Source organism: Ipomoea nil, unplaced genomic scaffold, assembly GCF_001879475.1.
Source record: "Ipomoea nil cultivar Tokyo-kokei standard unplaced genomic scaffold, Asagao_1.1 scaffold2845, whole genome shotgun sequence".
NCBI lineage: Eukaryota > Viridiplantae > Streptophyta > Magnoliopsida > Solanales > Convolvulaceae > Ipomoea > Ipomoea nil.
The window spans coordinates 911816-983904 of NW_017619273.1; the positions used below are offsets into that span (position 1 = coordinate 911816).

The 72089-nt window shown below is 36.9% G+C and overlaps 4 protein-coding genes and 1 long non-coding RNA gene across 7 annotated transcripts; 3 read left to right on the plus strand and 2 right to left on the minus strand.

The window, feature by feature from the left end:
* Positions 1 to 16035: 16035 nt before the first annotated feature.
* Positions 16036 to 22993, plus strand: LOC109160134. 2 transcript variants are annotated; one of them, XM_019308315.1, is made up of 10 exons: positions 16036 to 16306; positions 18496 to 18721; positions 18860 to 18912; positions 19102 to 19138; positions 20494 to 20565; positions 21877 to 21981; positions 22170 to 22317; positions 22406 to 22482; positions 22566 to 22634; positions 22697 to 22993. In XM_019308315.1, the coding sequence occupies exons 1-9, from the start codon at positions 16191 to 16193 to the stop codon at positions 22632 to 22634; spliced, it is 903 nt and encodes a 300-aa protein (XP_019163860.1). In that variant the 5' UTR covers positions 16036 to 16190; the 3' UTR covers positions 22697 to 22993. The 2 variants fall into 2 exon arrangements, with proteins under 2 accessions (XP_019163860.1, XP_019163859.1); XM_019308314.1 differs by having other exon boundaries at positions 22566 to 22993.
* A 212-nt stretch (positions 22994 to 23205) lies between these two features.
* Positions 23206 to 44339, plus strand: LOC109160135 (SNF1-related protein kinase regulatory subunit beta-1). Of its 2 annotated transcripts, XM_019308316.1 has the most exons (5): positions 23206 to 23224; positions 41475 to 41720; positions 42453 to 42637; positions 42754 to 42916; positions 43780 to 44339. In XM_019308316.1, the coding sequence occupies exons 2-5, from the start codon at positions 41529 to 41531 to the stop codon at positions 44098 to 44100; spliced, it is 861 nt and encodes a 286-aa protein (XP_019163861.1). In that variant the 5' UTR covers positions 23206 to 23224; positions 41475 to 41528; the 3' UTR covers positions 44101 to 44339. The 2 variants fall into 2 exon arrangements, with proteins under 2 accessions (XP_019163861.1, XP_019163862.1); XM_019308317.1 differs by lacking the exon at positions 23206 to 23224 and having other exon boundaries at positions 41603 to 41771; positions 42452 to 42637.
* On the minus strand, positions 27582 to 30643 carry LOC109160137. The gene is made up of 3 exons (XR_002050691.1): positions 30569 to 30643; positions 30350 to 30461; positions 27582 to 27664 (listed from the first exon to the last, which is right to left on the minus strand). It is a non-coding gene; the product is annotated as an uncharacterized LOC109160137 (long non-coding RNA).
* On the plus strand, positions 32053 to 41397 carry LOC109159795. Its single transcript, XM_019307907.1, has 14 exons — positions 32053 to 32116; positions 33172 to 33306; positions 33400 to 33534; positions 34566 to 34682; positions 35059 to 35175; positions 35285 to 35456; positions 35565 to 35663; positions 35815 to 36378; positions 37468 to 37832; positions 37936 to 38654; positions 38919 to 39153; positions 39237 to 40792; positions 41234 to 41320; positions 41392 to 41397. Exons 1-14 carry the CDS (start codon positions 32053 to 32055, stop codon positions 41395 to 41397), a joined length of 4371 nt encoding a protein of 1456 aa, XP_019163452.1.
* Positions 44340 to 44374: 35 nt separating the features above from the next.
* LOC109160136 (calmodulin-3-like) lies at positions 44375 to 53270 on the minus strand. Its single transcript, XM_019308318.1, has 3 exons — positions 53116 to 53270; positions 52259 to 52628; positions 44375 to 44613 (listed from the first exon to the last, which is right to left on the minus strand). Exons 1-3 carry the CDS (start codon positions 53192 to 53194, stop codon positions 44502 to 44504), a joined length of 561 nt encoding a protein of 186 aa, XP_019163863.1. The 5' UTR covers positions 53195 to 53270; the 3' UTR covers positions 44375 to 44501.
* Between the last annotated feature and the right edge of the window lie 18819 nt (positions 53271 to 72089).

Here is a 72089-nt window from a genome sequence, read left to right on the forward strand (position 1 = left end):
GACCAGGCGGGCCGATGAGGCGGTCAGGCGTGATGCTGAGTCCCGGAAGGCCCTGGAGGCGGAGCGGAAGAGGCATGCGGAGGAGCTTGCACAGGTCGTCCCCGCCTACAAGAAGTCGGATGAGTTCGAGCGCGATGCCGAGGAGTATGTCCGTGGGCGCAGCGGCGATATAGTCACCTCGTGGCTAGCTAGTGATGTTGGGAAGGAGACGATTGCGGAGGAGAGTGCTATGGCCTTCCAGGTGGGCCGATATGCTATGCAGCAGGAGATCTACACCGCCCTTCGTCAGAAAGGAGATGCCTTCGACCCGGTCGCCCATAAGCTGCCGGTCGAGATGGAGAACCCCGAGCCAGTGACCCCTGCGGCGGGCTTCTCACTATCACCCCTTGATCGCGCCGACGAGCCTGTGGAGTTGGTGGCCTCCTCGGGAGTTATTTCTCCCACTTTGCTGAGCGTTCATGTTCCTGACTTGGATGAGGGGGCCGAGGGAGTGACCGTTGCCGTTGCACCGTCGACTGAGCTGCCACTTGCCGCCGCGCCGGGTTCGGATGAGCAGCCTTGATTGTGCTCGTTTCAGCTCCTTCCCTGTTTTGTGTATCCGGGCATAGACTTTAGACGTGTACTCTTGCCCTCTTTTGCTGTTTGTTTCCTTTGATGACTCTTCTTGCTTTATCTTGCCGTGCTTCGAATGTTGGATCTTCGTTATATATTTATGACTTATGTTTGATTATGCGTTCCTGCTGCCGTAACCATGTTGGGTTTTTTTTTTTTTTTTTTTTTTTTTTGAGTGCCCGACCAGTGCCGGGGATCTTGATGCAGCGTGGCGCACCCTGGCGGTACGGCCGAGGTGCACGCAGCATGGTGCGCCCCGGTTGTGCGGCCGAGGCGGCACCTTGCTGCGCCCCGATGTCGCCGGGGCGTGATAGGCCTATCCTCCTTTTTTTTTTTTTTTTTTTTTTTTTTTTTTTTTGGTCATGTGTTAGCCTCTTCGACAAAGTTCGAGGGGACTATGTGATCGGGCTCTCCCGTCGGGGTTGGTACGCGAGGCCGGACCTCGTGCCCCCTTAGGGTGCGTTAGCCTCTCAGGCTAAGTCCTTGCGGACTACGCCACCGGGCTCTTCCGTCGGGGTTTGTACGCGAGGTCGGACCTCGTGCCCCCTTAGGGTGCGCCAAACCACTTGGGCCCAGTCCTGTCGGGCCAGGCCACCGGGCTCCTCCGTCGGGGTTTGTACGCGAGGTTAGACCTCGTGCCCCCTTAGGGTGCGCATTAGCTGCTCGGGCACGGCCTGTCAAGACCGTGCCACTGGGCTCTTCCGTCGGGGTTTGTACGCGAGGTCGGCCCTCGTGCCCCCTTAGGGTGCGTCCTCCGTCGGGGTTTGTACGCGAGGTCGGGCCTCGTGCCCCCTTAGGGTTAGCTGGGGGGTAAGACATGAGTGAGCACTCGTTCCCCCTTGTTTCGTGATTTTTTCTACTTTTTTTTTTTTTTTTTTTTTTCTTGTAAGGGAGATAAAATGCATGAGAACCAACTTTGTAACAAAAGGATCCTGCGCACAATGTGTTCTGTAATATGCGATTTTATTCTGACTATTGCCGCTCACTAAGACATTATTAGGGGAGGGGAATGGTCCTCCTCCTAGAATAGCAACGCCAAGACCCGCCTCTCACGTGGTAGGTCTACTGGTAAAATTTCAGCAGGTGCTCTGAGTTCCAGACCTTGGCTATCATCTTTCCTTTGGGAGTTTTGAGCTTGTAGCTGCCCGGGCGGACCACGACTGCTATAATGTACGGGCCCTCCCAATTAGGGGCAAATTTTCCTCCCGCCTGGGGCTGGCTTGCCTCTCTCCTCCTGAGCACGTAGTCTCCCGCTTGGAAGTAGCGGGGCCGTACCCGCTTGTCATGGTAAGCTTTGGTTTGCCTCTGATAATTCTCGGCTCGAATCGCAGCTGCTCCGCGCCTGTCATCGATCAGGTGGAGGTCAGTTCTATGGGGCTCCTCATTCGTGTCGGGGTCGTAGTCCTCCTCCCGGCGGGAAGGTATGACTACCTCTGCCGGGGCTCGAGCTTCGAACCCGTAGGCCAGGGAGAAAGGTGTCTCCCCCGTGGCCCTCCGGGGGGTGGTGCGGTAGGCCCACAGAATGGCGTCGAGCTCCTCTACCCACGCCCCCCCTGCGGATTCCAATTTCTTTTTCAGACCGCCCACTATGGTGCGGTTGGCATTCTCCACCTGCCCATTTGCTTGGGGATAGCACACGGCCACCCGACTGTGAGTAATGTGCCATTCTGCACAGAACCCCTTGAACTCTTGCCCCTCGAATTGGCGCCCGTTGTCGGTGATGAGTTGCATCGGGACCCCAAAACGGCACAAGATGTTTTTGTACACAAAGTGCTTGCAACGGGCGCTTGTTATGGTCGCCAGTGGTTCCGCCTCCACCCACTTGGTAAAGTAGTCCACTGCCACTATGAGGTATTTCCTTTTTCCCGACCCCATAGGCAGAGCTCCCACTAGGTCCACTCCCCACCTGGAGAAGGGGATGACCGAGCTGATGGGGGTGTAGCTCGTGGCGGGTCGGCCGGGGGTGACCTGGAAATGTTGGCAGGTTTCGCAACCCCTAGCGTAGTCAGCGCACTCCTTGGCCATTTTGGGCCAAAAGTACCCCTGTATGATGGCCCTTCGGGACATGACGAAGGCCCCTTGGTGGGCGGAGCAGGTCCCCTCGTGGATTTCTTCCATGACTGCCCTGGCTTCGTCCGGGTATAGGCAGCGCAACAAGGCGCCGTTATAGGACCTCTTGTAAAGTGTGTCCCCCATGATTACGTACGTGGGGGCTCGTCGTCTCACCAATTTGGCATCGGCCTCGTCGGGAGGCAGTGCACCTGTTCTCTTGTATTCCTTGAGGTGGTCTAGCCAGCAAGGAGGCCTGGTTTGCACGGGTAGGACCGGGTAGGCGTCCAGGCTCGACCTCTCGAAATCCTCGATTCGAGCTATTTTTGAGATATGTTCTGGGGCCCCTTGGGCGAGCTTGGATAAGATGTCAGCGTCTGTATTCTGGTCCCGAGGCACCTGTAGGACCTCGTAGTTGATCAGCTGCCCCAATAGCTGGAGCGCCACGTCCCGGTACCTCCTCATTCTTTCGTCACTTGCCTCAAATTCACCTGTGACCTGTCCCACGACGAGTCTGGAGTCACACTGGATTTTGAGCTTTTCCACCCTCATGTTTAGTGCAAGGCGGAGCCCCCCTAGGAGCGCCTCATACTCGGCTTCGTTGTTGGACAACTTGAACGCGAAGCGGAGGGCGTAGTAGGCCCAGAATCCCTCCGGGGTTATGAGTACGACCCCACCCCCGCAACTTTTGGCGCTGGAGGACCCGTCCGTTGAGAGGGTCCACCATTCCTCGTCGTCCTCCCGGACCCGCCCCGTGGCCTCCCGGGCGGTGCACTCGACTATGAAGTCAGCCAGTGCCTGCCCCTTGATGGCGGGTCTGGGCTTGAATTGGATGTCGAATTGGCTCAGCCGCATGGCCCACCTGACCAACCTGCTGGCCGACCCCGAGGCCCTCAGCACCGCGTCTAGTGGCTGATTTGTGAGGACCTGCACGGGGTGGGCCCGGAAGTAGTGGTTCAGCTTTTTCGCCGTCGCATCTACCGCGAAGATAGCCTTTTCCACGGGTGTGTACCTGACCTCCGCCCCCCGTAGAGCTCGGCTCGTGTAGTATACGGGCCGCTAGACCCCCTCATCGTCCCGGACCAGCACGGAGCTGACCGCGGCCTGCGAGATGCCCAGGTAGAGGTACAGGACTTCCCCCTTAACGGGTTTGGCCAGGGGGGAGTGACATGAGGTACGTCTTGAGGTCCTCGAACGCCTTCTGGCACTCTTCGGACTACTCGAAGCCCTTCGTCTTTTTGAGGACTCCAAAGAATGGCAACGATTTCTCGGCCGACCTCGAAAGGAAACGGCCCAAGGCTGCCAACCGGCCGTTGAGGCGCTGGACCTCCCGGAGGGACCTCGGAGGTTCCATGTCCAGGATGGCCTTGATCTTGTCGGGGTTGGGCTCAATGCCCCTCTTCGAGACCATGTACCCCAAAAACTTCCCCCCGTGTACCCCGAAGGTACACTTCTTGGGGTTCAACCGTAAATTGAAGCGTTGCATAATCGAAAATACCTCGGTAAGGTCGTCCGTGTGGAGGTCGGCGTCGGTGCTCTTGACGATCATGTCGTCAACGTAGGCCTGGAGGTTGCGGCCAAGGACCTGCTTGAACACCTTGGCCACCATTCGGGTGTAGGTGGCGCCCGAATTTTTCAATCCGAAAGCCATGACTTTGTAGCAATAGACCCCCTCTGGCGTGGTGAAGGCCGTCTTCTCCTCGTCGGCTTCCTCCATGAAAATTTGGTGGTACCCCCGGAACGCATCTAGGAAGCTCATAAGGGCACAACCTGCAGTCTCGTCCACCAGCTGGTCAATGTTGGGGAGGGGGAAGGGGTCCATAGGGCAGGCCTTGTTGAGGTCGGTGTAGTCCACGCACATCCTCCAGGTGGGTGGCTTCGGGGCAAGGACTACGTTTGCTAACCACGTGGGGTATATGACCTCCCGGATATGGCCGATCTCCAGCAGGGTGTCGACCTCCTTCTTGACGAACTCCCTCCTCTCAGCGGAGAGGTACCTCTTGCGTTGCTGGACTGGTTTGACCGTGGGGTCGACAGCCAGCTTGTGCGTGATCACGTCTCGGCTCAGGCCCGGCATATCTTCGGGGCCCCATGCGAAGACCTCCTTGTAGCTCCTGATGGTATCGATTATCCGTGCCCGGAGGTCGGCCGGGAGGCCGACCCCTACCTTCACGACCCGGTCAGGTCGGCTGAGTTCGAGGATGACCTCCTCTGTCTCGACCACAGGCTCGGCTCGAGGTCGTCCTGCATCCTCTCGAAACGCCTTCTCGGCAATGGTATGGACCTGGAGGTCCTTCTGACCAATTTGGCGGCACGCCTTCAGGTAGCAGCTGCGGCTCACCTTTTGGTCTCCCCGGGCGACCCCAACCCCGGTTGGTGTTGGGAACTTGAGACATAGGTGCTCCATGGAAATCACACACCTGAGGTCCTCCAGGGCGGGCCGGCCGAGAATAATGTTGTGGGCGCAGCTGATCTTGACGACTACGAACTCGACCTTCCACCTCCTGGTGTGCGGTGGGGTGTCTATCTCCACCTCCAAATTGATCGACCCCTCCGTTTCGATCGAATCCCCCGTGAACCCGGACAGGGGGGTCCGTACTTGCTCCAGCTGTCCTCTTGAGAGTCCCAGCTGGGTGAACGTGTCGTAGTACATGACGTTCACCGAGCTGCCCGTGTCTACGAGCACCCGGTGCACCACCATGTTGTATATGTCCAGTTTAACCACCAGGGCGTCTCGGTGGGGGAGGGGCCCATCTGGCAGGTCGGCGTCGGTGAACATGATGGGCTCCCTCTTTGGTTTCTTCTCGTGGGGGGTACGTGTGACCTCCCCCACGTACAAGCTCCTCGCCCACCTCTTCCGCTCGGCTGGTGAGTCCCCTCCCTCGGGCCCCCCAAAGATGACGTAGATGGTCCGCTTCTTCGGGGGCTGGGAGTCCTCCGTCGTCTTCTCCTCCTCCTCGGAGCTGTGGTCGTGGTGGTCCCTCTTGCGGGGAGCCGAGGTGGATGGCGCCTGGCCACCCCCCTTCCTCCATACGTTGCCTGGCTTCTGGCCTTGCGCCTGCCCTTGTGCCTGCCCTTGCGCCTGGCCGGGCCTCTTAATGAATTGGCCGAGGTAACCCATTTGGATGAGTTCCTCGATTTGTCGCTTCAAGATGATGCATTCGTCCGTATCGTGCCCCTTCTGCCTGTGGAACCTGCAGTACTTGTTGGGGTCCCCCCTCGCCGATATCTTCATGCACTCCTCCTTCGGGAACACCACGATTCCCTGGTCCTCCGCATGCGTCAAGATGGTACCCACTGGTTGTGTCAGCGGGGTGAGATAGCGCGTGGGGTTCAGTCTGGGCCCCTCAGCGTACTCACGTCGGTGCGGCCGCGGCGCCTTGCGCTCCTCCTGGGGTGCCTTGTCTTTTCGACCACGTCCTTCCTCCTGCTCTTTCTTCCTCTTCTCGGCGGCCTCGGCGTCAGCGTACCTTGCTGCCTTGTCCATCAGGTCGTTATAGGTCCTGGGAGGGTACCTGATGAGGTCTTGGTGAAAGGCGCCCGACCTCAGGTTGTTCCGGAAAATCACTATGGCCGACTTCCCATCAAAGTCGGCGACCCCCATGGCCTCTTTCTTCCACTTGCTGAGGTACTCAGCGAGTGATTCCGAGCTCCCCTGCTTCAAATCACATAGGTCGGCAATTTGTTTCTTCCGCTGTATGCTGGTGGCGAAATGGGATAGGAACTGTCGGGTGAGGTCCGCGAAGGTGGAGATGGACACCGCCGGGAGGGACCCGAACCAATCGTGTGCCTGCCCGTCCAGGGTGGCGAAGAACCCCCTGCATAGGATGGCGTCTGTTGCCTCGGTGATCATCATGGCGGCTCTGTACCTGGTCAGGTGTACCCGCGGGTCCGTGGTCCCCGAGTATGCTTTAATGGCGGGAAAGCGAAAGTCTCGAGGTAGGGGCTCTGCCATGATGGTGTCCGCGAATGGGGAGGCCAACACGTCCTGGGGCTCCGGAGACCCGTCCCTCTCATCAATCTTTCGTTGGAGCTCGTCCATCCTACTCTGCAGCTTCTCGACCTCCACCCGATGGGAGCTCGGAGCTCTACCTTTCGTTTCCCCTGATCGTTCGACCCGGGAGGCCTGCTCGCGTCGCGGGTGGAGTCGGGGGACCCGACCTGCTGACCCGCGCGAGGCTACCTCGTGTCGCGGCGGGGCGCGGGGCCCATGGCTCGGCGACCTCCGAGTGACTGATCCCTGTCGTGGCGGCCGGAGGGAGCATGACTCCGCCGCCGGTGGCCCATTGGCCGGCCTCGGACCCAACCTATCCCGGGCTGTCACGCGATCGCCCAATCTCTCCAGGGCGGGCCTGGTTTGGGTCGGCGCCCTTCCATCGTCGTCACGCTGACGGTCTCGGCGGGAATCTCCTCCTCCCCGCCTCTCCGATGGTCGAGGCGAGTTGACCTCCCCCTGGGTGACAGGTGCCTGGGGCGGTCGGGTGCTCGGGCCGCTGCGCCCCCGGGTAGGAGGAGGCAGAGGCGACGCCGGCGCCCCCCCGGCGCCGCCCAGGGCGGCTTGTTCCTCTGCTCGGAGGCCCGCCGCGACACGTGCCAGCGCGGTGGAAGCTTGCTCGAAGACCGCCACCCCTTCCTGGATGAGTGCGCGAGCTGGAGCGGGGGCGGCGGGTGGAGCTGGTGGCGCGCCGCTACTACGGTGGTAGGTGAGCTGGGCCCTCAGATCCTCCCCCGACCTGGCGGAGGCGGCTGGCTGGATGCTGGGGGCGGGGGCCCCGTTGGGGCCGTTCCCGTTCGCGACGAGCTGGGTGCCGCGGGAACCATTGGTATGACGAGAGCTGGATCTCGATCGTGCCATCGATGTCGATGAACAATAGTGGGGAGAGAGCGCTTAAGCTTGTACAGCAGCTCTCAACAAGAGCACCACTGATGGAATTAATTAAACCGGGGGTCCGACTTAACTAACTCGAATGAGAATATGAATAATAAAGAGATGATACGAGTGATATAGCGAAGGCCGTGAGACCGTAAATTGTATTAAATGCCGTGGAATTGGCTATTACAATGATTCTTCAGTACAAAGTGTGTCCGTAAAATAGATCGTGTCCTAACTGGACAAGGTGGGGAGTTTTTATACAACCCCCGCCCCTAACCGCCACCCCCTAAAGCGGGGGGTGGTTAGATCCGAGTTGACCGCGCCCGGTCTCGCGACCGGGCCGTGCTGGGGGGCCAGGCCGAGCCCGTCATGGGCTCGGGCCAGGCCCATTTGGAGGTCGGCCCGGCCTCCTGGAGAGGCCGGCCCGGCCTCCGACGTGGCCCGCGCGGGGCCACGTGGCGAGGCCCCGTCCGGGGCGCGTACGTGGCGCCGCCCCGGGACCCGTTCTTGTCCGCGCCCCCGGGTCGGTGCGGGTCGATTCCTAATATATCCGTCACCTCCGTTAAGTGATTTTGATATTTAATAAATAGAATTGTTTTACTCATTTGGTCTTAATTCTCAATTAAGGAAAAAAAATGAAGTAAAATTTGGTTATGAAAATGGGGGTGTTACATATATTTTGAGAGTGAGTGGTATCTATATAAATGATTTTTATACTTACCGAGCTTCAATTACTGTATTGCATGTATTTTACAAATGATTACATGAGAAGTAAAGTATCCATTCTTGCTATCCTAGTACTAGCATGAAAGTATAGATTTGCATTACACTTATCTCTTTCACATGTTATCTATCTTGAAGCATCTTAGTATACGTATGAAAGACAATGGCATCTTTGTATATGTGTTGCATCGTAGGTACTGTTAATACGTTACAAGCATGAGCATGAATTGTGAGTATATATATATATATATATATATATATATATATATATATGTGTGTGTGTGTGTGTGTGTGTGTGTGTGTGTGTGTGTGTGTGTGTGTGTGTGGTCTTATACTTAGCATTTTTATGCTAACGTGTTGTTTTTCCTATGTTTTCTTATAACCCGTTTCAGGTTGACTTGATGCGTTAGTGGATTGATGTAGCTTAGACTACATTGTTTTGTCGGTGCTTAGACATCTGGGTTCGCAAATCCCTTTTTGTTGTATATAGAACTTATGACTCTAGTTTGTTGTTCGATGTTTAGCCTGTGCAACTACTCGAGGGTGGGTAGTTGTGGCGGTAGCACCCTCATGTGGATGTTTATTTGGATTTAATCTATCTTAACTTTATCTTTATCGCTTTCTTTAACCCTTAATTGATTGTTAGAATCTAGGCTCAAAAGTATGAAAAATGGGGGTGTTACAAAAACTGTCCAACAAAAATGAAATAGTTAAAAGGAGGAATCGTATTCTACAAGAAATGGCTCGGATCATGCTCAATGCTAGTCAACTGCCTCAGCGGTTTTGGGCAGAAGTTGTGCACACAGCTTGTCATACAGTGAATAGAGTTGTTAGTAATAAATTGTAAGATTTTGATGAGCCAAATGTATTTTTTGAAAAACTAGTATTCCCCAATTTTATTTCAACTGCCTCAATGGTTTTGGGCAGAAGTTGTGCACACAGCATGTCATACAATGAATAGAGTTGTTAGGAATAAATTGAAAGATTTTGATGAGCCAAAAATATTTTTTGAAAAACTAGTATTCCCTAATCTTATTTCATTTGAGTTAGTACCAGTCCATGCATGCAAGTTGCGTCCATGCAAAAATATTCACGTCAAATAATTAAGTCTTGAAGTGCATATATTATTTGAAAAGACTTAAGAGGGGTGATAGCTTAAAGTATTTGGAGCATATAATTTACTAAAGGTTGAGTTAGTATAGTTAGAAGAAGACTTAGTGTTAAGCAAGTCACATGATCCATAATTCAATTCTCCCTTTGAGCATTTTTGGGTTCCGCTAGACGCAGTAGCACTTTTGAGCATTTTTGGGTTCCACTAGATGATGTACAAGGAAATGCACTAGACAAAGCAATTGCACAAAATGAAGTACAAGACGGAGCACTAGAAGCACCACTAAACTTGGACTTGCACAACCATGAAGTTTTACAAATAAGAGGTTCCATTATATCAGTATACATGGAATTTTGCAAATAACTGATATGATTTATCATGGACGATGAACATCAGTATTTTTACGATGGAACCAGAGATACTCGAAGAAGGTTGATTCGCGGAGATATTGTTTCGTACTCAAGCAAGAATCAACATACAAGATATTTTGAAAGATCAAATTTATTCATCCGAACATTAATTGCAACAAGGAAAGTCAATATTTCACACGAAGATCTTATTCAAATTTTAGAGGCTACATTACTCAAGAGACTTTATGTCATACCAGTTTACAAGCAACGGAAAGATTATTTGAATTATCTGACAAACGGCGAAAAGGCTATTGCCTAATGTTGCAGATCAAGTTGACAACTTTATCAGATCAACTACATACGAAGATGGACGACGAGATCGAAAGTTGATCAACGGGCAAATAGCGTTCATTGGCTATAAATTGTCCAAGCAGACTTGAAGACAATCACCAAGAATTATCTAATTAACAATGAGCAGAACATATCAAATATGAGCTATTTACGTTGTAATTTAAGTTTGAGAGAGAAAAACTTTATCTATTTGTATTGGTGAGGGTAGAATAACAAGAGAGTTTGTGAAAACCCTGTGAGAGCGTAGCTTTGTGCGTAGTTCTTGTGGTGTAGGAGTACAGCTTGGTGCGAAGTACTCGGGAAGGCGGAGTAACAAGATGAGCTTGTGAAAAACCTTGGTGGAATGTAGCTTTGTGTGAAGCACTCGGGAAGTGTCGGTGGACACTAATTCACTATTGTATCTCGGTGATCGATGATAGTGAATCTCTCCTTTGGAGTTAAAGGAGAAAAGTGGAGTAGGAGAACTACACCATCTCCGAACCACTCTAAATCGCTCTCTCTCTCTCTTTACTTGATCTATTGCTTATTTATTTTGTGCATGCTTATAACTGCGAACTAACCCGATTACTATTCATCGCACATCTTTAATTATCTAGGTTTGATAGTTCTCACGATTTCATGTGAGCCAAAATTTGCATGCATCATATTTAGACTGTTCTAAGTGCTTTGAACGTATTGCACGTCATTAACTCATCACGAGCACTGCACATTCTAGCATAACACTTTATCGCATACTTCTTCCGCTGCACACTCTAAGTTGATTAGTTGTTTATGCTTATTACTTGGAGTTGAAATTACCGAAATGTTATTTGGTTTAGAAAAAGTTTGAAAAGTTTATTAACCCCCCCCCCCCCCCCTCCACACCTGATGTTATCACATCTGTGTTTATTTTTATAGTTATTTTAAAACATCTCGGTAATTAAGTTCTTTAATTTTGCTTATTTAATACATGTTTTCCTTGCTATTATCATTTAATTATGGTTCACACTTGTTTTGAATGTTTTACGGTGTTTGTTAGTGTTTTTGAACCATTTTAGGTCAAAGTTAAAAGTAAGGGAAGTTCTAGGACGAGTTTGGAGTCAAAACAAAGTCAAGGTAAAACTAAGGAGGTGGCTAAAATGCTTCAAAGAGAGCCAAAGAGTGGTACTTTCAATGGATTTGATCACAAGAAAAGTGGATCAAAAGACCGAAGAGTTGTAATTCCCGTTGAATTCGGTGACAACTTAGTATTTTGATTATATATCATGCTAGGAATGTCCGATTCAGGTGATTCTTGCGCCATTAGAAAGAAGACTCGAAGGGCTACAACCTATGACTCAGCAGAAAACTCGACGCGTCGAAAATTTCCAGTAACATTTCATCTCGCACAGATTGGCGATAGTTTAGTATTTTGATCATATCTTATGCTAGGAATGTCCGACTGAGGTGATTCTTGCGCCATTGGAAAGAAGACTCGAAGGGCTACAACTCTTATGAAGACATCAAAGTCTAGCTAATAAGAGAAAATGGTCAGAATAAGCTTTCAAACCATACCTATTGCACTGGGCACGATTTTTAGAAACTTCCTAATTTAAAATGGCAATATTCCAAAGCAAGATGGCTACAATAATTGCCTAATCATTTCAAAGCTAAACTTCCTAAATTAAATTAGGAAAATTCCTATTTCGTCCCAGCTTTGTACCTACTATAAAATCCCACCTTCCTCAACCCTAATGAAGACAAGTAGTTTAGTTTAGAGTAAATAATTAGAATAGATAACTTACAATTCATAGTTTAGAATTCAGAGATTCTTGGAGACAAGAAGGAGAGAAATCAAGAGCCACAAGTTGTCTTGGAAAGCAAGAAGAAGACTAGGGAGATTTGAGAAAATCGTCTGGTTAATTCTTGTACTCTTTTGATGATTTGTAATTTTTTATTTATATTTGCTATGTATAATTTAGCCATGCTTAGCTAAATTCTTTAGAGATTCTTGGGTAAAAGTGTTTATGAACCTATGTGCCTGAGCTCTCAGTTTCTTTAATATATTATTATTTGGGTTTAATACTTGTGTTGCAATCGTGATAATATTGTTTGATGCTTGTAATTAATGGCCATAGTTACTAGCTTCATAGCCATGTTTGTGTCACCAATGGGAGTTGGGGCATAAATTAGGGCACACACGATTGCACCTAATGGTTGGACCTTGGGAAAACATAATTTATTGGGGGAATTTTATTCTAGATTGTTGCGCATTGGGAGATGGTAGTAATTGGGAATAATTGAATGCTGATCTTCGATCTTATTGGGTGTTTAAGCCACGGGAGTGGAAATTCACTAGGGGTAGAAATTACGGGAGTAATTCTGTTCCACTTTGCATTCCCATACAAGTCTTAATTCCAAACTAAATATTACAAACTTTAATTGGCACTAGGTGATTAAATACTTGAATCCCATGAATCTCATCTTCTCTCTTATTGTTTTCAAAATCCTGAACCTCTGTTTCATTTTATTTATTTTATGCCAATCAATCATCTAAGTAATTGTTAGGATTAGCTCTAATGAATAAGTTAGTAACTAGTGCTTGATACAACCACTTCCCTGTGGATCGATAATTCGTACTCCGAGAATTATTTGTTTGCAAATATACTACGCATCCCGCCGCCGCTCCTCTAGACTTTTCTCCACCCTTTCGGGACCAACAAGTGGTATCAGAGCGGTTGTCTATTTGAGTCAATCTTGACTGCTCGACAAATCTCAAAACTTCAAAATGAAGAGAGACATGGTTCTTGCTCAAATTTGCTTTTCTCTCTTGACAAATTTGATGATTGGAAAATACGTATGCAGGTGCACTTATCTGCTCTAAATGATGAAATGTGGAAAGTCATCACGGAATGACCTATCTTGATAATGAAGGCCAATGTTGCTGTTGTACTAGATCCTAATGCTCCTAAATATATTTCAAAGTCGAAAATGGAGTGGACTACCGAAGATAGATCACAAAATAATTTGGACAATATCACCAAAGATATTTTGTTCAAGGCAGTAGATGACACCATATTCCCAAAGATTAGAAAGTGCACTACCGCAAAAGAGATATGAGATACATTCATCAGTAATAGAGAAGACAACGAACAAGAAAAGGACAACAAGCTAACAATCGCCATGAAAAGGTTTGAAGACTTCAAAATGCTCCCAAATGAAAGCATCACCGATATGGAAGCTCGCTTGATCAATATCTTAGGAGAGGTCAATGATCTAGGCAAACCCATCACTCAGAAAGAAATATCTCTCAAAGTATTACGAGGACTACCTTCAAGCTGGATATGAAGGTTATCGCAATGCGAGACCATAGAGATCTAATGACGTTATCTATGGATAAACTCTTTAGTGATCTCAAGGCATACGAGTTCAAGATGAAGACGAGAATCGAAGAAGAACGTGATGAATAGACATCTGCATTAATGGCCGATCAACCGTCCACATCCAGGTCAGTAGGAAATAGTGATTTTTTATCTGACGAACAATTTGCTTTATTTTTCAGGATGTGTAAGAAGTTTATGCAAAACAACAACGCCAAAAGATCATCTCATGGATGCTCATCCAAGGAAGCTAGAAAATCAAAGAAAGAAACAGTCGAGGAAAACATAAATGTGTGTTATAACCGTAGGAAACCAAGACATTTTATGGCCGAATGTCCACACCCCAAGGTAAGCAAAAATTCGAATACTTCCAACCCTTCGCAGGGAGAATATAAGCCGAATGAGAAGAGATTCAAGAAGGATAAGCGAAAGGCTTTAATAAGTGACCCATTAGAGACAAGTGAGGCAGAAGAATCATATAGCGATGAGAGTGATGCATCACAAAAAGATACCGCTTTATTATGCTTAGTAAACCAAACATTTGAACACGAAGAATGCTTAATGGCGCACGAAACCGACGAAGAGGTATCTTCTAGTTCCTTTAGCTCAATTGACACTTCTTTCAAGAACCAAGAATCGTTTCTAAGTCTTATGAAAGATTGTCAAGAAAACATGGCCACTCATTCTCAAATCAAAGAACGCAATAATGCATTAATCCTTGAAAAGAAAGAAATAGCACGAAAATTGCTAAATGCTCTAAATGAAATGAGTAACTTGAAAGCCGAAAATGTTCAACTTCAAGAAGAGTGCAAAGCAAGAGAGGTTAGAGAACATAACATTTTGAAAGTAATTGCATCATTTACGCATTCATCCAAAATAATGGATAAAATGGTAAGTATGTAAAAAACCCGCAGGAGATAAAGTCGGACTAGGCTATGATCCATCATGTTCTCAAACCCCGGAAAAACTGACTAATTATACTACTACTTTAACCAATAAGTTCCAGTGGTAAAATTTGTAAAAAGTTAGTATAACACAATGAAACAAGGAGTTGGAAATCAAATTAATGCCTGAAAAAATGTTACGAGGCTGATTCCAAATAATAATATCTCGGTAAGGCAACAAAATTTTAAAAGGGGGAGATTCACGGTGAAGAGCTGTTATAGGGTTTTAGTTGGAGATTTTGTAGGGGAGGGGTGGTTAGGGTGGACGGATGTATGGGGGATGAGACTACCGCCTAAGATTAAAGCATTCGTGTGGCAGGCGTGCAGAGGTTGTTTGCCTATGACGGATGTATTGCGAAGGAGAAGAGTAATGTGCTCGGCGATTTGTCAAATCTACAGGGTGGCGGAGGAGACGGGGGTGCATGTGCTCTTTAAGTGTGGACTGGCGAGGAAGTGTTGGCGGAGAGTGGGTGTGAGACTGGCGGATACAACTATGCAATCGGTGAGAGAGGGCTTTGAGGGCTTGTTCTTGGTTCTGCATGCTGACCGGTTACGATTTAATTTGGTTGTTTGTTGGAGCTTATGGCATTTTCGTAATGAAGTTGTTTGGAACGGGGGCGTAGCTTGCGTGGACAAGGTTCTCTCTTTAGCTCAAAACTTTTGGTTTGGGTTGTGCAAGATGCATGAGAAGGACGATAACGGTGAAATGTTAGTGGCAAATAGAAGGATGCAGAGATGGCAGCGGGTTGATGGGGCACAGATAAAGCTGAATATTGACGCCGCTTTCGATAGAGACAGTGGAAGATCGAGCTTCGGCTGGGTTTTACGAGATTCTGATGGTGGCTTCTTGGCCGGGTCGGGATGCCCAAATGGCGGAAGCCTGGGGATTCGAGAGGCATTGAGCTGGCTGAAGGATTTGCAGATGTCTGGGGTGGATGTGGAGATGGATGCGAAAGTGGTTTATGATGCGCTGCGTGGAGATACGGGGGAGTCCTACTTCGATCTCATTATTGACGATATTAAGGTTATTACTGAGTCTATAGATGACTTGCATTTCTATTATGTTAAACGGTCTGCAAACCAGGTTGCCCATTTACTAGCTAGGGAATCTCGTTATATGTCTGATCGTGTGCTTTGGTTTAATGATCTACCTTTGTTTATTGTAAGTACGTTGATTTATGATAATGAAAGTTGATTTGTTTCTTGTCAAAAAAAAAAAAAAGGACCTAATTTGACAAAAATTATTTTCCTAAATTTTTATTTGAAATATATTTTCTAGATTTCTCCCGTATCTTTTCAAGTTTCCAGATAACTACTACTAAACCACCGCACCACTACAAGTCTACAACCACTAACACGACCACCACCATACCACCACACCACTACCATACGATCACCACAACAATTTATTATTATTATTATTATTATAACAAATAATATATTCATTTAAAAAAAATAACTAAACAAATTTTTTTTTTAACATTCAACCAAACATTAGAAATTAAATTATTTTAAAAAAATAAATATTGTTTAAAAATCATTTTTCATATTTCCAAAGAAATTCTTAATTAAATAAAGTCCTTCTTAATATAAATTAAAAAATTAGTTTTTAAAAAAATTTAAAAAATTACTTTCGTTGCTTGTAGTTGTAGATATTCCGTATAAAATCTTCGTTCGTCAGTTGTCACCATATTTGATTTAACTAATTCCCGTTTTTAATACTTTATTTCATTTTTTTGCTCTAAGCTTTTTGGTTGTTCGAAAATCGAAACCCATATATCAAATTTCAAAACCCATAATTTTCTTTTTTCCTTCTCAAGAACGAGAGGAGGAGGAGAAATGGTGCTGAGGAGTGAATTCTTACCGCGCTTGAAATTTCGAGAGGATGAATTCGGCGGGTTTATGCCCAAACAACTTAAGTATGACTCCCTTGGGGTGGTCAACATGTTTAGCAGGTAAGTTTAATTTATGACTTTTTTTTATTATTTATAATTATGAATTCATTAGCTGCTGTTTGGAGTTTCTTGCGAAATGATATTGATTGTGTCCTGGGTTTTGCGATTGCATAACTGGGTAAAATTTAAGAATTAATTGCTGCGCCGAAAATGGGTAAAATTTAAGAATTAAATACTCCGCAAAAAAAAAATGGTGATTTCAGTTGCTGCACAGCAGAGTAAAGTTTAAGCATTAATCACTGCGCAATTTGGTTTCGTTTTCTTTGCTGTTTATTTGATTCTGAATGGTGGTATTCAAGAATCTTTACTGCAAAAATGGGTTTCTTAACTGGATACAATCTTAATATCAATTTACATGTTTCTTTTGGGTTGGCTGAAATTGCTGTGTTATATACTGTTAGTAAAAGGCATAGGCAAAATCTATGTAGTTTTGTAGTTTAGGAAATGCATATAGTCATTAGCTGGATAGTTTTTCTGAGTGGTTGTAAATAGTATGAAATACAGATTAAGTTAGATCTATTTCTAGGACTGGTTTGATTCATTCAGTTATCTGATCCTACAATTATACATTTACTCCTGCCATTAATGGAAACTGGAAAATGATATTTTCCTCTTTGAGAGTTGAGGTTTTAAAACAAATTTCCCATTTCACATATTACAGCTGAGTGTTAGAGGTCCTAGATAAAGACAATAAAAATATAGAATCATATTATGATATAACCATGATCATGGGGCACTTTATTATTATTATTATTATTATTATTATTATTATTATTATAGTGGTAGAAGTAGTAGTAGTGGGATGACCACTTCCTTAGGTAGTTAGAGTAGTTTAAGGTAGTGGGGTAGTTGGAGTAGTGGGTAGTTTTATTATGTGTATAAATAGGTATCTATGTATTTGAAGAAGGGAGATCTGGGAAATTTGTATTTTGGGCTTCCTATTGAAGGGAAGATTGGGGGAGAAGAAGCACTCCACAAAAACGCTTCATTTGGGGGAGAAGAAGCACTCCACAAAAACGCTTCATTTGGGGAGAAGAAGCACTCCAGAAAAGCTTCGTTTTGTATTCCTAAGTTTCTATGCCTTTGACGCGATCCTAGCCTATAACATTTGGTATCAGAGCCAGTCGTCATGGGCGAACAATCCATATCAGACTTTGTTACTTCCCTGCGAGGATAGCTCAGTTGAGAGTATCATCCTGAAAAAATTATTTTCAGGCTTGTTCCCAAAACGAAAGGAAAAAACTAAAAAAAGAAGAAAAATCACAGCAACAACACTCAACAGTTTTGCACCCGCTACCACCAAACCAGTTGCACTGCTGACCGAAGCGAAATTCTGCCGGCGAACAAAACTAATCCCCAGAATTGACAAAAGAAAGCTAGGGAACATGGTGTCGCCATGGATCATTCAACGGCTGCCAACCAAGAATTGCGCAGAATTGCTTCCAAAATCAACAGTTGCTGCTGACTCAATTAATTTGCTGTTGTAGATTAATTAGTCACGCCAAGGAAATCGGTTCACCACAAGACTAGTCCAAGAGAGATTATTATTATTAGTAGTGCTTAGAGAGGATGCCTTTGATAATATACAGAAGCAGATTTGGTCAAGCTTTGGAGTTACGTCTCATTAATTATCACCTTGAGGACAAGGTGATTTTGATGGGTGCGGCAATGATATAACCATGATCATGGGGCACTTTATTATTATTATTATTATTATTATTATTATTATTATTATAGTGGTAGAAGTAGTAGTAGTGGGATGACCACTTCCTTAGGTAGTTAGAGTAGTTTAAGGTAGTGGGGTAGTTGGAGTAGTGGGTAGTTTTATTATGTGTATAAATAGGTATCTATGTATTTGAAGAAGGGAGATCTGGGAAATTTGTATTTTGGGCTTCCTATTGAAGGGAAGATTGGGGGAGAAGAAGCACTCCACAAAAACGCTTCATTTGGGGGAGAAGAAGCACTCCACAAAAACGCTTCATTTGGGGAGAAGAAGCACTCCAGAAAAGCTTCGTTTTGTATTCCTAAGTTTCTATGCCTTTGACGCGATCCTAGCCTATAACATATTATTATTGTAGAAAAGATTCCAAGAAATTGTCCAAAAGTGGATATTCCTTTCAATTTTGTTATGTGATAAATTTGTTTGTTTCTTTAACTATTTATTTATTTTGGTTATTAACCTTGCACAGGGAGACACTTCATGTTTCATATGATAGATGGAAAAATCTTGAAGTACATTGTAATAATGACCAAAGTATCCACCATTCACCTCTCTCTAAGAGCGACAGCACAAAGCACAAGCTACCTGAACTATCATTTAATCGACTCCAGCCAACTGAGGAGCACTGTGGATTAAAAAAGCATAGCTTTGGTCGTTTTGTTGCTCGTGAGGCTATGCTGGCTGAAGAATATTGGGTTGGTTTAGCTCCTTACCTTATTATTATTATTATTATTATTTTTTTTTTTTTTTGTGTTTTCGATGTGATTTTATCTCATTCCTTTTTTTTGACATTCTTTATATTTCTTGTCACCTTGTCTGGTTTCCAATGACAGGCAGCGTCTTGGCTACGAGCAGAAGCTCATTGTGAATCCTTGTCCGGTATGAGGTTAGTATTCTGCATGCAATTTGTTTACATGAGTCTTTTATTTATTGATAAACTTTGTTGTGTTTTTCCACTCCATGGCTCTTTCCAACACACAATTGTTAGACACAATTTACTCCTAGCTATGTAAGTAAAGTCTGAAGTCTTTTTCTTTTTTGAAATAGTAATTCTCATGTTTCTGTCATCTTCTAGGCATGTTGATGCTTACAAAAGAAAGTATGCAGAACAGGTGAGTGTTGTATTATGTATCATTTTGGTATCTCAGTCAATTATTAAATGTTTCTTTGATGTTAAAATACTAATTTAGGGGAGTTTTTTTCAGCTCTGAACATAGTGCTTGATGAGTGGTAACCTTATTGAATTTTCAATAATAACTTGTTTAGCAATGAATATTGGGTTTGGTATGCTGGTCAAGTGCTCACTCACTCATTTCCTGTTAGGCCATGGTTTTAAGCAAGGAAAACAGCCTCTTTATGGGGGTAATATTGCATGCATCATCATCCTTCCATAGACCTACATGATGTTGGAGCCTTGTGCTTTGTGTTAGACTTTGAAAGTTGGCATTGGTGAAGTTCTTGCCTGCTGGCCATTATGTCATAGTTTGTGGCCTGTAAACAGCCTCTTAAAAATCAAAGATAAGAGTCTGTAAATCCCTACCATTTGTGTTGCTTGAATCTTGTGCTTCAAAGTTGGATCTGACCTTTTATTGCAAGAGGTTTAGCACCACTTTGGTTGTTAAGCTTTTCAGTTAGTTTGGAGAATCAACCACTTTATATAGTTTCTGTACATAATCCCACTTGGCCCCTTAACTGCTTCTCCAGCAAGTCATGTTTGTATAATGATGATTCTTCCTGATTCATGAGTTATTGCTCTATGCGGTTTAGGCTTTGAGCATTTAGTACTTCCTTTTTATATAGATGGTTTGCATAGTCTTTGTGCCAATGGGTTGGTGAGTCGATTCCCTGATTCTAGTTATTAGAATTCATTAGATGTTGTAGTGAGCTTATCATATAGCTGCTTAAGTATTCTGGTTTCTTCTGATCTCAATGATTGGAACTATATCACATAAAGGTTTGACAGTTTGTTCTAGTTACTTGTATTTTAGACTTTCATGGTTAAAACTTGAGGCATGACTTATACTTAGTAACTTTGGCTTGAAGGGAATTGCTTCTTGATTTCTCAATTGTCTTCTTTAGTGCTTGACTGAGTTCCCAGTTCTGAGGCTTGAAATGATTATGTGGTGGACTACCAGTAGCAATTAGTATGTTGGAAATTCTTTTAGTTGTTTAAGTGCAATAGGGCTGATATATGATAACTATTGAGGTTGGATTATATTAAGAAGATCAACTGCATGGGAATATTTCATTAGTATATATCTTTTTGTTAATAAAAATATAAAAGAAATATTTATTTTGTGATTTTTTTTTTTTGTTTTCAAATACTTGTACATCATATCTTTCCATATATTTTGCTTCAATTATTGAATTTCCTCTATTGTCTATCTGACCATTTGCATTGCCCTTTATAATTTATGAGATGACTGCCTTATGATATGTTGGGTTTTGTCTCTTTTGGGGATTGCAGGAATTCTATGCTCTAAAGCGAAGATGTTCTGGGCAGGATGGTAAATCACTGAAGTGTTTCTGTTTTGTTGCAGTAAGCATCACTACTTTTGATCAAGCCTTATTGTACCTGTCTTGCTCTTCTTCTTCAACGTGTATTGCATGCTTAGGCAGTTCAATAAATAGATGACTGACATATTGGTGTCATATGAACTGGCATCTGAGTAATTGTACCATTTTGTCATTATCATGATATGAATATTAGCATTTTTATGCATGTCCTATTGGTAATGAATTCCATGACTACTTGTGAATGTGTGTAAAAGAAATCAACAGACAATATATCCATAAAGATACAACTTAGTTGCAGTTTGTTTTGCCAAGATTGATATGTTTATTGCTATAAAAAAAAAGCTATAGAATATGAACTACAAGTCCATGACTCCAGATCTTACTCATTTGTGTTGCTGGTGATTAGAGATGTAAATGCAGTGCTATTTGGTGCACCCTACACCCTTCAGAGTGCATATTGCTGGTTAAAATAAAATGATAAAGTGGTGGAAAAAAAAAAACTCATTGGTTGCAAGCCTTACAATGGTTGCAAGCATGCGCACAATTGACGTGGAGTCCATCTTAACTGTAAGAATATAACAATAATACAATAATGCTTTCTTATTTTGGTGGAGAAATCTAAAAAAAATTTACAATCAATTAAAGATACCAGGACTTGAAAGGATCAATGTCTTAAAACTGAGGCTTCAGTAGGTTAAGAAAGAGTCAGCATATTGGATAGTACTAAAGTAATTTTGGGAATTTCCAGGAATGAAGAGTGGCTTCATACTTGAAAGCAAACATCCTATTCTATGTTCTTTAATGAAACTTCCCTTTCTTTTTCATCCTTCCCCCCCACCCTCTTCTCTCTCTCTCACTTTATGTCATAAAGAGAAAATGAGATGATGAAAATTTGGTATGCTGCAAACCAGCAACTTTTGCTGGAATTCGGCATTTTAAGGTTCAAGTGAGTCTCCTAGTGGTGATACAACTTGAAAGGATAGCTGTGTTAGTCACTCGGCATTTTGTTTACGTCCTCATAATGTGCTTCAAAGTGTGAATTCCTTATTTTGGCCTATTTACACTGCCATTCATGGTCAAGATATACAATTGTCTATTTGGATACTTCCTTGCAATTCGAGAATTTGAAAGTGGGTTGCTTGAGTTCATGGCTCATTTCCACTTATATGCCATTTCTAATGACATAGTGCTTTATGTTGACCTCGTTTCTTGGCTTCTGCCTTGGCTAGTCAATGGGGCTCAGAGGCTGGCTGTTTCTATCTTCATATATGGTATTATTGGATTATAATTATAATATAATGTTAGCTCAGAGCTTTTTCCTTAAACATTTCAGGTGAAGAAGGAAGAGAAAAATGTAAGAAGAACAGTTCTAAACAGTGTGGTGGGAACTTTGGATCTTAGCATCCGACTGTTTGTACAAGGGGAGACATATCCTGGGGTAGAAACTTGGATCTTTCTTTTAAATATACGCTTTTTTTTTTTTTTTTTTAAATTATAGTGGGACAAATTAGCACGAAGTAGATGAAAGTTTGACCATTTTTCCCAATAAGTGAGGGGATTGGATAAGATGTTTGATCTGTATGCTAAGCTTTTAAATTTCATTTTCTTTTTTCTCTTTGCTACCAGGAAGTGAAAAGGCAATCAGGTCTCTTTGCACCCTTTGATGTACATAGATATGCTTATATTGCAAATGTTTCTGTCGCCAAGTATGCTCGACGCCAGGGTATTGCTTCAAACATGTTGTACTTGGCTGCTGATGTTGCTATGTCACAAGGTGCTCGTGTTCTATTTCTCTAACTTGCCTTTTTTTTTTTTTTTTTTCTCATGTAAACATTTTTTTTTTCTTTCTGAATTTTGACCAGGTATGAAGGAGCTATTTGTTCACGTAAATGAAAAGAACAAAATTGCCCTTGATCTATACAGGAAGGTTGGTTTTGAGGTTAGTATATGATCCATTTTTGCATCTTGCTTGCTGTTACGTGCAAAATGTTTACCGGGTACATCTCTGTCTTGGTGGTGCAGGTTGTCAAGGCTGCGGCTTCATCACATGTATTGAGCGAACAGAAGTTGTTAATGTCGATGGAATTGTAAGTCCCAAGGATGCAGCAGATAAACACGGAAAGTGTAGAATACAAGCCCGAAACCAGTTTTAGGTTGTTGGTTGATATGTGTGGCCTCATATGATGTTTTTTTTTTTTTTGACAAGAATTCTGAGGTCTGCATAGGGTTTATAGGTCCTGTGAAAAGCTGTATATCTTTAACTGTAAGCAATTTCAGAAAATAGGTGTTAGAGATGGTGAACAGGCTTCTTCAGGTGGCCAATGTATTTTTGAGTGGTGGAGAAGCTGTGTAAAGGAGCTTAAGTACCATGCCAGAATTCTATCTTTTGCTTCAATTAACAATATGATGAATTCTAAAGCACCAAATTTGAGTGATCCTTTTTTCTTTTTTTGTTCCTGACAATGTTTTGGTTAGACTCCTAAGTGTCATAAATAAACTCTAACTATAAAAGGCACTTTTAAATCCGTACCATACTCAGATTAATTTCTGTTCACATTGGGTTTACTAATTCCCGTTTGTATTGGGCCAATTTAATTAAGTTAATGTAATCTTTACCAAAAAAAAAAAAATTAAGTTAATGTAATACTCTCTCTCTCTCTCTCTATATATATATATATATATATATATATATATATATATATATATATATATATAGAGAGAGAGAGAGAGAGAGAGAGAGAGGAGTGGTTCTGGTGCACAGATGCTTCGAAGTGAAAGATGGGGTTAGATTTGAGCTGTTGATCAAATCTAGATCAACGACTCAAATCAATGAAAATAAAAAAAAAAAAAAAAAAAAAAGGCGTTGTTCAAGATCTACTACTGGTCACTCATAAGCAATTCTACTTCCTTTGATCTCTATTTTGATTGTTGAAATATGATTGGAAAAGGATAGTGATTGTGTTTTGGGATTGCAAAAAAAAAAAAAAAGTGCGTCCTCAATTAAAGAAACAAACTATAAAAAATAACGCACCTTAAGAAGGAAAACAACACACCTTAAGAAGGAAAACCATGCGCCTAAAGCTTTAGACCGACGCACCTTAAGAAGGAAAATAACGTACATTAAAAAGGAAAACAATGCACCTTAAGAAGGAAAATCACGCACCTAAAGCTTTAGGCCAACTCACCTTAAGTTTCAACAACTGACGCACCTCAAGCACACAGTACAAAAACGACTCACCTTAAATTTTACCTAGATGCAAAAAGACCAAATTGCCCTCATGTTTTTTTAATTCTTGTTAATCCTAGACGTTGATCTTGACAAGATCAATGACTCTCATCTCACCCCACGTTCACACTTGAGCTTACCATCCGTATTTGAACCGTATTACATATATATATATATATATATATATATATATATATATATATATATATATATATATATATATATGGATCATGTGAGAACACTTCTATAGGAGAGAAATAAGAACCAATCTCAACTTTACATCTGTAAAAATTCGACGGATCTGATCAGATTAAAAAAAAATGACGCGGTGACAGTTTCGTAATTATCATCAACTCAACTGTGAAAACTTTAACACTTGACTATACAATCTTTAACAACTAAATATGCAAATTGATAAATTCTATAAAATCAATGAAAATACTAAATTTTAAATAGTTACACCTTAAGCAGTAAAAAGTGAATCACTGGATCACCTTAAGAGGCATATATATGGTTTCACATGGTTATCACCTGCTTACACGTAATCTGTTTGACCATCATGTCGATCTAGGTTTCAAGAGCCCAGTTCGAATGCCACACCTTCTGCATGGAGTACATCCACCGCCACAAAGTATGTTGAAATGTAATATTGATGTGGCTCTGTTAGACAATGCAGTGGGATTTGGCAAATTATGCCCTGGACCCGTGTCCACAATGACACGGGTCCAAAACGACGTCGTTTTTTAAAAAAAACGCGTCATTTAGTTTTAAAAAAAAAAATCGCGTGCGTTTTGCTGTTAACGGCGTTATTTTTTTTTTTTTTTTTGATTATGAATGTACAGTTATACCGTTATGAATGTACAGTTATGCCGTTATGAATATACAGTTATACAATTATGAAATTATGAACACAGAGCTCTAACATTATGAACTTACAATTATGAACATATATAGTGATAAAATTATGACCATAGAGCTTTAAAATTGTGAATATAGAGCTTCGAAGATTATGAATGTACAGTTATGGAGTTATGAATGTACAGTTATAGAGTTATGAATCTACAGTTATGGAGTTATGAATCTACAGTTATGAGATTATGAATCTACAGTATGGAATTATGAATGTACAGTTATTGATCGAATTATGAACAAAGAGCTCTAACATTATGAACTTACAATTATGAACATATAGTGATAAAATTATGAACATAGAGCTCTAAAATTGTGAACATAGAGTTTCGAAAATTATGAATGTACAATTATGGAGTTATGAATATACAGTTATGGAGTTATGAATGTACAGTTATGGAGTTATGAATGTACAGTTATAGAGTTATGAACGTACAGTTATGGAGTTATGAATGTATAGTTATTAACATATAGTAATAAAATTATGAACATATACTATTACAGTGAAGCGGTCTGAAATTTAAAAAAAAAAAAAAAAAAAAAAAAGGAGATAACAGTGCCTAACGGCACTGTTACCCGTGTCCAGCAAGCATGCTGGACACGAGTCCAACGCATAACGATTGGTGGGATTTGGGGCTGTGTTTCGAGACCATGATGGCAGATTTGCTGGAGCCTATAGGCAGGGCCGGCCCTAGGGCAAGGGCAGGCTGGGCCCTTGCGCAGGGCCCATCTATAGAGGGGGGCTCAATGGCCATTAGATATATTAATATATTAGTATTTTTTATGCATGATGTGTAAAAAAAAATAGGTGCTCAATATTAGTATTTTATATTTAAATTTATTTAAATTTTAGATATTTAAATTATTGTAAATAATAATGATGTAAAATATTTTTATAAATTTGATATTTATATTTTAAGAAATAACTAATGTATAACCCTAATATATAATGTCTATATATTATTATTATAATTGAAGATAAGATAATATATGGTGGATGCATGTGCATAGTAACAATAGTGGAAAAGATAACATAAGTTATTACCGTATGAGTATGTTTGCCTAAAATATTGTAAAATACAACTTTTATAGCATAATGTAGAAAAAAAAAAAAAACTTAACAAAAAATAGACATAAATAAATGATATAACTTTCATTCACACTTATTATGTTTTTAGATTATATATATATATATATATATATATATATATATATATATATATATATATATATATATATATAATATTACTTAGTACGGAGTATATATTAAAAAAATTGGTTAATTGCTTTTGACTTGGTGACTTCTGATTGAAGTCAAGTCAAGAAGACGGAAGAATCGAAGGAGAGATGTCGCACACCCATGCCGCCCAGGAGGGTAAGAGTCGTCGCCTCTTCGCTGGCGCCTACGCCACACCAACAATTCAATTCCTCTCAACGATAATAATGAAGTTATTAAAAGCTCAGAAGTCAAATAACAATGGGCAATCAACATTCGACAATCGCCAAATAACAACTCTTCTTTGCAAATCTACACATTCTACCAATACCATTGGCACTCATTGACAATCGCAAGTCACTCTGGTCAGCCGATTTTTCATATAGGGTCCCTTATTTAAATTTCGCCCTGGGCCTATAAAAAGTTTGGACCGGCCCTGCCTATAGGGAACATTTACATTGTGATAGGGACTCCTACACCGCTTAATCGCTGACCGTGAAAGAAGCGCTTACTTGGCTTAAGGGTCACCATGCGAATAATGTTATTGTTGAGTCATACTGTTTAAATTTATGTTCTAATCTAATTTCAATTCTAGTAGTTAGATTTCTCTTATATTGGTCTTATTATTAAGCAATGTCGGTTACTTGCTAATGACATCGGGAACGTTATAGTTTGCCATGTCAAGAAATCAACGAATCACGTAGCTCATATGCTTGCACGGGCGACTAGTTCTCCTTCTGTCCTTGGGGTTTGGGAGTCTTCCCCGCCCGATTGTATTTCAGCGTCTTTTTGATGATTTTATATAAGCTTTGATGTGTTGGTTTTCAAAAAAAGAAAAAGAAAAAGAAATAATGTTTATTTAAATGGAAAGATGTGACAAGGTTGTAGTTTCCAATTATATGTCAACTTTAATTTAATATTAATATTAATATACTTTCTCTGTCCTATTTTATGTGTCTGGTTCGATTAACGAAACTTGACTGAAATTATTTTTAATTTAATTTTTTATAATATATATTTAGAAACTACACTAAAAATACTATTAAACAAAAAAATTAAATTTAAATATAATTAAAAAATACTAAATAGAATAAAATAAACTAAGAAGAAAGAGTTAGTTTGACCAATGAATAGTAAGTAGGACTGATAAAATGGGACCAAGGAAGTATATATTAATCCTTCTATATATTAAAGCCATATAGCCATGGCCAATCAAATGGCTGTATTTTCCCGCCCATATAAAACTACAGCGTTTTGACTATTAGTTTGATCCATTTTACGTTTTTTTTTTTTCTGTTTTCTCTTTTTGCATGCTATTTTGGTTTTTGTTTTCTCCGATAAAACTTTGCGTATAACAATATATATCAATTGTTAGTATTCTACATAAGGTAGAATACTTAAATATCTACAATTTCCTCATCGGAAGTTGATCCAAATCAGAACTTTTTATCAGCAGGTGTTAATAGAAGCATAGAAACAGTTATCAAAACAATTATTATATCTTTTTAAGTTCTTAATATAAATATAAATAATAACATTTGAAATCTATTAGCCGACTACTCAGAAGACGTTTCAGTCTTCGGTGAAACATCATCATTAATCTTCATTAATGTTTCATCCTTCGAGATACCCAATGGCAGAATCATCCTTCTATAAATACTATAGAATAGCAAACACCACTCTCACCTTCTCCTTCTTCAACCAAAATCTCCTGTTCTTGGTTAAAATGGGATCTCTGTTTGTATTGGCCAAAGATCTCAACACAGAATGCTACACGAAAGCCATTAGGCTTAGATTAGTAAGAAGTTATGATGTCCATGAAGGGAGAAATACGAGTATTATTAAAAGTCAAGATCTGTTGTTTCACGATTCAGAGGTAAGCTTTTTAATGTTGTAATCCTTCTATATTGTTATTTACAGTTTTTACTAAATTGTTTTACATCAATTTTTTTTTTTTTTGTTTTTTTTTTGTTTCAACTATTCTGTCTAGGGAACCTATCTCCATTGCAACATCCCAAAGGAATACTTGGATAAATTCTCAAATCATTTCACAGCGGGAAAAGTTTATTGTATCAAAAACTTTTTGGTAATTTCTAATTATTATCAGTACAAGCTCACTCCGGACAAATACATGATTAAGTTGAACCATCAAACTACTGTTCTAAGACACCGTAGGAAAGGCTTTGCTAAGTGTATGTTCAGGCTTCGCAGTTTTGATGATATCCTAGGCAGAAATATTCCTGAGAAATTATTATTCGGTTAGTATACAATAATTTTTCTTTGCTATACTTTTTTTTTTTTTTTACTCTAAACTCAATGTTTGTTGTCCAATATTTTCTTCTAGATGTCATTGGCAGGGTTGTTGAGTTTTACCCTCTAAAGTCAATTACTATAGGAGGTTATCCATCAAAGCTGGTTGATTTTATTATTGAAGACTCCAAGTAAGTTCAGAAATCTTAAATTCTAGATTCAATACATTAAAAATAATCAACATTTATTTAACAGTATATTTTACAATATTTTAGGAACAATAGGATTAAATGCACAATATGGGATTCACATGTGGATGATGTACTGCCCTATTTTACTGACAATGTTGATGGCCCTATAATTATTCTGATGCAACTGTGTAGAGCAAAGCACTTAGACAGTAAGTTTCATCTCCTTGTCACAATTATTTTATACACATTTCCTATATGAAAATAAACATCTAACAAATTAATTCTTTATTTCAGCTGAAGTAAGAATATCAAGTTCATATAATGCAACCAAGGTTTGGATAAATCATGATTGTCCCGAGTTTGAAGTATTCAAGGATAGGTAAATTTTACTTTTCCATCAAGGTCTATTTTATTTTGTATCACTATCTAACCATTGACATTTTATCTAGTTTGAATGATCAGCAGACTCCTATTAGGAGTATGACAAATGTTTCAACATTTTCATACCCTAATAGTCAGGAATATTCTAGCAAGAGACCTATGATTGTAAGCACCATAGCTGACATTTATAGAAGGGCTGAGGTAATATTCATTACAGTCTCTTAGTTTTATCAAAATAATTTTTTTAGATTACTATTTGGAACATTTAACTCTCTGTTCTATTTGACTAAAATACAACAGCCAGGCTATTACCATGTTCCTGCAAGAATCAATGGATTGGAGAGTGCCAGAAAATGGTACTACTCTTCTTGCAAGAAAGAAGGATGTTTTAGAAAACTTGAGCAGAAAAAGGCATTACTTTGGTGTGACACCTGCAAAATTAGTTGGCAACTGGGAATTCCTAGGTACAGGTTAGGTGTTAGAGTTGGTGACAAGTCTGGAGATGCACCTTTTCTGCTATGGGATAATGAATGTTCTGAGTTATTAGGATTGAGTGTTTATGATCTCAGAAACAAATACTTGGAGGTTTGATTTTTTTTTTTCAACCTTTTTTTTTTTATATATATGCTTTAATAGTTAATACAACCTACTATTATGAAAAATTAAACTTTCATTGTAATTTGCAGGATCCTACAAAGATTCCAACAGAATTTGATGCTCTTAGAGGCAAAGCTATGGTTTTTAAAGTATCAGTAAAGAATGACCACATTAAAAACACTTTCTTACCTATTCCTGTGGTGAACATAACGCATGATGATGAATTGGTGGCAGCACACTGTACTCTTAAAGATGATAAGGATGAGCTCTCAAAACTACTTGCTGAAGAAGAAGAAGAAGAGGACGATCCTAATGTGTGTAACTGACCTTTTAGACATTTCGTTTTATGTTGCTTATTTGATTGATTTTTTTTTTAATCATGCTATTTTTTAACTCAGGATTATGAATCTGGAGATTCATCTGATGAGGCCAGTAGCCCTGCTGTACAGCAAAGTCAGAAACCTATGATGGCAGATAATGATGAACACATATCTCCAGGTTCAACCAAGAGAAATCTGATGGACCAGTTCTTATCAACTCAAGATGCAAAAAAATCAAAACCAATTGATATTAAGCAGGAAAAAAAATGAACTCAATCAGTTTGTTGTTGTAATGCGGTTTGACTAAGGGTTCTGCAACTTTATCTGTTTTGGTGACATTGTGCAGTTTTTATGCTCTTTTGGGACAAGGACTTTTGTTTTTTTTTGGTTAACATTGCAATGGACATTATTAAACTTTAAGGTGGATGGCCTTTCAACATTCATGTGATATCTTAGTGGTTTTGACTAACTATATTAAATTATGTTTATTTTATTGTCTATTATTCTATGTTTGCTATCTATTTTCTAATGCAGGTTGTATAAATGCTCATGACACATTGCACATTGAAGACTGAAGATCACCAAGAAGCTTTAAGGACAATTCTATGTACTACATTTAGAATTGAAAATAGATTTAGAGCATCAATTTGTACTACCTTTCTATGTAATCTACAATGCTATGTAATGTGTAAATAGCAATATATAAGGATTTTTACCTGTAAAAGCTCTATCCTTTGGTTTCACCATCAAATGGTTCATCCCTTTCAAAGTGAAGTCTTGATTTCACAACACTTTATGTGTGTTATATAGTTTTAAGATTGCACTTTCCTACATTCAAACAAATTGAACATTCTTATTATAAATGGATTTTCTTACTTCATTTAAACTATATGCAAAAAAAAAAAAAAAAAAAAAAAGGATTGGCAGAAAATTACCTATCAATGGGACTTTGTCTTCAGAAAACTATATAACACACATAAAGGTAAATCCTTTGTTTTCACCATCAAATGGTTCATCCCTTTCAAAGTTAAGTCTTGATTTCACAACACTTTATGTGTGTTATATAGTTTTAAGCTTGCACTTTCCTGACATTAAAACAAATAGAACAGTCTTATTATAAATGGATTAAATTACTTCAATTAAACTATATGAAAAATAATAATAATAATGGATGGTATAAAATTACCTATCAATGGGACTTTGTCTTCATATAACAAGAATTGAGCTACATCAACTTCACTGAATCTAATATAAGGAATTTCCAGACTTAAGTCAAAAACATTACCTAAACTAAAATAATGGAGCTACAATTAATGCATTCATGTAAACTTACAATTTAAGATTAATTTAGTGCAAATAAATTCCCTGGGTAGCCTATGTCTTCATTTAGCTATGACTGGAATTAATACAACATTCACAGAAGTTATTTAACTTTTTAAACAGACAGTAAACCAAATAAGCAAGTATTAATTCAGTTTTAGAACATAGATACATATATATAGCCAAATCAGGTTTTAAAAATATAATGATATTGAAAAATTGTGAATGTTGAAAAAATACTGCATTAATGCTAATTATAAATGTAAGAATACTTTAGTGAAAATAAATACCCTTGGCAGTCTATGTCTTCATTTACCTCTGACTGGAATATAATGCAACATTCACAGAGGTTTTTTAACTTTGTAAACAGACACTAAACCAAATAAGCAACTATTAATTCAGTTAACCAAGAACAAGAGATTTTAAACCAAATAAGCAAATAGTGAGTACTGCATTAAAATAGTGGACCATAAAACACTAAATTTAAACTCTTATTGTGTCTATAATGAGTGTAGCAGAATGTATAGGTATTGTTTGATCACGTTGGAATAAATTGTGGCATCAGAATGTACTTTCATCACCTGCCAAATCCTGAAAAATAAAGGTTAGTAGTGAATAAAAAGTTAAGATAAATTCACTAATCGTTAAACAAAGTAATTTATTGCAAAGCAGTAATCCTATAAGCAGTAATATTAAACTAACATAAAGCTACATACACTACCATCTACATCATAATTAATCATCTGCAATTTATTTTGCAAACAACTTATACGTATTAGATACATAACTACATTCAAGTATAGCAATCGAGATACATTCAACATGGGCATTAGAAACAAAGTTCATAATATACCATTTTCTGCAAGTAAATGGTTAGTATGAAATAAATATTTAAGTCAAATTAATGGCAATGGTGGAATAGTAAAAGACTTTTCTTATTCCCAATAAGACTAATCATTAATGGGAATCAAATCATACTCTATATCAACTCAAAAATCAAGTAATTGCAGTCTAATGTACTGACAGAAAAAAACTTATTCAAGCATGCTCTGCACATAGCCTACCAGATTACACACAAAGGAATACTACTGCTCACGCAATGAGGAAGATCAGTGCATCCACAGTCATCCGCGGCAAAAGGAAGAACATAACAACTCAACCAGGTAATAAACATTTGGTTACCTATAAGGCTTTATCTGCATTCTTCTCTTCGTAGAAATTCAGAGTAAATCTTCTGGCTGCAACATTTTAGGGAAGACAACAATAAAAATCAGATTACAGTTTGTTTATAACTCGGCGATGAATTTATAGAGTAAAACAAAAACATATGGTTTGTATAAGAACAATTTGTATATATATAATTAAAACTACCTGTTTAAGCAAATCTGTATATCCTTCTTTGAGATCGGCTGTCTTAAAATCCAAATCTAGCAACAGAGCACTGTAGATCCGTAGAAAACTATTAGAGATGATCGAAAATTTATACCATCTCAAAACCAAAACTTTTGGGCCATGAACAGCTCTAGATCTAGGAAGAGAAGCATTACAACTGTTTGGTAGAACAGAACTCAAAGGAAAATAAAACCAAATACTCATTCTATGTTTCCAGATCTGGATTGTGAAAACATTACAACTTAATACTCTATGTAATCTTGATGCGTAGAAATAGAAATTGACAACAGTAAAACAGAGAGGTAAGGTGCAGTCAGTGAGGTAGGATGAAGAAATATAGAAGGATTCAGTGCTTTGTCTAGATAGGTCCATGGTAACACAGATAGCTAGAAGATCGGAAATGTCTAGAATGCTTCTTCTCGACATTTCTTCTTCATTTCTGAGAAAGGAAGTCTTACTTAGCTAAATGGATCATGGGTACATTACACGTGTATGCCGAGGTTGGCATATTGTTTTTTTTTTTTTTTTTTAATTTTATATATTGGTACAGAGAAGACTTTGATTAATAAAAATACAGAATAATTATTTATTTAGTATATCACATAGGGTTTACACTTTGATCAATAACTAAATAATTATTTATTTAGTTTTTATAACATTTAACTGCTTACAATGTCATTTTTTGCATAAATCATAATATGTTGAATTGGTACTAAAGAAATTGATGTATTCATCGAATGTTTCTTAACTTAGAGTTCCAATTATAATATATATATATTGATATATTTAGCTAAACTAAGTGTTAATTGCGTATTTGATATGGCAGAAGATGAAGTTGGACAAAATCAATCTACCAATCTAGAAATCCATTTTGATAAAGAGAATCATATCAACTTTAGAGATCATGACACTTCAATACCATTACAAGAATTCAACACACCGTCAAGCAATCAAATGAATGGTAAATAATTTTTCTTTTCAGTGTGTTTTTGGAGAATGAAATTTAGTTTTAGTGTAAGATTGAAGTATTGCTTTTTCTTGCTATTTTGTTCAGGTAATCAAAACAATCATTTGCCAAGCACTTCAAAGTCCATTTTGACATGCAACAACACTTTAACAACGAATAAGAGGCGTGTACTTAGGCCTCTTCGTAACAATATGGAAACCCCATCTAGCACCGTGACTAATGGTATTGGCGTATTGTTATTAATTTATTATTTCAATTGTTCATTAAACATTTTATATATTATGTTAAATCTTTTTTACATTTGTAAGACTATATCATTGTTAAATACTCATACAATGTAATCCTTTGTCAAATGTTATATTTTAATAATTTGTAAGTTGTAATTAATCATTTATTTTTAAAATGTAACCATTGGCAGGATGATTAGTATATTATTTTAAAATTTTAGGGATTATATATATCTTGATTGCTTGATTTTTAAGACTATATCATTGTTAAATACCGCTACAATGTAATCATTTGTAAAATTAAATGTTGTTAAAAATTTTAATAGTACTAGCTAATATAAAAATTCTTGAACATGCCAACGGTCATTAGGGGAAGTGCCGAATGTTAATCAAAATATTATTTGTCAACCATTCAAAAACAACATAAACGGTACATCTAATAAAATAGAAAAAATTGATTTTTTTTAATGATTTTTTCCATTCATGTCATTCATTTTAGTTTTATAATTTTTTCAATTTACACATTTTAGGTTCATGTGTTGTTAATAAAACCTTAACTCAAGGCAATTTACGGTTTAATTGGTTGTTAATGCTAAATTTGAACACTGTAACTAGAGGATCAACTTCTCTTACATCTTTGCAAAATGGTTAGTATTTTCTTTTAAAATTGTTGTAATTAAATATATATGTTGTTTGATTGCTTGATTGCTTGATTTTAAAGACTAGATCATTATTAAATACCGCTACAATGTAATCATTTGTAAAATGTTATGTTCTTAAAATTTGTAATTAATGTTACAAAGTCCTATTTGCCAATAGTCCCAGGTTATTATACAAATTCTACAACATGCCAACAGACAATAGGGGAAGTGCCGAATGGATACCGTAATATTATTTGTCAAACCGTTAAAGACAACATAAACGGTAAATCTCATACAACTCAAAAATTCGACAGTTTTTAATAATTTCTGAGATTCATTTAATTCATCTTAGTTTTTTAATTTTTTCTATTTCACATTTTTTTAGGTTCATGTGTTGTTAATCCAACCTTAACTCAAGGCAATGTACGGTTGAATCGGTTCTTAATGCCTGAGTTTGACAATGTCAATAGAGGATCAAGTTCTGTTACATCTTTGCAGAATGGTTAGTATATTATTTTACAATTTTAGGAATTAAATATATATGTTGTTTGATTGCTTGATTAATTGATTTTTAAGACTATACCATTGTTAAATACCGCTAAAAGGTAATTAATTGTAAAATGTTATGTTTTAAAATTTTATAATTAATCGTTCAAATTCTTATTTTCCAATGGTCCCAGGTTATTATACAAATTCAACAATATGCCAACAGACAATAGGGGAAGTGCCGAATGTTAATCAAAATATTCTTCGTCATCCCTTTCAAGACAACAGAAACGGTAAATCTCATAATACTCAATAATTGGAATTTTTAATCATTTTTTACATTCATGTCATTTATCTTCTTTGTTTCCAAATCTCAATTTAAAACATTTTAGGTTCATGTGTTGTGAATCCAACCTTAAATCAAGGCAATGTACGGTTGAATAGGTTGTTAATGCCCGAGTTTGACACGGTCACTAGAGGATCAACTTATGTTACATCTTTGCAGAATGGTTAGTATATTATTTTCAAATTTGTAGAATTCAATATATATGTTGTTTGATTTGTTGATTGTGTATATTCAATTAAGAACATAACATTAATTCACAAAAATTTTTATAGGTACATATTTAGACTTTGGTGATCCAATATATTCATGTGACCATTGTGGTGCGGTGTTTTGGATGGAAGAAAGGATCAACCAAATTTTGGGAACTTCAAGACCAAAGTATTCGCTTTGTTGTACTCACGGAAAAATCAAGTTGCCTACTAAACCGACTCCGCCTGCTGCATTGTTTGATTTGTTTTTTAAGAATGACAACAAGAGTGGTCATTTTTTAAAAAATATTAGGTCCTACAACAATATGTTTTGCTTCACTTCAATGGGTGGAAAAATTGATAGGACTTTGAATAATGGTACTGCACCACCTGTTTTCCGCTTACACGGTCAGAATTTCCACCTTTTGGGAAGCCTAATGCCTGAATTTGGCTCTCGACCGAAGTTTGCTCAATTGTATATATATGATACTCAAAACGAAATACAAAATCGCATCGATGCAATTAGGTACGTCAATTCCATTCTATATATAAATTGCATTGTTCAATTTTTACTACATTATGCTAATTAAATATATTTTGTCATAAATATACAGAGAAGATGATGTTCACAATAAACTACATGCAGAGATAGTACAAGACATACAAGACGCATTAGATCAAAACAATGTCTTAGTAAAAAGTTTTCGCATGGCAAGAACAGAGATTGAAACAAATCCGATGGCAGAGATTAAGATCAAATTAATAGGAAAGAGGAATAAGGATGCGCGAACGTATAATTTACCACAAGTCAGTGAAGTGGCGGCTTTGATAGTGGGAGACTTAGATCCAAATATGGGAGAACGTGATATCTTGGTGGAATCAAGATCTGGTATTTTTAAAAGGATTAGTGAATTAAACCCGGCCTATCTACCACTGCAGTACCCATTGTTATTCCCATTTGGTGAAGACGGATATAGAGAGGATATTCAATTCTCAGGTGTTCAACAACAAGGCCGACCTGGTCGTATTAGGATTAGTCCTAGAGAATACTTCTCCTATTATATTCAAGATAGAAAAAATGAGATGTCAAAATTGTTGTTCGCAAGAAGGTTGTTACAACAATTCCTGGTAGATGCATACACTATGATCGAATCTGGGCGTTTAGTATATGTTGTTGGGTAATATGGTTGAAAAATCCCAAAAATAATAATCCTACGAAAAGATTAATATTATATGGGAAAACAGAAAGAATTGGGAAGGAAAAGGTTGAGTGTTTGGGTATAGGTTTAGCACGAGTTCGAACACAAGGTTCTTTTCCTTAAAACCTTATTTGCTACCTCCCACAAGTGCTAGGAGCGTTGTAGCCTAGGTTTCCCAGGATAAAACGTGCTACGATTCCTTGTTTAAGCACCTAAACAAGGAACCCGGTAAACAAAGCAAAGTAGAGAACACAGATTGGCTAAAGAAGAGAGTAGAAGCAGAAGTTTTGAGATGAAAAGTTACTGGAATTTCCTTGTTTCTTCACTGTGTAAAATGCTACTGCTTCTACCTCTCCTTATATAGGGATGTTGGAGTGATAGCATTCAACATGGCCATTAAATTGGTGTTAAAACCAATTGTGTAACACCTGTAACGGTCACCACTAAGTAGGATTAAACTCAGAATTTAAAAATTGGAATTAGAACAGTATTAATTCCGTAACAGATGAGTTTAATCTTCTGCACTTTCGGGTTTCAGACCGTTGGGGTGCAGGTTCACACGAGAGCGCACGGACCAGGCAACACGAGAGTACATCTCTCGTGTGCACTGTGGTGCAAAATGATACCGAAGTTAGGCATAACTTAGCCCGCAAGGCCAGCCCACGCGAGCTTGATTTCAAGCCTTTTTCATGTCCTCTAGTTGGATTTTGATTTGCACCCCCCCCCCCCCCCCCCCCCGCGCGAGAGAGCCTCTATGCTATACAATTCTACAAGCTTGAAAAGAGCTCATGTATATAAGGGGGGCAAATCTTGTTTCCAAACCAATGTGGGACAAAGTCCTACATTTTCCCTTCATTTCCCAACTTAAATGGGTCTACTTTGAGAATCAATATCTCATTCACCCATTATCCGTTTTGAGCGTACAATATATCAATCTCTTCGTCTTACTACGAAGAATCCGAATCCACTTTGACCCGACCCAAATCGGAAGTGGACCCCACTGATAATTGTACCACAAAATAGCCACTTAATATGCCATTTTAAGCTAATTTTTCCAACATATGTTAGGACCCACCAAAGATCATTGAGATGTGAGTCTTATAAATGCTTGACAGATGCTCTGACCCATGGTGAACTTGATCCATCTGCCCAAGGCCGTCGAATTATTTTGCCTTCAACTTTTATAGGTGGTGCAAGATATATGGTCCAAAATTACCAGGATGCGATGGCAATATGTCGATGGATTGGGTATCCAACTCTCTTTATTACATTCACATGTAACCCAAAATGGCCTGAAATTGTCAGATTTTTGGAAGAGAGAAGGTTAAAGGCAGAAGATCGGCCAGATATAATATGTCGTGTCTTTAAGATGAAGTTAAATGCTCTAATCAAGGAGATTCATAAAGAAAACATATTTGGTTCTGTTCTAGCAGGTAAAGAATTTATATGTTAAAGTTTAAAAAATTATTTATTTTTTAACAAGTCCTTTGATCTATATTTCAGAATACTGAATTTATTAATGTTTTTTTATTGTAGTGATTTATACCATTGAATTTCAGAAAAGAGGTTTACCGCATGCGCACATATTGTTGTTTCTGGCAAATCACCGTGGGTCTGTGGCTGCAACAGATTTAGACAACTTCATTTCAGCAGATATACCAAGTGAGTTGTGCGACCCAGAGTATCACAAAGCAGTAGAAGAATTTATGATGTACGGTCCGTGTGGTACGTGTAGGAAGAATTCACCATGCATGGTTAATGGTAGATGCTCCAAATATTATCCAAAGAAATTTGTAGAGAAATCAACAATGGATGAAGAGGGTTATCCTGTTTACCGTAGGAGTGACAACGGTAGGACCATAAAGAAAAATGGTATAGATCTAGATAGCAGGTATGTCGTTCCACACAACAGGCATTTATTGGTGAAGTATAGCGCTCATATAAATGCAGAGTGGTGCAATCAATCCAGATCAATTAAGTACTTATTTAAGTATGTGAACAAGGAGAATGATCGGGTTACGGCTGAATTCTACAACAGTGTTGCTGATGAAGCTAATGGAAAGGTAATCGATGAGATCAAGATGTATTATGATTGTAGGTATATTTCACCCTGTGAGGCAGCATGGAAGATGTTCGCCTTTGATATACAGATGAGGGATCCGTCTGTAGAGCGCTTGAGCTTTCATCTACCAAATGAGCAATCAATCATATTTAATGATGATGATGTTGTCAATGATGTTGTTAACCGTTCAACTGTGAGACAAAGTATGTTCACGGCATGATTTGATGCTAACAGCAAATATAGCGAGGCAAGAAACTTGACTTACGCTGAAATGCCAACAAAATTTGTATGGAAAAAAGATAAGAGAGAGTGGCATCCAAGGCAAAGGAAGTTTGCAATTGGTCGTATTTTTTATGTTCCGCCAAATAGCGGAGAAATCTTCTATCTTAGATGTTTACTTAATATTGTGCGTGGACCAAGGTCCTTTGATGAAATTAAATATTTTGAGGGGGTGCAGTATACTTCATTTAGAGATGTCTGTTATGCACATGGTTTAATCGAGGATGATAAAGAGTATGTTGACGCGATTAGTGAAGCAGCGATATGGTCCTCAGCACATTCTTTACGTAAATTGTTTGTAACCTTATTGACATCAAATTCAATGGCGAAACCAGAGAAAGTGTGGGATATTGTTTGGCAATACCTAGTTGATGATGTTGAGTTCAATGCTAAAAGAAATACAAGTAATCCAGGTAAACAATTCTTCTTCAAAACACATACTTAAATGTACTTTTTGCAGTTATATATTCAACTAATTTGTTTATAAATTATGTAGATTTGATGCTCAATGACGAACAGAAGAAAAATGGGGCATTAATGGAAGTGGAAAAGTTGTTGAATGCTTGGAACAAGTCTCTAAGTGATTATCCACCAATGCCGATGCCAGTGGAAAGTCATGAATACTATTTCGGTAATCGGTTGTTGTACGAAGAATTGGCGTACGACAAAGAAGCTTTAAAGCTAGAACATGAATCTCTGTTTTCTAAACTAACTGATGAACAATTACTCATATACAACAAAGTGATTGTGGATGTTGAATCTAATAAAGGTGGTTTGTTCTTTGTTTATGGATATGGTGGAACTGGCAAGACATTTTTATGGAGGACACTGTCGGCTGCTTTAAGGTCAAAGGGACAAGTTGTTTTGAATGTAGCATCAAGCGGTATAGCCTCACTACTTTTACCGGGTGGAAGGACTGCACACTCAAGATTTTCTATCCCCATTGCAGTGAATGAAGACTCAACTTGCAACATTAGCCAAGGTAGTCCACTTGCTGAATTGATTATAAAAGCTAAGTTAATCATATGGGATGAAGCTCCGATGATGCACAAACATTGTTTTGAAGCATTAGATCGGACAATGAGAGGCATATTGCGATTCACCAATCCAAAAAGCTTAGAAATGTCTTTTGGTGGAAAAACAGTGGTACTTGGAGGTGATTTTAGACAAATACTACCAGTTATACCAAAAGGCAGCAGACAAGAAATAGTACAAGCAAGTATAAACTCATCATACTTGTGGAGTAATTGCGAAGTACTACACTTAACCAAGAATCTTAGGTTGCGTGGAATTTCAAGTGCAGAAGAAGTTGCTAAGTTAAGCAGCTTTGCAAAACGGATTGCTGATCTAGGAGATGGAAATTTAGGAGAAGAGAAAAATGGTGTCTTCAATATAAGGATTCCAGATAATTTTGTTTTAAGAAATGAAGTTGACCCCATAGCAGAAATTGTCGAAAGCACATTTCCTTCATACGGTCATGGTCAATTTGATCATAAATTTTTAGAGTCCCGAGCTATATTAGCTCCAACATTAGATGTTGTGGACAAGGTGAATGAATACATGAACAGTATGAATGAGGCAACTTCCAAGACATATTTGAGCTGTGATTCGGTTTGCAAGTCAGATACAAGTTCTGATATGTTATCGGAGGTTCACACTACAGAGTTCCTTAACAGTTTGAGATGCTCCGGTGTTCCAAACCATTCTTTAACATTAAAGGTTGGATCGCCAATTATGCTGCTCAGAAATATAGACCACTCATTGGGATTGTGCAATGGTACAAGGTTGATCATTACACAATTAGGAAACCATGTCATTGAAGCTCAAATTCTGTGTGGCAACAATGCAGGCACCAGGGTATTAATACCAAGACTGGGATTGACTCCTTCTGACCCAAGACTACCGTTTAAATTTCAGAGGAAGCAATTTCCAATATTGTTGTCATATGCTATGACAATAAACAAGAGTCAAGGACAAACTTTATCTAATGTCGGACTACTATTAAAGAAACCTGTGTTTAACCATGGACAGTTGTATGTAGCAGCATCTCGGGTAAGTAATCCAGATGGGCTGAAAATCTTAATATGTGAAGACTCGAATGTGGGTTTGAACACTACAGAAAATGTAGTGTACAAAGAAATTTTCAATAATTTGTAATTTTATACTGATATTCAATGTCATATCATAATTTTATTATTGTTTTGTATATATGTAACAATTTTTAAAAATTATTAAATGTTTCCAATTAAGAAAAACAGGGCATATAGCCACTATAATAACAAATAAAATTACTTTTAATTTATTAACATAATTGCAATATTATTAAATATATGTCTCTGCATCGCACGGGTGAAATACTAGTAATATATAATAGGGGAAGTAATTAAAACCGCATCCGGCTAAGCCAAGATAACGGATAAGCACGTCAAGGGACGTACGCGTTAGATGTGACGCTGAGCTTGATCTTGTAGTTATCCTTTTTTAACGTTTCAGATCATTCCACGTCATCCATACCTATCTCCGTTTTTGCTCTTCCAGCCGTCCTATCGGCTTCTCGCTGATTTCCCAGTGGCACTCAACGTAATTAACGCCAAATCCCTGCCTGTTTCTTTATCCTTATCGTCCTCATTTCTCACCTTCTTCTCCTGTAGCCTTAGTGTGTGTGTGTATATATATATATCTATACACTGCGCCTTGATCTCTTTTTCTCTTCTCCTCTCTCTCTCTCTATATTCTGTTTCTCTCTCTACCTGTATATTGAATCGTATATGCAGAAGACTGTGAAGAGATGGGCAATGCGAATGGGAGAGAAGAAGGACTTTTAGGCGACGGCGGAGATGATGTACCGGGAAGATCGAATGGTGAATCTGGCATGCTTGATCATGCGCAGAATTCGCGCGTTCCTTCAGCTGACCTGATGTCCAGTTCGCCGCTGCATAGTCCACACCGCTCTCCATCGCCTCTCTTGTTCGCTCCTCAGGTTCACCATTCTCCGTCTTTTTATGAGTTTGTTTTGCTATGTTGTTATGTCCCCGCCAATTTCTTTGTCATTTGAGTTTCTGTGAGTTTGGCCGTAGATTTTAGCTGGAAATCCTTTTTGCATAGTCAAGTTTAGGATGAAATGATTCTGATTTCACTAGATGTTTGATGTCACGTTTGCTCTCCAAGTCTTGCAGTTGAATAGCTGATAAGCTGCTAGCATCTGGAATCTAGAATAAGACTAACAAATCAGTGATATTCCGCAGAATCTAGCGAAGATTATAGTATGAGACAATCTCTTTAATGACAAGAGAAGTCTCAGCGACTCAGCCTGTTTAGATTAAGAAGAACCTAAGTTGGTTCTTTTACTAAATTTGCATGAGAGAGATGAAGGTTGTAGCTTTTCCCCCTGACTTTAAGATTATTTTGAGGAAACTTTCAATGATTAAATATTGTCTGGGCCCTGGGGATGGATGTATTAAACCAAGCAATTTTTTCCTATGGAACTTAGGTTTTAAAGGGTTGAAAAGATTCCCATTGGGTGTTCTCCACTTTGTTTTCCCAAATTAGAATGATCATCCATCACAACCAGTGTGAAGAATAATGATCCATTTGACTGCTTATAATTGCAAATTATGTACTTTTTGTCTGAAAGGAAAGCAGCATCCTTGAGTGAAGTATATGCTTAATTATTTACATCATGATGTTATTCCACCTCTTCTCATTTTCTTAGGTTCCAGTAGCTCCATTACTACCACAAGGTGGTGATGCTGCTCCTGTTTTCAATCAAATATGGGGCAGTGACCCTCAGACTACTGCTGATCATAGTCTGGAGCAGGGCATACCTACTTTGATAACTTGGAGCTATGGCGGCAACAGCGTGGCTGTGGAAGGCTCTTGGGATAATTGGAGGTCAAGGTGAATTGTTTCGACTTTTTCAAACAGTTAACTCTTTAGAGCTACTCCTAAAAAAAATCTTTTCGTACTCGTATCTATTGAGATGTAAACAGTGATCTAATGATATTTATTTGTAGGAAGACACTTCAGAGATCAGGCAAGGATCACACTATTCTCCTGGTCCTCCCATCAGGTGTATATCGTTACAAATTTATTGTGGATGGCGAAGTTAGATATATCCCGGATATTCCCTTTGTAGCAGATGAGATTGGTGGTGTTTGTAATCTTCTTGATGTTAATGTGAGTAAATATTCTTCCTTAATCTCATTTTTCTCACAACTTCCTCCCACCCCCACCCAAAAAAAGGAACCTCTCGTTGAAGAACATGAGAGAAAGTATTTGATGGTGGCCAACTTCTGCCTTATTTTTTTTTGGGTACATTCCAACAACTGCCTTATGACTTGATTGATTAATTGCTTGCTTTGAATGGGTGTTGTCATGTTGAAACCTTTTGAAAGTGTAGATATAATTAATTCGCAGCAATGTGCTCTCTCATGTTCCTTTGGAAATACATTCTCTCTGGCAGTTTATCAATGCTGTGAAGTAATTTGCAAACAATTTGTTCCTTTTTTTCTTTTATTGCTACCCCCTTTTCCCTTGCACACTTCCTCAATTAACCCATAAGGATGATGTGGAGTCAGATTTTCATTTGTGTTGGAGGCTGAGCATGATATTTGAAAATACCATTAGTTTGTTGTGGAAATGGAAAACTCTTAATTATCTTCCATTGATATTATGATATGACTGAAAGAAGTGTGTGTTCTAATTTCTTCTTTCACTACCCAAGCTTTTCTTTTGATTCAGCTTTCTAGTTCTTTTCTTTTCTCCATGATCATTGCAGAGCATAACTTTACTGTTAACCTCATTTATATAAAAAAAAAAAATGATTACTTTGTGTTTATTCACATTTCTATATATGTAATTACATACATGCAACTGGGATATGTCTTGTTGGCGAATTGGCCATACATGCATAGATCTTGTTGATTGTGTATTGCTGGATATGAAAACGGAAATATATATGTTCTCTCTCTAATGCTATTTCTGGTGTGATGTTCTGTTAGTCCTATTCGAATGACTATAGTAGTGTGTTATTTTTACAGGGTTATGTGCCTGATGACCTTCAAAGTGTCTCAGAGTTTGAGGCCCCACTGTCACCTGACTCTACCTATTGCCAAGCATTTCCAGGAGATGAAGATTTTGCAAAGGATCCACCAGCAGTTCCACCTCAACTCCATCTAACTGTTCTTGATTCAGAAAAATCAGACGAAGAAGATGCTTCTTCTAAGCCCCAGCATGTGGTGCTTAACCACGTTTTCATAGAGAAAGAATGGGCATCGCAATCCGTTGTTGCTCTTGGCCTGACCCAAAGGTTCCAGTCCAAATATGTTACTGTCGTCCTCTATAAGCCACTAAAGAGGTGACACCACTTGTTAAACATCCCGAGCATTGTGGAGATTCCCCCATGTGTTCATTTCGGACAACTCTTTCAGGTTTTTAACTTCCAACTAATGCCTTCTCTGTACATCTCTGATCTCATGCATTTAGTTTTCACCCCTCTTGAACGAACTGCCGAATGAATTTTAAACTGTACAAATGAAAATCTTTAGGATTCTCTGTTGCACTATTACTATCCTATCCCTTGTCATCTGTTGCATGATTTTGTGGTCTGTTTCAATTCTCATGGCTTTTGCGGTGTGCATTCAATGGAGTATGAAATCCATTTATATTATAATGTATGTATACATCATAACATTATTTGAGACGTAGCACATGTTACAGACTTTTCAAGCCTTGAACATAAAGTGAAAATATGCAATGAAAATTACAGAATTGTACACTCACGAACACGTTCCCATTTGCGAGTTTTCTTGCCATTGCCATTGCCATTTCCTTTGTAGCTGTGGTCTTTACTTTCCACACCCCCCAGTCGCCTTCTGTACATTGTTGCAACATTTATATGTACCAGTCATTAGTTCATTTTTATAGTTAAATTTATTTATACTGTTACTATGGTTCTTAGGCTGCTGATATGAAATAATCTAACCTGCAACATTTCATTTGAAATGCCTGAAATAAGGCATTGGCATGTTTTGCAGTATTCAAGTGTCGGCTTATATTTCCAGTAAAATGTGCTTATCATAGTGTGTGTGTGTTTTTTTTTTCCTCCAAATTTTATAGGAAAAAATTAGCGATATTAGTCCTTGACTATATAATATATTCTTTTTGTCTTATTTTGAGTGATAATAGTAAACAAAATAAGTAAAATGAGATAAATTAGAGTAGTTTTTGTCTTGTGTTTTAATTCTTGATTTTTTAAAGTGAGGCAGTGATTTAACCCGTGGATAGACAATGAACGATAATGAGTTCTACTCTATGAACTTTTAAATTCTATTCTCACTTTTATTTTCTGATGTGTCAAACAAGAATAGATTATTTTCATTAGGTGGGTCTTAAGAAGAATATTACATTAAGAATTTGGAAGTGAGAAATTTGATGCTTTAAGTAGTTTTTGACTGTCTGAAAACTGATTTCAAAAGTTATTTACCAAACATCAATTCTTTAGTTAAAACAATTAAAGTAGGTGAAAAATAAAAAACTGTACCAAAAAGTCATTTACCAAACATGGCTAAAAAGATTTTTTTTTTTTTTTAATAAATGTATATATCAATTCATAATATTTTAATAATCAATTTTTGGACTTATAAACAATTTATATTATATATAAAGTATGAAAAATTATAAAATTTAGTCCCTAAGTTATAATATAAAGTCGGTGTAACTTTTGTTTTTAATTAGTATGCAGTTGCAGTAGTATTCTCTAATTAGTCACTAAGGTAGTATATTTAGTCCTTATATTTGAAGGTTGATGTTATTTTGAACTAAAAAATCTACACTTGTTTTTTGCATGAGTTGTGATAAAGGACTAATTAGTAACTTTTGGATATTGTAAGTAATTTTTTTTTTTTATAACTATTAACAATTTTAATTATCATAAGTAATTTTTTTTTTATAACTATTAACAATTTTAATTATCATATTATGAATATGCTAAATTTCAGCAAATGCTCTATGAGTTAATTTCTAAAATGGTCCTTCGATTATAGCATTTTTTAAAATTGGTTCTTTGATTTTTAATTGCACCTAAAGTGGTCCTTCGACTATTGAATTTTAAGTTAAAATGGTACTTTGTTCATTTTGGTGTTAAAATGAGGGGTAAAATTAGTAAATTTAGGACTTTTACTATAGTCAAAGAACTATTTTGGGTATAATTAATTAAAAGTCAAAGGATCAATTTGAAAAAATGCCATACTCAGATGATCATTTTAGGAATTTTCGATCTCTTTATAGTTCAAACTAGGGATGGCAATTGGTCGGGTGTGGGTCGGGGAGGGCTACATCCATCACCCGACCCACCTTATATTTTCTCCACCCACCCCCACCTCCAACCCGCATCGGGTGGACTTTTTCAGAATCCACCCCCACCCCCACCGGGTGCGGGTGGCCCACTACGGGTACCCACCATTTATCATCTTATTATGTTTTTCAAAAAATAATATTTAAATTATTTACACATAATAAAAAAATAAAATCCATTAGTGATACTAAAACATAAATAATGGAAATATTTAAATATAATAACTAAATTGTTAATTTTTAAAAATAAACTTAGTAGTTTTGATATAAAAAATAGTAAAAAGATACACGGAGTTATATAAACTATTATAAATAACTACATACTAGTATTTATTTTACTATTATATATATATATATACACACACACATGGTGGGTCGGGTGGGGTTCTAGGCGGGTCTTGTACATAGAACCCGAATCCAACCCGACCCATCGCGGGTTTTCTTTTTTAAGACCCACCCCGACCCACCACCCACCATCACCCAAAAAACCCGATCCATGCGGGGTGGATTCGGGTGGATATCCACGGGTCGGATTGAAATTGCCATCCCTAGTTCAAACATGATTTGTACTCATTTTGATTAAAAGGCGTTGATCTTGTACTTATTTTCATTTTCTAAATAAACAATCTTTTTACTTTAATTGTTAGCTAGAAAATTATTTTTTAAAAAAATAACTTAGAATAATAATTTTAATTATTAGCCTAGTACTTATATATAGTTGACAAACTAACATTAACATTATGTATTTCGAATTTTGAATTTTGAATTTCTATGATCATAAATATGCATATATATATAATGATAAAATTATTGTGAAAAATTACAATCGTACTAAATGGACCACAGACATAAACCATTGGTTTATAGGGGCAGTTTTGGTCAAGGCAAAAAATAAAATTCAAAACGTGATAAAAGAATATTTATAATAAAATATGAAATGGTTGGAACAAATTGTATATCACCGCTATTAATATTATATTTATAAATATTTTTTAATTTAATTAGATCAACTCTAAGTATTTTATATTAATTTAAATAAGATAATACATAATTGAAACTTTTAGATTATATTAACTAGATAGTTCATAAAAATGAAATTCTTTTAAAATATTAACTAGATAGTTTAAATTGGTCCTTTGACTTTTAATTGCACCAAAAGTAGTCTTGGATGCAATTAGAAGTCAAGGAACCAATTTGAAAAAAGATCATAGTCGGAGGATTATTTTGAGAATTAATTTTTAATTCAAAATTGACTGAATCATCCATGAAAATAATTTAACGTGTAGTAAAAATTTGTTGAGTTTTTTTTAAAAAGAAAATCAATTTGAAAATACAATCATACCCTTTCTATATTAGAGTTGTTTAGATTTTTATCAAAATAACTTCATTTATCGTAATAAAGATTAAATATGCTACCTTAGTAACTAATTAGAGAGTATTTTTACGAAATTTATGTTATTTATCAACGAAAATTACACATCTTATAAGTTAAGGACTTGAATTATAATTTTCCCCATAAAATATATAATGCAAGTGTTTAAAAATGTCACTTTACGCTAGTGTTGCAAAAATGCCAAATAAGCATCGATTAATCGGGGCCTAGATGCTAGGTGTTGGTTGGCCTCCTAGCGTATCACCATAACCGGTGGTCCAAGCTACTGGCTGGTTAGACAGTCGGCTAGGTCGCCGCTTAGGCGCTTATTGCCTAGGCCTTTTCTAGGCGCCGATCAGGCCTCCTAGGCTCTGACTAGGCCACCTAGGCACCGTCTAGGTCGCCTAGTTGGCCGATTAGATATTATTTCTTTCTTTTTAAAATGAGTTATTTAACTCAAAACGATATCGTTGAGCGAAATAATTTTAAATTGTTCAAACTCTAGGTTTTTTTAGATTAATATTTGATATTTTAGTATTAACTATTAAAGTATTAAATAGTTTATAATTATCAAGTATTAAAAAATAAAAAAATTTAACAAATTTTTAAAAAGAATACATGGGCTAGCGCCCATGAGCTCCCGAAGAGCGTCTAACGATTTTTTCAATCATTTTGTATGCTATATTTAATAGATGTATAGGAATTTTTTTTCCATCATTTTTGTGTATATACCACCTAGAACTAGAATAAAATGGGCACGAACATATTCTGTCTACTTTATCCTTATCTTTTCATTTTATAAGAATGACTAAAGGGGAACGTAAAGTAATCTCTCATTCTATTCAGAAAAGAAGAAGAAGAAGAATATGCTACACTATTAAAAAGCTACATGTTCAAACCATGAAGTATGAATATGCTCTTTCCATTACAAAAAAGAATATGCTTTAAAAAGAGGAAGACATAGTGATTCCTTGTAAAAGTTTTTTTTTTTTCTTATCATAATTAAAAATTAAGCATGTGCTGTATAATTCACATATTTATGGATTTTTTTTTTAATTTTAAATAATAAATAATAAATATAAATATTTGTGGATTTATATATTATAAATCACAAATGCCTCATGAATAATAATGAAAAGCAAGCTACTCATAAAGGAATCCGTCAAATAGACCACTCAACTGCGCACCAAATTGGAATTGGACCATCGAACTCAAAAAGAATGCAATTGGGTCCCTAAACAACGCACATGCATGCAATTCCATCCAAATTGACTTGTTTACTGGAAAGGTGGTTACCGAATTTTTAAAAATATTTTTAAAATAATTTTAAATTAAAATTAAAAAAATAAAAATAAAAAATCCTTTGTCTCCGGCGGAGACGAAGGGGTGGCTTTGTCTTGGGCCGTCTCCCCGACCATGGAGACGGCCTGAGACAAAGCCACCTTCGTCTCAGACCGTCTCCATGGCCAGGGAGACGACCTGAGAGTTGCCTGCCACTTTATCTCCGCCAGAGACGAAGTGGCGGCTTCGTCTTGGGCCGTCTCCCCAGCCATGGAGACGGCCTGAGACGAAGCATCTTTCGTCTCAGGCCGTTTCCCCAGCCAGGGAGACGGCCTGAGACGAAGATCCTTTCGTCGACGTAGTTTTTTTTTTTTTTTTTTTTTTAAATTATTTAAAAAAATATTTTAAAATTCAGTAACCGTCTCTTCAGGTAAACAGGTCATTTTTGGATTGAATTGTATGAGTTTGCGTTGTTCAGGGACCCAATTACATTCCTTTTTAGTTCGATGGCCTAATTGCAATTGAATGCGCACTTGAGTGGCCTATTTAACCCTTATTCCACTCATAAATAATGAAAATTTAAATTTTACTTATGAAATTAACTTATTGAGATTTGCACATTATATCGTGGATCATGGCGTGGACCATGGTCTATCATTCACATTGTGAACACTAGTACGTCTAGATTATATACATACAATATGTATTTTAAATTAACATATTATGCATATTCAGTTAAAACTAAATGTACCTAATATGTTAATTGTACATAATATGAACTGTATATACATAATTTAGACTAAGTTCTACAATGTTAATGGTTGAACCTAACTTGGAGAATTTCTACGCATAATACTTGGAGACTAACTTTATTTGGAAGTGACCTTGATATTAAAAGTGAAAACAATTCTATACTGGACTATTAAGCATATATAAATTAATGGAATAAGGGTCAAATAGGCCATTGAATTGTACACGATAATGCAATTAGGCCACTGAACTCAAAAAAACTACAATTAAGTCCCTAAACTAACTTATTTCAAACAATTTGTCCAATTTACAGGTTTTTTCCCTTTTCTAATAGGTCACCTAATTAAAAAAAATTTAAAAAATAATTAATTAAAATAAACTAAAATAAATATATATTTTTTGAAAAAAACATAGCCTCCGCCGGAGTAGCCAGTAGAGGCCGGAGCTGGCAGCGAGCAGGTCGCCGTCGGAGACTTGGAGTTTGCAATCGGCAGTTCCGCACTTCCGCTTCGACTTCGCAGAGAGACCGGGAGAACTGGAGAAGACCAAACCTCACTGGCAGGTCGCCGGTCGCTGGTCGGAGACTCGGAGTTCGCAGTCGGCAATTCCAGCGTTCCGCACTTCCATCTTCCGCTTCGCACAGTTTGCAGTTCGCAGAGAGGAGAGATAGAGGTCCAACAAATCCTGGAGATTGATGGAGCAGATTCTGGCAATGAATTTGTTGTGCTTGACTACGTTGAAGATATCTACAAATTCTACAAGCTCTCAGAGGTCCAACAATGGCTTCTCCTCCTTTCACTTTCCCAATTTTATATAAAATAATGTATATTTGACCGATCTCGAATCAAGCTTTTTATCGAGCAGCTTGTGAGCGGCTTGACTGGCCTGAAAAGATTACTTACATGGTTTCTGATTTTCTGTGTGATTTAGGAAGAAGGTTGAGTGGGGGATTACATGGCGGCTCAGCCAGAGAACAACGCGAAGATGAGAGCTATTCTTGTGGATTGGATGGTGGAAGTTCACCGGAAGTTTGAGCTCATGCCGGAAACTTTCTACCTTACGGTTAACCTGATTGATCGATTTCTTTCGATGAAGACGGTTTCCAGGAAGGAGCTTCAGCTGGAAGGGATAAGCGCGATGCTGATCGCCTGCAAGTATGAGGAAATCTGGGCGCCGGACGTGAACGATTTCATCATGATTTCCGACAACGCGTATGTTAGGAGTCAGGTTTTGGCCATGGAGAAGACGATTCTCGGGAAGCTGGAATGGTACTTGACGGTTCCGACGTCGTACGTTTTTCTGGTGCGGTACATCAAGGCGGCCGCAGGCGGCGGCGCGGATGATGGAAAGGAGATGGAGAACATGAGCACCTTCGCAGAGAGTGAGAGACAAAGAGAAGGCGTGTGAATTTTTTTTAATTAATTATTTAAAAAAAAATATTTAGTTGGGTGACCTGTTAGAAAGGGTGAAAACCTATAAATTGGACAAATTGTTTAAAATGGGTTAGTTTAAGGACTTAATTGTAGTTTTTTTGAGTTCTGGTCTAATTGCATTATCGTGTGCACTTCAATGGCCTATTTGACCCTTATTCCTAAATTAATATATGGTTGAATTCTATATGTTATCAATTTACATTTGTACAATTGAAACTTTCAAACAAAAAAGACGAATATAAATGGGGAAAAGAAAATAATGCAAAAAATGGGAAAGTAAATGATGGGGGAAATTTTCCTTTACTATGCCACCCACGAGAGATAAAATCTAGCCTATCTCTCACTCCTAACACATGTATCCTATCACTTTTAAAAGAAGATCAGAATCTCTATGGAATCCATATTTTGGGGTTAAGCTTAAATGGAAAAATGGAATCCTTGAGATCGTTAGTTGTCAAATAAGGCAAAAATGTTGTATTAGTGGTTTTAATTTTATTAAAAACGTGTAGAGGTTAGTTTCTTTAATAAATTTTAAGACGAGTCATGTTAGATTCTCTTGTTAAAATCATTACCTATATTTACTTAGTCATGAATTGTTATCATCAGAAATGCTTTAATTTTTAAAGTTTGATTGATTGAACTGTGGTGGGGTATTGATACAATCATTATGTTGTGCAACCATGTGCACCATGCATGCGAACGACGCCGTTTCACTATGGTGGAGTAACGGTGCCGTCAGTGGCACCATTTAATTCCACCAATCAATTTTTTTATTTTTTTAAACTCCAATTGACGAGATTTTCACCATTTTCGGTGTCGATATATAGTTCATTAATTATGGATATATAGTTCACTAATTCTGGATATATAGTTCATTAATTCTGGATACATAGTTCACTAATTCTGGATCTATAATTCATTAATTCTGAATTTATAGTTCATTAATTTTGAATATATAGTTCATTCATTCTGAATAAACAGACGCAGCGAACTACCATAAGCCAAAACAAAGTACTAGTAGCCTGTGTGGATATATAATTCACTAATTCTGGATATATAGTTTATTAGTTCTGGATATATAGCACAACATATCGCCGTTAACGGTAATCGAAAATGATGTTTTTTTTTTTTTTAAGTCGAACGCGTCGTTTTTAACGACGTCGTTTTTGCAACCGTGTGCACCACGGCATAATTTGCATGTATTGACCTGATTCTTTTGATATTATATTTTACCTTGTAAAGAATTACGGGTATGTAAAAAATAAATTTTGATTGTATTAAACCCTAGCTAATAATGAGTTAATGAAAGTAAAGAGTTTTGGATCTTACTTGGACATCATGACCTTGACAAACTCGTGGTAATCGATCTGGCCATCGTTGTCAACATCGGCCTCCTTAATCATCTCCTCCACCTCTTTATCACTCAATCTCTGCCCGAGATTCTTCATCACCTGCCGGAGTTCGTCGGGGGAGATGACGCCGTTGTGGTCCTTATCGAAGATCCGGAACGCCGCCTTGAATTCCTCCTCCGCCTCGTTATCCTTCAGCTTCTTCGACATTAGCCCAAGAAACTCATTGAAGTCTACTGTCCCACTCCCATCATCGTCCACTCCTCTGATCATTTCTTTCAGCTCTGCTTCCGTCACTACTTGCCCCAATGATCTTAGCACTATTCCAAGCTCTTGGCAAGTCACTTGCCCTACCACAGCAATCAATTCTCAATATCTTATTGATGAATATATTAGGAATGGGTTCGGGACGACCTGACACGGGAGGAGATTTCGCGACACGAGAGACCAAGGGCAAACCCCGGCACGGGTTGACCTCGGCCAAGGTCGATCGACCCCGCCTAAGGTTAGAGTCGACCCGGTTAAGGTTACAAGTTCAAAGGTGATTTATTAGCAATGTTGAAAAAATCCTTAGGCGCCCTCTAGGCGTCTGGGGTTCGCCTAGCCCTCCTAGAGTGCCTAGGAAGCTGACCGCCTAGCGCCTAGGCGCGATTTTTGCAATAGTGCTTATTAGTTTATTGGTTTAAGTTGGTCACCTATAGACAACCTATACTGATTTATCTTATTGTAGTCTTTTGACAACTAAAATCATAAGGTAGGATTTACCCGTTGAACATTGATAATGGCTGTGGGTTTTCTTTCTTAGTAAAAGAAAAAGAAAAACACTAAAATTTTTACCATCTCCATCTTTGTCAAAGAGGCTGAAGGCTTCTCTGTACTCAGCTATCTGATCTGCAGTGAGGTGGCTCGCCGCCATTGTTGGAGAGAAGAGAGAGAGAGAGGGGGTTTAATTTGTGGTAATTACAAACCTTTTAGTTTGGGATGTGGGCTTGTGCATATTTATAAATGTAAAGGTGCATTTGCATGGCATGGCATCTGATGCTTTTCTTTATCTTCATCAAGGGATCAAATCCTTTCTCATCTTTTCGCACTAGCTTTGCTTCTTGGAGTGGACCTTTGCTTGCAATGCAAGATTCATTTCTTAGCTATATCACCCAACTCACATATTAGGTCAAGTATAGCATCTTGCCATTGAAAATGGCATTAGTTGTCTAGAAATAAAGTTATGCATTCACAATTAGCGATAACTTTTGTTATAGTAGTAAACACAAAAGGTTATCTTGTGAAAAACACGTTATAGGCTGTTTAGTTGCAATGAGAGAATTAGGGACGAATGAATTCAAAAATTGTAATTCCGTGGTAAAGGAATAATGTAGAAATAAAGTAAGAATTCAAATTCCATTGTTTGGTAAATAGGAGTAGAATTACTATTAATTTCAATTATAGTGTGATATATATATATATATATATATATATATATATATATATATATATATATATATATATATATATATATATTAGCGTTCTAGTGAGAACATGTGCTTAGGTGAGAACATAAGAACACATCATGTGCATCCATCTAATATTTTTTAATGGTGTAGATTAGATTAAGTGTGTGCGAACGCGCATTAAATGTGTGTAATCGCGTTTGCACACATTTAATGTGCGTTCGCACACACTTAATCTAATCTAGACCATTAAAAAATATTAGATGGATGCACAAGATTTGTTCTCACGTTCTCACCTAAGCAGGTGTTCTCATATGATCTTTTATATATATATATATATATAGGCTTCGAATCTGGTGGAACCCATATACTAGATGAGATCATGAGATCTCATGATATCCATTGATTTATTTTCCATAAATGGTTGAGATTATAAGAGATTGTCAAAGTAATTAAGGATATATTTAAATTAAAAGGATTAAATAGTAATTGTAGATATATGTTTAATTATGGATATAATTCAATTGGAATCTTAAGCATTATATTAGGGAGACTATGAATGGAAATTGATATTTTAAATTATTAGGGACCCTATCAATGGTAATAATTAATTATATTTTGTACATCTGAATTTTTAAATTATGGGAAATTTTACGGTGGTGTGTGCGTGGGTGTGGAATGGTGTGTGCGTTATATAGTTTGCCATGGTGTATACCTCCTGTTACAGAAAATCGCACATGCCATTCCACACCCGCGCACACACCATCGTAAAATTTTCCACAATTAAAAAAAACACAACAAGCCCAATACTATATCTACTACGCACTGATTATCTACTCGAAATTCAAACGCCTATACCCAAATTAGATTCGTATATTTTTGTTTTCTTTTGGATACGTTTCGCACACGCCCGAAACTAGTAACACACAAACCAAAATGTACATGTCTGTATCACGAAATGCACATACCAAAACGCATAATTTTATGAAAAAAACCATCATGCCATGATGTACGAGCCCTGTTACAGTAAAACGCACACACCATTCGACACCCACGCACACACCGCCGTAAAATTCCAAAGAAAATCACTAAGAGAGATAAATATTGATTAAGGAGAGCTGAAATAACGCTACAAATCTTTATAAACATGGAAATAAATGAAATGAAAAATAATAAATATAGTGCTTAAGGACAAAAAGACCCATGCTTCATCTAAAATCAGTATAACATGGGATCCAAGTGGTAATCAATCTGAATCGTCAAAAAATTAAAATCAACGATCAGGGAGTGTGCTCACGGGCTCGGCTGACTTGGGGGTGTGCACCGGATTCAGAATCTATATATATATATATATATATATAGGTTCAGGTTCAGGTGCATTTAAGTGTTTCCCGTGTGGTTGTGCGAGTGACTAATGTGCGCGAGTTTTGTACTTAATGTGCAATAGTCTTGTGCTTAATGTGCGTGAGTGTGTAATGTTTAATGTGCGTGAGTCTTGTGCGTAATGTGCGTGAGTTTTGTGCTTAATGTGCGTGAGTGTGTACTTAATGTGAGTTGTTGAAACTTTGAAGTGCATGAGTTTTATGCTTAATGTGTGTGAGTTTTGTGCTTAATGTGCGTGAGTCGTGTGCTTAAGGTGCGTGAGTTTTGTACTTAATGTGCGTGAGTGTGCACTTATGTGAGTTGTTTTTAAAACTTAAGGTGCGTGTGTTTTTGTGCTTAACATGCGTGAGGCTTGTGCTTAACATGCGTGAGACTTGTGGTTAACATGCGTGAGGTTGTGTTCTGAAGGTGTTTTGTTTGTGTGCTTAATGTGCGTGTGTTGTGTACTTAAAATGCGTTATATTAATGCTTAACGTGCGTCCACCCGCACAACCGCACGGGAAGCCTCAAATGCACCTGATCCCTTCCCTATATATACAAATTGAAGGTTGTATGACTAAAAACAACATACAGAAGATCATATATCTGTCCAGACAAAATGCAACAACCTTTCAAATTCATATAAAAGGCTAGGTTGTAGAATCTGGACACTCTATTTGAAGAAACTATGCCTAATATGTATGTATGAATTGGTGAACGTGAACTTGAAAGATGCAATGATGCATGGTGCAAATGGCAGTACTAGTTTATATATAGCTATGGCTAACGGAGCATAGAATCTAAAAATAAATAAATAAAGGATTTGATAAATAAGATTTCAAATTATCCTACTTTAGTAATTAAAAAAAAAAAAAGGAGCCCTATTTGGAAAATATAAATAAAAATCGATAATATCTATACAATTATATAAAAAAAAATTATACATCCAAATTGTTTTGATAAAAATAATGGATTTTAGAAAAAAAAAATTAAAGCATTATTATGTATTTTTATTCATTAATGGTATATATATATATATATATATATATATATATATATATATATATCTAAAAACATAATAAATCTCAATCAAAGTTATACCCCTCATTTATGTCCATGTTTTTAATGCTAAACATTTTGTACATTGTGCTTTTAAAGTTGTACTATACAATTTTTTGGACAAAAATACCCTTACCCTATCTTTTCCATTACTTTTACCATGCACATGCATCTACCATATCTTTTCTTATATTCTTTAATTATAACAATATTTGTAAAACATTATATATTAGATTAATATAATAAATAAATTTTATTTCACTTAGATTTTAATTAGTAAAAATTTGTTAGCTATTTTTAAAAATATAAATATTGGGCATATGTTTTTGCGCATCGCGCATAGAAAAGACTAGTATATATATATATATATATATATATATATATATATATATATATATATATATATATATATATATATATATATATATATATATTAAAAACAATTAATGTTTTCTTAAATGACAGTTTTAGAAGAAAAAAATTAACGCATTAATTATATTTATTCATTAATGGTATAAATTTAAAACAAATTAATATATTCCTAAATGATACAATTTTAGAAAAAAAAAATTAAAGAACTAATGTATTTTTATTCATTAAATAGTATTTTCAACGCAGAATGGATTGTTATAATATTTTAAAAATATTTGGATCGATATATAATTGTATAAATTACAACATCGACTATTATATAGTGCAATTGAAAAATTGAATTGGATTGATTATGTTTTCTGATGTTATCATTGTTTGAATTCAAGCAAATAATTGTTCAATTAATAGTTAACATGTAGATATACGCATCCGGTGCTGAAACTCTAGAGATTTTATATATCAGTGTTTAGAATTTGTATTAATTCGGCTAATTAGCTCGTTGTGTAGCAACTCAGTTATAAAAATTATTTGCATGGAAGATATATTTTCTATGTAGATATATAGCAATTTTGTCATCTTTGTATAAAAAGAAAACATAAAGAAAACTTCATGGTCTTTCCAATCAATCCCTCAAGTTCTTTGGGCATACAACCATCCTAGGTCAACCAAAAAAGACAATAAATATTATAAAACAGATAATATTATTAATATGTTCAAAAACAAAGTGTTTATTTATTAAAAGATCACTCACCTTAGAATACTTTTCCTTCAACTCGCTAATAGTGACGAACAAACATTGTCCCAAAGTTGAAGTTGGACATCTTGGTCATCATCCAGGACAACAATGACCACTTTATACTTAATAATTCCGTCTGTCCACTGTTTGTCGCATGCCTTACAGTATATTTTATCCGTATAGTCTTGAAGTTTTTTCCCACAACCCTTATTGTACTCTTACATGCATTGAAGTATCAATTGCTTTCTATGTTTAAAATTTCTCCAACGACCCAAAATTCTCCTACCTATAAATGTTACGTAAAATGCGTAGAAATTTAGTAGTTGAATCTTAAAACGAATTCAGTATAAATTCTATACCTGTGATTTTGACCTTCTTATTGTCATAAATCTCCTTCAAAGAAGTAATTGTAATATTTTTATTCGACATAGCTTCCAACGATCCAGATCTAGTGATTCTTGAACTTGAGCTTATACTCCGTATAGGAGTAAAGAACCTACGCATACTGATTAAAAAGGATAACTCGTAATCGTAAAAGATGTTGTGAAGTAAATATTATATGAAGAGAAAAACAGTAAATTAAACAGTCCCAATACCTCTCCTTGAAAGTGAAAAAATCGGGGTATTCGTAGTTGAACAAAATCTTCGTTGCAGTGTAGGAACAGGAAATCCTTACCTCACCATCTAATATAAAAACCATTTTTAAATAGGTATAATTGAAACAATTAAATTTAAGTCTGCCGTTAGGTTATTACTTACTATCAGTGGCCCTGGTTCTACAAAATTGCAGTATAATGATCGATGGATATGCCAAATCACCATTATAATAAAGCAAAACAAAATCCACGTGCTCGTCCACAAGGTTATTGTCAATCGACTCTCCTTGAGTAAAAATAAATGCATTTGGTGATAAAGAGTATATGTTTATTTATACAAATAAAGAAACCATTATAAAAAATACATACCGAGAATCTTCGATGACGAAATCAACAAACCTTTGAAGATTTTGATTGAATTGAATAACTTTGGACTTAGTGTGAGACCCCGAAAATTAACCTTACTAAACTCTTATTTTTAACCAAAAAATTCGAAATTCGAAATTTAAAACCTATTTTCCCTCCTACGATAATATTCCCTTATGTGTTTATTTGGGTTGTTGCCTGAGAAATGGAGTCTTAGATGGTGATCGAAGAAGGAGACCAAGCTTGAGATTATAGAGGGAAAATTCTTGCTTGTTAATGCTAAGCTTTGAGGTATAACCCATGGATCCCTAACCCTATTATTTTTAGCCCTAAATTATGTGATATGATTATTTGGGTGTTATCTATTTTTTGTGTTTAGGATGATGAAATACATGCTATTTGATGTTTGAAATGTTGTGTTTTGATGTTGAGATGCGATGTGGTGTTGTTGGTTTTTGTTTGAGGTGTTTGTGCGAAGCAGAGAACACTGCCTCGATGAGACAGTGTGCGTGACAGGCTCTAGCCGCAAGACTAGCCGGTCCTACCAGCTAGTCCTGTGAGGAGGAGAGGCTGGAGTGGCGGGCTCTTTGAGCCCTGCCACTCCACATCGTAGCTTCGCAAGACCAGGCGGCAGGACTACCCTGGCCGGCTCGGTTGGTTTGGTTCCTCTCCGTTTTGAGACTCGTGGGTCCGTGAGGCTCGTGAAGCAACAAACATCAACATTAAACCATATAGCAATATTCACAGATTTTTAAGAGAAAAATAGCTAGCTAGGGTTTAGGTTTCCATGGGTTATACCTTGAATGAACTAAACCTTAGTTTGAACCCCTCCTCCTTCTTCAACTATTGCTTCCTCCTTCACCTCCTATTATCCAAAACAATAATACATAGAGAAGACATCACACATAAGCATATACATACATTTCATAAAAGAAAAGGTGATATGGAAGAAAATAGAAGATAGATCGAAATGAATGAAGAAAGTTAGGGATTAGATGGAGATTGAAGAAATTGCTCACAAGACTTCTCTTCTTGTTGCCTCTTGAGTCTTGGAATGGAGGAGTATTGGGAGGGATTGAGGTCTTGAAGACTAGAATAGAAACATCATATAGGAGCACAAAACCCTAGGTAAGATTTGAAATGGGTCTTTTTGCGATTAAAATATCGGGTTATAATTTAATGTCAAATGTCGGGTCAGTTTTGGATATAAATAAAATCTAAAATATTAGAAATAAGTTAGGATCACTTTTAAAATCATTTTTAGGCTAGAAACGATCATATAAGTTTCACAGGTTCTCTCAGATTGACTTTTTGGATCAAAACTTGATACATAAGTATACTTTCTAATAAGGGTTTTAAAAATAAGAATATTTTTGGGTCTTATTTCTAACAAAACATTTTGGATTAACAAATAATTTATTTAATTTACTTATTAAAGCATTGTAGGAATAAAATTTTAAAATATAGGATTTTTATTCTACTAAAATTTCAAAAATAATATATTTTGGGTAAAAATATTTTTGGGGTGTTACATGCAACATGGAGAGATTGCTGGTTTTTTTAAAGAGTTTACTTTGACATGTAATTTGTAAACAAAAAAGACAAATTTTAAAGTAAATTAAAATATGATAGATTTTTGGCACAAGTGTCAAATATATGTATATGTGTGTATATACATATATAGCATTATAATTAATACAATCGTTACGGTTGGTTTCAAAAAAAAAAAAAAAAAAAAAACATATATAGCATTAAATATTATATAAAACCTATATTTATGATTAAATTGTTAATAGTTTGAATAGTTTAGTTGGTTGAATTTCAAATTTAATGTTAAAAGGTCTATTATCACAGGCCGGTCCAAATCTTTTATCTTCTCTTGTTTATTTTATATCTTTCATTCATTTACAATATAAATTAAATATTAGTTTTAGTCTACTTTTATGAACCATTTAATTAACAAATTAAATGCTCTTTTAGTTTACTTTTATGAATTATTTAATTAACAAATTAACAAGTTTATATTATACTTCATTGTATTCGAATTAATTTATTAGAAAAACCTAAAGTTGATCTAACTAAAAGAAATTAAAATTAAAAAGTATTTATGAATATAGTGTTATTCAAATTATTTTATCTAATTGATTATGTTTCATATTTTTTCATAAATATTTTCACATTTTCACCACACTCAAGTATATTTTTTGTTTCGACCCTAACTATCATGTAATCTGTCAAAAACTTTCTATTGTAATTTATAATGTATTTTGTATTTTAATCTTATTATGACATCTCCAATAGAGGGATCTTACTTAGATTTTGGAACAAGAAAATCGACCCTAACAAACTTTTAACAAATGGGGGTGTTGCATTTTGGAGAAAATTTTCTCCTGCAACACCCCACATTTTGTCAACAATTTTGTCAGAATTTAAATAAAAAATAAAAAAATAGGTGAGAGAGTGAGCCGCATGGGCCATTGAGATTCGACAGTGGTCGCCAGCTGGCGGCCACTCTCAATTGAAGATCTTGTTTGTTTTATTTTGCCGGCCAGCCTCTTGTTTTTTTTTTTTTTTTAATTTTTAATTTTTAATTTAACAGGTTAACATTATTGTTTTTATTTTTTAATTATTAATTTAATTTTATTTAATTTTTAAATTATTATTGTTATTAAATTTATATTTATTAATTAAATTAAAATTCTTAATTATCAATAATAATATTATTATTAAATTTAGAATTATTAATAATATTTTATCAAATTTATAATTATAATTTTTTAGAATGATAATAAATAAAGAAATAATTAAAATATAGAGATAAAATGGTGAGTCCACAAAAAGTTGTGAAAAACTTAAAACTAATGGGAAGAAGAGATTTTGTGATTGAGTGAGATAGTGGATGTTGGTGCCCATAAAAATCTAGGGTAAAATCCCCAACTATTGAGAATGTCCTTAGGGTTGTTTGATACTTTGTCATTGATATTTCTAACGTCGTCATTTAAACTTTCCAAACACACACACACGCGCGCGCGCGCACACACACACACACACACACACACACACATATATATATATATATATATAAGTTCCAATGCGGGTGCATGTTTTCCGTGCGGTAAGTAATGTGCGTGAGTTTTATACTTAAAGTGCGTGATGCTTGTGCTTAAGGTGCGTGTGTGTACTTAATGTGAGTAATTGTTGAAACTTAAGGTGCATGAATTTTGTGCTTAAAGTGAGTGAGTTTTGTACTTAAGGTGTGTGAGTCTTGTGCTTAAGGTGCGTGAGTCTTGTGTTTAAGGTGCGTGAGTTTGTGCTTAATGTGAGTAGTTGTTGAAACTTAAGATGCGTGTGTTTTTGTACTTAAGGTGCGTGAGGGTTGTGCTTAAGATGCGTGAGTTTTGTACTTAAGGTGCGTGGATTTGTGTTCTGAAGGTATTTTGTTTGTGTGCTTAATGTGCGTGTGTTGTGTGCTTAAAGTGTGTCAGTTTAATGCTTAATGTGAGTACAACCGTACAACCGCACGGGAAGCCCTTCGTGCACCTGATCCCTTCCCTATATATATAAAAGATAAATTAATTAAAACTTATCCATTTATCTCTAATATTTCATCATGTGGAATGTATTATATTTCTCCTAATGACCGCAACAATTTTCATTCTTTTTCATTAGTCAATAGTCATTACCTAATTTCCTTAAAACTTTCCAATTCCAACTGCTCCAACAAAAAAAGTGCATCTTTGTATCTCTATCTTGGATATCGATCCTTTCTATTTAAACTCCAAACTCCACAATCCCATCTATGTAAAATCACCCATTCTCCACATATTATTATATCATCATCATCTCATCGGCCACACTTAAACATAATAACATGGCCCCCGCCCCCGCCCCCGCCCTTCCCTCTATCTTCCTCATTCTCGCCATGGCATTCACCATTGCTACTCCCGCGGTTGCTTATCGTCCATCTCCCCGTCCCTCTAACCAATCCATAGTTATGCAGAAATGCACCGAAGCCCTCGGCCTGCGAGGCACCGTCTTTGTCACATTTTGTGCTCGCAATTTGCTCGGCCACAGAGCTGCCCTCCTCGCCACTTGTGATAGGAGAAAGACCTTGGCAGTCGTCATAAAGGAAGTCTACAACAAAGCGAAAGCCGTGGAGGCTTTGGAGAAGAAGATAAATAGTGATAAGTCTTTGAGCACAAAGGATGCCCAAGACTTGAAGGGCTGTTGGGGAATCACAAACAAGGTGGTTAGTTCAATTGCGAATGTTTTCCACAACAGCACTTTCGTGAAGGAGCCTTCCACCGCATCTGTTATGACGGTGCTGAAAGGCCGGATGAAGGGAGAAATAGCTGCCATAAAGCAACATTGTGATCCCACCGTTGCTGGAAGACAAAAGGGTTTGTGGTTAGAGTTACGATTGAAGGCATTGGAGTCTTTGAGAGCGGATATTGTGGCGTGGGCGTTTGTGGATCACCTCTATAGAATTACCCACTAATTTAATAGTGTGTGTTTTGTGAGAAAAAGAGTGATTATAATGGGAAATGAGGGGGAAATCATTCCCCTCATTTCCTTAAATGTTGGGTTGATTACCATCATGTATTGTGGAGAATGGAGATGAATAATGGATTACATTATTTCTTAATATTTTGATCATAAATATTATATTAGTAGTCTTTTCTGATGCATAAAAATATATGTCCAATATTTATATTTTTAAAAATAACTAACAAATTTTTACTAATTAAAATCTTAAGTGAAATAAAATTTATTTATTATATTAATCTAATATATAATAAATATATAATGTTTTACAAATATTGTTATAATTAAAGAATATAAGAAAAGATATGGTAGATGCATGTGCATGATGAAAGTAATGGAAAAGATAAGAAGTTATAACGGGTACTTTTGTTCAAAAAAATTCTATAGTACAATTCTAAAAGCAATGTACAAAATGGATAAGGGTACTTTTGTTTAAAAAAATTCTATAGTACAATTCTAAAAGCACAATGTACAAAATGGTTAGCATTAAAAACATGGACATAAATAAGAGATATAACTTTGATTGAGACTTATTATGTTTTTAGATATTATTCTCTGTGTAGATATAATTTTGATTGAGACTTATTATGTTTTTAGATATTATTCCTTGCATACACACATAACATTCGGTTAATTCCTTCAATTCTTACTTGGGATTGAAGTAACCTGCAGAAGAAATGTTGAGTAAAGTAATTTAGTATGGGGGAGCTGAAATATCTCAAAACAAATATGTTAGCGGTTAATTTGAAGTTTACAGCAAAAGAAAATAGGTATATATATGAGACATTTTAATTTCAGTGTTACTATGAGATGGCTTTCTTGCAAATGGAATCTCAAAAATATTTATATTTATTCAATGTGCATGTGATGATTACAGTTCTTCTACAACCCCATATATAAGTTTATTTATATCAAATAAACATATATAATGATGATGTTCATATATAGCACTGGGGGAAGGATGATGAGTATGTATTTTGACAACTTTTCTCTCTTCAATGCCCCCTTTAATAGTATTTGTCCCGTGTGGTGCATGTCATAAAAAGTGAAAAAAGAATATCATGGTTAAAAAGTAAAAAAATTACGCTGGTTAAAATGTGATGTTGATTTAGGCGACGTTAAAATGTGATGTTGATTTAGGCGACGTTGTATAGTAAACATATGATGTTTGGTTAAAATAAAAACGTTGGTTAAATAAAAACTGTCGCATGACGTCGCATATTTGTTTTTATTTAATTAATAGAACTTAGTAATCTACGGTTATTTCAATGTTATTTTTTTTTAAAAAAAAATAATTAAATAAAAACTGACGTCGTATATTTTTTTTATTTAATTAATAGAACTTACAACGTCGGTTTACAACGTAAATAAAACTATTGTTGGGTTGGGCTTCTCTCCTATGTGAAAAATAGCTCATGTTTGGACCAAGCATTTTTTTGTACTCACTATATAGTTTATTGAGCCCTAATTATTATTATATAATAATAATAATAATATTAGGGATTATGAAGGGTTGGAAACAAAGAGATTTTGGCATCTTGGGACCTTTCATGTATTTCATTTTTAGGCGGGGGAAAGGTAGACGTGAGGGCAGGCAGTGAAATAAAACAAAGATTTCTTTTGCTTGTCTCTTTGTCTCCTTTGGTAGTTCGGCATCACTGTGTTCAACGGGTTTCATCCTTTGTCGCATGCTTGTTGGTTTTGCCGTGAAGTTTGCCGAGGTTCTTGTGTGGTATTTTTCACCAATTACTTTTGGAGGTCAACTTGTTTGTTTCAGACATCTTTTGGATAATCTCGTAGTATTTATATTCTTTTTCACCTTGCTCGTGGTGGTTGAATATTTTAAGTACAAGTTGGTATCAGGTCTGTGGAACATTATAGAAGTCTTTGGCCTAGAGTTGTTGTATTTGATGATTTTTGGATGTTTGGCTTGTGTGGTAGCCAGAAACTTTGTACCCAAGATTTGTTATAGTGGAATATTTGGTTGAGGTGGTCCTGTCGTTTTGGGGTTTTTCACGTAAATCTTGTGTCCCTTCCGTTGTTATTTATTTTGGGCTATTGTGTTATCTCGTATTTGTGGACTGTGTCGGGGTCTGTGATTTTCATTGTCACAGGAAGTGAGATTTTTCTCAACAGTTATTTAGTAATAACTAGCGTTGTATGGTAATATTATTTGCATACAACGTTGGTTATTGCATATAATCGATGTTGTACGTATTTGTTTTTTTTTTTTTAATATTACATTTATTTATCAATTTAGACCCAAAACCTGCTCAAATTACATATATCACAACCACATCCAAAACTGCTCAAATATTTCATCACAAACACACCCAAAACCTGTAGAATCTAATATGTGATACTAATTAATAATATAATTTAAAATTATCAAGTTCAATTATATTACTTCACGTACTAAAATGTATTTAACCATTCATCAATTAAGAACTTGGCCCATACGTCTCTAACTTGATCAATCTCTTGTTGATTGTAGTTCAATCCACCAACTCTCTCAACGATCTACAAAGTTGATAATTAATAAATAATTAGTAAGTTAGCATTTTTAAAATTTTAATGAGAAATGTATTTTATTAAATTACTTGCCTTATTCATTCCTCCGCATGCATCTTTGGAGAGAATTTCAAACATGTATTTCATCACATAATATCCGCATTTGTTACTTCCAACTTGTTGGGCACACTACATTTGAATTAAAATACAATTAAAATTTTATTTAATAAATAACAATAAAATATATGTAGTTTTGCAAATGTATAAAATACTTACCAAACATTTAATCCATTTTGGTTGGCGAGTTGATTTCTTTTCACTCAACATACTTGTTGATTTCACACAACATACATAAATACTTTAGAACATCGTACTTTATTAATAATAACTATTAATGCTTATAAGTTCACATACGTTTCAAATATATCTTTAATGTCGTCACATGGTTCGCCTCCAATGGAATCAAACCAATAAATTTTGTTTACTTGAGGACAAATTGCCATCAACATCCAATGCCCACTACAAATAAATAATTTATTAGTTCTAAGTAAATATAATATATAATAGAAGTATATTATATATAATTTATTTTATTTGAAACAATTAAAACTTACTCTTAAACATATGGGGCTAAATAACATTGTTTCTTTACATATTGCATGGTGACATTTATATACCATGTCCGTTCATCTCTAGTATTCAATTTTGGTTGAATCCAATGTGGATCTAGGAAGCCATACATGGTCTTTGATGCGAAACCAAATTCGTTATAAAGACCCCTATTCAAAAATATAACCAATAATATATATTACTAATATAATAGTTGAAATGAAATATACTATAAACAAATAATAAAGAAATTATTACCTTATAAAGAACTTGACGAATGTTTATTTTTTTGTTTCCTTTTTGTGTGTCAAAAGATTTGCGGGATCACTCTCCAGATTTTTATTGTCACTACAAGAAAAATGCACATAGACAACGGTTAATAACCGTTGTCGTAGGGGTATAATTTCTGTTGTTGAAGTCGGTGTTGTTGTAAGTCCCGCGCATAGACAACGGTTTTTTAACCGTTGTCTTTTCTAGAAACAACAACGGTTTTTTAACCGTTGTCTATTAAGTGTTGTTGTAAGTCCCGCACATAGACAACGGTTAATAACCGTTGTCTTTTCTAGAAACAACAACGGTTTTTTAACCATTGTCTATTAAGTGCAGGGTTGTAAAAATCGGTCTAGGCGCACGCCTAGGCGCTAGGCGCCTCTAGACCGTGGCGATTTCCCCCCTAGGCGCCCGTCTAGGTTACCGTCCGCCTAGCGCCTAACTCGGCCGATTTGGCCGCCTAGCGTCTAAGTTAGTCGAGTTAACTCGTCCATTTCGGTCGAGATAACCCGATCGGCTTGGCCTATTTTTTTATAATATATATATATATATATATATATATGTGTGTGTGTGTGTGTGTGTGTGTGTGTGCGCGCGCGCATGCGCATACATATATATATATATATATATATATATATATATATATATATATATATATATATATATATATATATATATATATATATATATATATAATATGACATATATACATTCATAGACTAGTTTGATACTTTGAATCTTTGGATGATTGAAGTATTTGAATATTTCATATTTGAGTATTTTTAATTTTTAATATTGTTTTAATATTTTTTTTTTTTGAAAACCATTGTTTTGATCTTATGACTTATGAATTATCATCAATTTATTTATTTGGATGTGTTATTTGATTAAATGTTGAAAACAACCTCATTAAAATTGTCAAACTGCAAGTCTACCACTGTTTTTTTGGCGCCCGCCTAGGCGCTAGGCGCTGTCTGGGCGCCCAACTAGCGCCTACTGCAACCATGATTAAGTGTTGTTGAAGCCGGTGTTGTTGTAAGTCCCGCGCATAGACAACGGTTAATAACCGTTGTCTTTTCTAGAAACAACAACGGTTTTTTAACCGTTGTCTATTAAGTGTTGTTGAAGCCGGTGTTGTTGTAAGTCACGCACATAGACAACGGTTAATAACCGTTGTCTTTTCTAGAAACGACAACGGTTTTTTAACTGTTGTCTATTAAGTGTTGTTGAAACCGGTGTTGTTAAAAGTCACGCAAATAAACAACGATTTTAAACCGTTGTCTTTTCTAGATACGACAACGGTTTTTGACCCGTTGTCTATTGAATGTTGTTGAAACTGGTGTTGTTAAAAGTGATGCACATAGACAATGGTTTTTGACTGTTGTCTTTTCTTTAAAAGACAACAGTTATAAACTGTTGTCTATTGTGTGTTGTTGAAACCGCTGTTGTTAAAAGTCACGCTTATCAACAGTTGTCTTTTGTAGAAAAGACAACAGTTTCAAACTGTTGTCTATTGTAAAATAGACGATTTTTAACCGTTTTTAACCTGCTTAAATTTTAATCATATAAAAAATCAATTTATCCATTCACCATGGTCAAGTGTAGTTACATAATTTTGCACAAATTAAGGTTCAAAATACAAAAGAACTAATTAACAAGTCTAAATACTTCCATGACCAATTCAAATCGAATATTCATATATCATCCAAGTCATAATAGTGTATTGTTCACAATAATTAGAATGGAAAAACATCAGCATGTGTCTATTATGGCACCATTTCTATGCATCTTTAATGAAAACAAAACCTCAGTGCAAAAACGGAAGACTTGGACTTCCTTCTTGTGACCAAAACGGAAAACTTGGACTTCCTTCTTCTGACCAATCTTATGTGCACGGTCCTGAGCCTGCAAATCAATCTGTGGATTCCTGCAATATAATGAACACAACAAATTTAAATATTAGCAATATACTATCCAGTCTCATCAAATATCAAATGCTTAATATCCTCACCAATCACTATCATAAAGAATCACAATGACTGCTGTAGCCAAATTTATTCCAAGTCCCCCAGCCCTAGTTGATAACAAGAAAGCAAATTGTGAGACACTTTAAATTTCCATTGCAATTTTTAAATCTTTAGAGATTGGAACAATAATTTTTGGCAAATTCTCTCAGTTGTTCAGGGGTTGCAAGCATTTCCTGTCATTAATGGGAATTTTAGCCAGCCAATTAGATAACATAGCAAAGTAGTGAAATCTTATGAACTGCAGTCACTAGAGGATGTAAACAAAGAATATTTACCTTTGAAACTACATTTGGAAAGCGAGATGTAAGCTCTAAAAGATGACTGTTACCACCATAGATTTCTCCCGCAGCAATATAAATCAATGTTGACTTGGGATAACCAAGAGCTTGAAGAAATAATCCAACCTCCTTGGGCGTAAGAGGACAGAAACCACCAATTCTCTGTTCAGTGGAATTGATATACTTGATCTTCCAATGATTTGTATTATCCCTAGTAACATTTTTGAGTTTAGAATAAGCTATCACGACAACTAGTCCACAAGTAAAGATTACTGAAGTCATTGAATAGGTCAAAGTATAATCTTCCATCTCAGATATTAATGAATCCACCATTAAGGGATTACAAAGAAAGATTTGCTACCTAAACCATGACAAAGTCACCATCTAATCATGTATGTGTATCTTGGCGCTCGTAATCGCAGCCGCTCCACAAGCTTCTGTGGTATCACCATCATGTATGCTCAGAGCCTAATTTACAAGGAATCCCTGTGGGATACCTTCTAAATGAATTTTACATTTTTAAGTACATATTGTAGCATAAAATTTACCTACTCAGATGTTATGAAGGATCCCATTCATCACATCTTTATGAAATCTTATTCAATTATTGATGAGAAGAGAAAAATGAGCAATGACAAAGGAGAAACTTTGATTTATGTTGTTTCCTTTACACACCCTCTACATATTTTACTTGATGTAAAATAATTTGTCACTGCCCAGATAAACAATTCAGAAATGCTTCATGATTCTGGAAAGAAAATCAAACTCTACACTCACATTCTATAAACTTAATACTCCGTATTAAGCAGAATATGAATGAAAGTAAGAGAAATGAAGTTATTGAGACCAGTTTCAAGAACTCATTCCTTAAAATTACTGGGTTAGTAAATAAAGAAGGTAAATCCATTCATCATGTAATCATGAGGTCAAGTAGTACAAGCATGACTCCTGGACTAAAGGAAGGAAATAAGAGGTAATTAATTTGCATTTCAGTTACAGCAATGGTAACTTGATCTAAGTGGCTTTTGAAAATTTTAAAATCCAAGGAAATATATAAATAATCATACAAGCTCCATATGCAAATAGAATAGGAAAAGAATTTCCAGCAACTGAACCGGAAACACTTGTCTAGTTTTAATCAAATAGGTTTTTCAAATAAAAATTTTCTTCTAAGCAATTCACAAACTTTAAAGATAGATGGGACTAGAGCAAATGTATTTACCTCTAGGATTGATAGTTTCTGGTGATGGAGCCATTGCAAGTTAAGATATAAGCAAATTCTGTGTCTGTTTCATACAAAACTCAATTAGAATTTCCCTATTTCTCACAAGAAAGATCGCAGCACAATTACCTAACAACATGCAAGAAGCGTGTGGCCTCACAATTTATAAATAGAGAGAGAAAGAGAGAAATCTCCCTTGCCTATACGACACCATAACATTAGCCTAAAGTTCACTTTAACCAGTCTAAAACTATAATACCCTAGCATGCATTTCTTTTCAAACCAAGCAAATTAAAAAAGAACACAAAATCATTTAAATTTAAAATACAATACTAGCTAAAAAATACTTCAGCTTAACTACAAATCAATCCACTTACACCCCAATTACTAAGAGAAAAACATCACCAAAATGTCATACCTGCAAGAATAATGTGCTCTTGCCAACACCAGGATCTCCACCTACTAAAACTAAGAAACCTACAGAATGGAAAGATCCAGTAAAATTAAGTCAAGTTCTAATATGACATTGCACTTCCTCTTCACAATAAATCCAGATTCAGTAAAATTAAGTCAAGTTCTATCAAGTTTAAACATTGTTGCTTTCTTTCTTTTATCAAAAACTAATAAAAATAGAACAAAATCATATCCTGATCGAACTGTCCAAATGCATAAAACACAAGTAAAAGACTTATAATTCATCATCTAGATATTAATTGTAAAATAGAAAAGTATATTTCATAAATATTAATTGTACCAATAGAGTTATAGCATGCCACTGAATAGCAAGTAACTAGCTCTGATTTCAATCTTCTTTTACAACAATCAAGTCACCCAATAAAACCTGTATTACAATTCTACAAACATCATAATTCTGAATAAAAATTAAACCAAGTTTACTGGTCCTTACTCCTTAGCAGTCCTCCTCAATTCAATCTATATAATCTTGAAATTGTGTCACTCATTCTCAAAATGGTGTGCACAATGAAGGTAAAATTCTATGAAATAATCAGTAGATCCATCATCCATCTAAATGATAAAAAGCAGGTTCAAAACAGTAAGAGTAATATAAAACTGAGAAAATTACACTTTTAGTCCTATGACTATAGAGGTCTTGTTAATTTCAGTACTTGACTTTAAAAACTAACAATTTAGTCCTGTAACTATGCAATTTTTAACACATTTGGTCCTCCCGGCCAAATCACCGGCCAAATTTCGCCGGAATCTTTTAATTCATTCTTATTTGTTTAATTCGGGGGGCAACTTGGTCATTTCAAGTGGAATAAAAGGGTAAAGTTGAGCCTCCTTCTTCTTCCTTTGCAACGACGGCCGGAAACCGCCGCATTCTCAAACGATAGGGAACCCAAACTGACCTGTATTTGGGCATTCAGTACATGTATAGTGCCAACGTTGAAACCAACATTTGGGTCTCTAATGCCAATGATATATTTTCCAGCAGCCTTTCTTGAAAATGGAAGGGAATGGGCGGCTGATAGTCGGTGACTACAGATCGGGCGGCAAGTTCTTTGTGGTGTTTTGCCATTATGACCCAGAAAATGAAAAATAAATTCCATTGAATTTTCTTCTTCTCCACTTCCAGTGGAAGCAAGGGTGTTAATCAAACTAAGAAATTGCACAGTATTCGTATTAGTTCATTAGATATTTAGGTGTTTGGCATGCGTTTTGGTTGTGATGCCTTTTGTTTTGTGTTACCAACTTGGAATTTTGGCGATTCCATCATTCGGTGGACCAATCGGCGGTGAATAGGCTGCATGAGATCTGTTCTGCTAGATTGTTTTACTTGTGTCCATAAACTGTTTGCCGATATTTCCCAAAGAGGCTGCTGAAGGAGATCTGTGTAAGTTGAGCATGTGAGGTCAGTTGGTTTAGACCCACAGTTAAGGAGCCTGCTGGAAAAAAACGAAGATGGTGGACGAAGCTCCGGGAGGGGAAGGAAGAAGAAGACGCTGAAATGACGGATTTGCCCCCATGATTAAATAATTAAAAATAATTTATATTTTTCCGGCGATATTTGGCCGGTGATTTGGCCGGGAGGACCAAATGTGTTAAAAATTGCATAGTTACGGGACTAAATTGTTAGTTTTTAAAGTCAAGTACTGAAATTAACAAGACTTCTATAGTCACAGGACTAAAAGTGTAATTTTCTCTATAAAACTCAAAGAAGAGAGAAAGTGATGTTCGTACCAAGGATGGAAAATTGGAAGCTTTAGATAGATATCGGACCAAGGAACAAGAATCGTGCTAGTCAAATACACGTTCACTAAAGCATTGGATGCAAAGAATCGAAGTTGTAGAATCCAATAGCAAAAACCATTATTGAAATTCAATTAAAAGAAAGTAGGATTGAATTGCCCATCTCATGCACGATGCTTCTAGTGTCTTAGGACTTATG

What these genes read in the sequence shown, in the direction of transcription:
- LOC109160134 (XM_019308314.1), top strand. Translation starts at nt 16,191, where the DNA reads ATGGTGCTGAGGAGTGAATTCTTACCGCGCTTGAAATTTCGAGAGGAT. An exon ending in AAGGGGAGACATATCCTGGG is followed by an intron (nt 21,982 to 22,169) that starts GTAGAAACTTGG and finishes CTTTGCTACCAG; the next exon opens with GAAGTGAAAAGGCAATCAGG. An exon ending in TGATGTTGCTATGTCACAAG is followed by an intron (nt 22,318 to 22,405) that starts GTGCTCGTGTTC and finishes AATTTTGACCAG; the next exon opens with GTATGAAGGAGCTATTTGTT.
- LOC109159795 (XM_019307907.1), top strand. Translation starts at nt 32,053, where the DNA reads ATGAGGAAGATCAGTGCATCCACAGTCATCCGCGGCAAAAGGAAGAAC. An exon ending in GAACATAACAACTCAACCAG is followed by an intron (nt 32,117 to 33,171) that starts GTAATAAACATT and finishes TTGATATGGCAG; the next exon opens with AAGATGAAGTTGGACAAAAT. An exon ending in CGTTTAGTATATGTTGTTGG is followed by an intron (nt 36,379 to 37,467) that starts GTAATATGGTTG and finishes AACATATGTTAG; the next exon opens with GACCCACCAAAGATCATTGA.
- LOC109160135 (XM_019308316.1), top strand. Translation starts at nt 41,529, where the DNA reads ATGGGCAATGCGAATGGGAGAGAAGAAGGACTTTTAGGCGACGGCGGA. An exon ending in CTCTCTTGTTCGCTCCTCAG is followed by an intron (nt 41,721 to 42,452) that starts GTTCACCATTCT and finishes TCATTTTCTTAG; the next exon opens with GTTCCAGTAGCTCCATTACT. An exon ending in GTAATCTTCTTGATGTTAAT is followed by an intron (nt 42,917 to 43,779) that starts GTGAGTAAATAT and finishes TTATTTTTACAG; the next exon opens with GGTTATGTGCCTGATGACCT.
- LOC109160136 (XM_019308318.1), bottom strand. Translation starts at nt 53,194, where the DNA reads ATGGCGGCGAGCCACCTCACTGCAGATCAGATAGCTGAGTACAGAGAA. An exon ending in CTTTGACAAAGATGGAGATG is followed by an intron (nt 52,629 to 53,115) that starts GTAAAAATTTTA and finishes TTGCTGTGGTAG; the next exon opens with GGCAAGTGACTTGCCAAGAG. An exon ending in GTCAAGGTCATGATGTCCAA is followed by an intron (nt 44,614 to 52,258) that starts GTAAGATCCAAA and finishes AACAATGTACAG; the next exon opens with AAGGCGACTGGGGGGTGTGG.